The sequence below is a fragment of the Accipiter gentilis genome, chromosome 4, assembly GCF_929443795.1.
Source record: "Accipiter gentilis chromosome 4, bAccGen1.1, whole genome shotgun sequence".
NCBI lineage: Eukaryota > Metazoa > Chordata > Aves > Accipitriformes > Accipitridae > Astur > Astur gentilis.
Window position 1 is genome coordinate 8,755,444 of NC_064883.1, and position 54,078 is coordinate 8,809,521.

The 54,078-nt window shown below is 42.3% G+C and overlaps 2 protein-coding genes across 3 annotated transcripts; one reads left to right on the forward strand and one right to left on the reverse strand.

The window, feature by feature from the left end:
- Positions 1-585: 585 nt before the first annotated feature.
- PLEKHA8 (pleckstrin homology domain containing A8) lies at positions 586-34,799 on the reverse strand. 2 transcript variants are annotated; one of them, XM_049798384.1, is made up of 14 exons: positions 34,720-34,799; positions 22,428-22,544; positions 21,606-21,761; positions 19,513-19,637; positions 17,486-17,644; positions 16,516-16,556; positions 15,660-15,817; positions 12,882-13,041; positions 12,389-12,474; positions 11,679-11,737; positions 10,216-10,346; positions 9,646-9,716; positions 7,392-7,453; positions 586-6,486 (listed from the first exon to the last, which is right to left on the reverse strand). In XM_049798384.1, the coding sequence occupies exons 2-14, from the start codon at positions 22,447-22,449 to the stop codon at positions 6,289-6,291; spliced, it is 1,428 nt and encodes a 475-aa protein (XP_049654341.1). In that variant the 5' UTR covers positions 22,450-22,544; positions 34,720-34,799; the 3' UTR covers positions 586-6,288. The 2 variants fall into 2 exon arrangements, with proteins under 2 accessions (XP_049654341.1, XP_049654340.1); XM_049798383.1 differs by lacking the exon at positions 34,720-34,799 and adding an exon at positions 34,402-34,497.
- A 268-nt stretch (positions 34,800-35,067) lies between these two features.
- FKBP14 (FKBP prolyl isomerase 14) lies at positions 35,068-42,551 on the forward strand. The gene is made up of 4 exons (XM_049798512.1): positions 35,068-35,512; positions 37,325-37,476; positions 40,199-40,326; positions 42,189-42,551. Exons 1-4 carry the CDS (start codon positions 35,316-35,318, stop codon positions 42,345-42,347), a joined length of 636 nt encoding a protein of 211 aa, XP_049654469.1. The 5' UTR covers positions 35,068-35,315; the 3' UTR covers positions 42,348-42,551.
- The last annotated feature ends 11,527 nt before the right edge of the window (positions 42,552-54,078 follow it).

Sequence of the window (54,078 nt, forward strand, 5' to 3'; positions counted from 1 at the left end):
TCTCAGCCTTTGCAGAGCTGATGCTCTGGGGCCTGCGGCAATTGGAAGGGCTCAGAGTCTCCTGTATCTCACAGGAGACAGCCAGCTTTAGCTGAGCAGTGCTGCTGTTGCTGCAACAGGACACGTGCATCCTCCCCCTGCCACAGGGCTGGTTAGGCACAGGCAGGGGCTCAGTCTCATCTCTCTTCTCCAGCTGAGAAAATGCCTCCACCGCTTCACCGATCTCTGCCTGGATGTTGCCATTTAACAGAGGGACTTGACCTTGCTAGAGACTGACAACTGGGTATCACAGATCTGCTCTCAGGTCCACGCTGTGTTTATACACAGAGAGAAAGAAAAGGCGGGGGGGGGAGGGAGAGGGGAGATGTTACACCCACATTCATTAAGGAGCCCCAGTCTTAATCTGCATCTCCAGATGACCACAGAGGAGTTTCTGAAGTCTTTGAAATCTCTACAGAAGAGATTCAAGTCCAGGCAAAAGAAGGACAATTAATACATGCAATTTTAAAATTCTAATTCCTCTCACACTGGCTTTTGTAACTACAGCCTTCACATATTTACACCGGCCAAGGACCCACAACCATATGCCAGACACAGCTTTTATTCTCGTAATCAAAAACAGGCTCCATGTGTGTTAACATTCTTCGTACAAAGATACATACAGGTAGTTTCTGTGAACCAAAAACTCACTGTTTTTGACTGTTCACACAGTACCTAGAACAGATGCGGTCCTGAAGAGCACTTTAGGACCTCTATCATAATAAAAGGAACAAAATCCATGCAAGGAGAAAGCAAGATTTTAAAACATGCTTATTTTAAATAAGTTTATTATAATGAAATAATATAAAAGTCTGACAAAGGTCTTAACAATGCTCCAAAAGAAGAGACAGATGCTGTATGATTTGAGAGATGGTGCAGACTGGAAACTCCAAAGTATTTTGGACTGAACTGCTTATGATAGCACAATCTGTGCAATGCTTACACTGGATGAGGTGATTTGGGGGGCCTTAGAATTAAGCCCTTAGAATTAAGTAAATTTAAAGTGTGAGGCAATATACCTTCTCTTCATCTTTAAATGTATTTCGGTATGTATGTAATGTATTTTAGCACGTATAAGCAAGGCTTGCAGCAAGTTCAGCTTGACATTGGTAAAATGTATGCCCAAAATTGGCTTGAAAAAAGAAAATAGGAAAGGAAACCACAAAAGCAAGCTGCTTTGGTTTTCAGTTTAGTCACCATATTCTGGAATGCAATTTACTTATTTAGCTTCAAGTAGACATAAATCTCAAACTTTCAAGATGGCTTTAAATAAAGGAATTGATAAGTTTGGGACCCCCTAAATGCTGCAATGCAAAATAAAGTTAACAAACTTAGTGTTAAGCAGAAATCAGGATATAAAACCAAGGAAGTTTCATATATTAAAAAAAGTAAAATCCGCCTCTAGCATATTTGGAGTATCTGAGGGTAGAAATCCTATACCAAGAAAGGGATATTAAAAATGATAGTCAAAGACCACATTTTGAAGAACTGCATGCCAGTGGGAAAGTGCACGTGTTTAAGTGAAGCATACGCCTATGTTCTAACTTCAAAGCAAGTGCTTAAATCCTTGTATGAACTGTGAGCAGGATCAGCTACTGCCTGGACTTGCTCAGAACCAGTAAGTGCGCTACGATACCCCTTCTGCAACAAGGGTGATTTTATATTGCTTGGAGCATGCAGTAGTTTGCAGGGTTTGTTCACCAAGGGGCTACAGAATGCAGCAAAGAGGCACGAATTCAGTCATTTCCACCCTGTTCTCCTTTTGTTATCTGTACTACGCAGGTAAGAGAAAAGAAATAAGTCAATTAAAAAAAACAAACCCCCTGTGCTTTCACTTGTAATAGGTAGAACTGCCAAGTCTGAAGTGTCCCAATTTAAATTTCATTGGTGAAATTAAAAGTTCAAAGCGGTGGGCTTTTCTTGGCAAAATACGCCAAACCAGGGAGAAACTTCAGAGAAGAGCAGCACATGCTCCATCTGACTGTCTGCCAAAGAATTCAGGCCTGATTTTCCACATTTACATTTGTATCACTTACAAAACTTCTTGCTTTGCGCTCTTATGGAGAGATGCTTCCACTTGACAGCAACAGCTCTGGTAGCAAAGCAGATGACAATGGAAGGAAAGGAAGGGGTGGTGACCAGATGGGGGAAGAGGGAAAGATAGCCAGGTAGGAACAGGCTACTGATCTTTTTTGGTGTCTGAAAGGCAGTTTAAGGTCCCCTAAAGTTTTTCACAAAAGGTGAAGTGATAATGATAAGAAGGTCCAACATACGGACATAGTAACACTGTTTTCTGTAATGGTCCGCACCCCTTTGCCAAAGCACGCTGCAAACAACTGGAGCACATTTTGGGCATACTTTTTATACATTCAGCCAACGAAGTGACACTTTTCGCACTATGAAACATTTTTAAAACAAACAGCTGTAACCTAAATCTTGACGATGCTTTACATAAAGCTTGTTAAGTGAAGGTATATGCTTGTAAGTGAAGGTATATGGCCCTTAACTTTAAGTGCATCTGTTAAAGGGAGACCCATATTACAACAGTGTCAAGATGGGATGTTTCAATGACTCCTTAAGTTTACACTAAAGCACTTGAGTATCCAGTTCATATTCTACATTTGTAATGTCACAGAACTTCAATATGCAACTGAGTATGGTGTCTTAAAATAGCAGAAGGGGCTCCAGAACATAGTTTATTTAAAAAAAAATAAATAAAATAAATAAAAGCCTCCCATTGCTAAGCAGAACTCGACTGAAATTATTTGAGAGCTCTGCTCTAATGCCAATGGCACTATATGACAAAGATGTGGGTATAATCTCTATTCAAATATGCTGACTGCCATTATTTAGTACTAGATAGCACTTCTATCAGATTGCTTTGGGATTTACCATGTCTCAGCAAGGATGCACACTGGATAGACACTGTCAGTGTCATATGCTGTATCAGAGTTCTACGCTCAGCTATACTAATTTCACAAAAAGCAGCCTTACTGCCCTAGGGTAAGGCTGTGATTACTCTTATTTTGCCATGGCTAAGTAAAATCCCTGAGAATATGCAACTGTTAGACATTGAAGGAAACAGCCAAAAGCATTTCTAAAGGAAAGGGACGCAAAAACTTTGGACTAGTGCAGTTTAAGAAACCAAAGCAGTTCATGTAAAGTATACAGAGCAAGGGTGCTGTTATCTGAGAGTCACGTGGACCTCTATCAGTATGCAGGTCAGTTGTTCATAAATACCAGGCATTATCAAAACCCCAAACAACCCTAACCAATCAACGAACCAAAAAAATCAAACAGAAAACACCGAGCCTTCTCTCCAATTCTAAATTTGAAGGCCAAAAGTTAGTTGCTTGCTCTCTACAACTATTAAAATCAAAAGCAGTCCTCTCTGCTTGCCACACTGACATCACAGGAAAAGAAAGAAGCGAATCCTCCCACAGCGTGTTTGCTTCCACTTTGTCATCTGGTCTGTTGCATCCTTAGGGGTATAACTTGGAGCTCAGCTCTGCAACATGCTGCATGGGTTTCTTCCTCAGTGGTGGTTTGACTGGAAATACGGCATTCCTAAGTCTTAGAAGTGCTCAATGCCCTGCAAGAGCAGTGCATGGTGAAATACAAGTTTTGAAGGCAAGGAGACTTTGCTCAATTCCTTCTCTACGAGTACCCTGTTTAACAACCAGCACAGAGGGGTCCCCTGAAGCCACAGTCTCCTAAGAATGTTGTCAAGCACCAATTCCAGAGTTCAGAAGACCAACTTTACACAGAAGAGCAAGACAAGAAAGCCTGCTCCAAGGCAGGATGCCATGCTGATTAGTGGATATGCAATGTGGACCACTCTCTATTTGTTAGAAGAAAGAAGAGTGGTAGAAGTTAGTAATTGCTGAAGCTAATGGCCCAATGAAGCTGTTAAGTTCTCTGCCTAGGAAATAAAGCTTCCCGACTTTCTCTATCAAACACTGGATCTGATGCGCTACTAACAAACCAGTGGTTCTCCGCTAGTTAAAAAACAAAACAAAAACAAACAAAACAAATGGAAACCCCACAAATACCTCCAAGACTTTAAGTGCTGAATACGCTTTCCTGCTACTGGAAAACCTTAGAGCAAAAAGGGAAGTCAATTTTCTTCATGATCGGACAGTTAATTTCTAGAGAAGAGGGATCTCCTTCTGCTCTCCCCATACCCCAGCTGATATTCTGTGGAAATGTGGTCTCCATCGCCTTCCCAGACCATTCAGCTAAAAACTATTACAGCATTTTCCCACATAACAGCTGAAAACCTTGAGGAAACCAAGTCAGGGTTGAGAGTTGGTTGTTCTACTACAGGGGTGGTTTCTTTGCGTTCATGCTTACAGGAAGCAGACAGCCGAATCCCAAAGGCTCTCTGCTTCATTCTTAGCACTGCAAGTAGTGAAATTATTGAATGGAGCTTTGGTCAAAAGTTTTGACTTTGTACTCAAACATAAATATATACTACTTAAATTAAGGAACCCCAAAAACCTAAAACGCCCACATCCTTCTTATTCCTCTTAGAGTGTGCAGGAACTACTGATAGGCACAACTCAGAGAAGGTGACAGGAACATCTGTTTAAATGCCTAATTAGAGTCCTGGTACCTTGCTGTATACACCAAGTGTGACATTTGGTCTTTTGTTCAAGCATCATATGCTTTTCTTAAAGCTCACAACACTAGCCTCTTTAGAAAGGATCAAGTATTCGGTGTGCAGAGAGGCTCCCATCACAGAGCGATGCAGGGCAGCAGGCCTGCAGTACATTCACTTTATCGACAGCATGGTTTTTAGCCTAGCAAAAGCCAGTACTGCTTTTGTGAGTATGGCAACACTGACTTCTATATTTATGAAGATTTATTAATTCTAAGTGCCTCATTAGCACAGTCTTCTCTCCTCCTGCACATGATTTAAACTCAGCTCTTTGCACAAAGCCATCTGAAGCCCTAAGTCACCACTGAGAGACCCGCTTATGCCTTGAATGGGCAGTCAATAATTCACAGACAGCCTCCTAGTCATCAACACAACTAGGAATTTTGTCCTTAACTGTATCGCCAGCTAAAAGGACTTCTTTATTATTTTTAACAGCAGCAGTGTTAAGGAGCACATTTTTATCTGTATCAGCAAGATGGGAAAAAGGGCAAATCTTACTTTCTTAATTTCCAGTCACTGCTACATAATTTCAGATTTTAAGGTTTGTAATTAGCCTGATGTGTAATGGCTCCGTGACAAATTCTAGCTTCCCCTATGCTCTACTCATTTCATGTCCACTTTCATGAAGTCTCTGCCCATAATGGCAGCCTAGGAAGGATTTTAATGAAATCTGCTTTTTAAACTGCTACCTGTATTCAATTTAAAAGCAAGTATTACGTTTTTGTGTGAATTTAAGAAAACCCTAAACCCAAAATAGAAAAACCCACCAAAACCTTCATAAACCAGGATGATGGACATGATTTGCAATTACTTGTGTAAAGCACTGTTGAAACTGGCTGGGCTCTGCCAGTCTGTGCCAGCAAATTTCTTGTGGTCTACTGGCAGGAGCTGACAGGGAAAACATGGCATGTACTGGGAGCTGGTCAGGGAACATGACACCTACTTTCAAAGGCTGGTTCCTGGGGAAGCTCAGACCACCAGCCACATACGCCTGTGCTGAAGATCTCTGTAATATTTGGAGAGCTGCTGCATTAAAAAGCTTCAACCCAAATTAAGGGACAAACTCACCACGTACCTTCTAAGCTGGCATTTAGCTGCCCTTCTCTTCTGCTACCACGGTAACAATAACTCTCACTACCTCTGTCCTCCTACACCACCGCAGGGAGTGGGCACAGGACATGGGAGAGCCACAGCCAGCAGCGCCAGCCTGGGCACCGTGCTGACGTCCCAACGACTCCACTCCACACACGGCTCTCTCCTAAGGTACGGGAGCAAAGGCCAAATTCTGCTCTGTTACTTTTATAAGGTGAAGAGAAGAGGACATGCACAGGCAGGAGAGAAACAGTCAAAAACATTCATCACCGACATAGTTATGACCCAAAGAGAAACAGTACCTCTGCATTTAAACACAAAGCAAGCATTAACAAAAAAATAAAAATCATACATACCCTTCCCCCAAAACAGTCACAACACCCTTCCCACGTGAAAAGATACAAGGAACAGAAAAAATGTCCAAAAAAACCCAAAACAAAAGAAATCTTTGTTAACAGACACAGTCCCTGAAGTTTTAAGACACGGTCTTGCTGTAGTCATACCACCTCATCTGACTCCAAACCATGTACTTCATAGAGAGTGTCCAAGATATTTAGCTGCTTTTCCATGGCTGGCAAGTAAATGTTGAGGTCCCTCTGCATTCCTTTGTAAAATGTTTCTTCCTGAGGATCACACTCCTCTACAGACAGAGCTGCCACAAAGTCTTCGTACGTTGGAGCTGCCCTTAAAGCTAACTGGGAGAGGAACCAAAGCTTTTAGATTTGCAAAGCAGAACAGGAAAAGAAATCAAACTAAAGCCATGAAAAAAACTTCTAAGACATTCTAAGACATCCCTCTTTGCGCTTAAGATTGCATAGCTTTAACGTATTTATGCGTATGTGCATATGTTAAGATTTTGAACTGACAGGGAGACTAATATATATATATTATTTTTTTTTTATTATCTCTATGTAGATCCCCAGTTTGAGACATCTTCAGAGAGGTCTGATTTTTAGCAAGTGAATTAAATACAAACCCCAAATAAAGTACAGTTTGTTAGGGGAGATCCCAACCCCAGTGTCACACACTTCAACATCGAAGTCCCATTCTCAAGACAGTCTTTAAAAAGCCTTCCCCGACATTTCTGTTTCTCCCAGTCTGTCACGATCGCCTCGATGAGGCTCTTTTTTCAATTTCAGTGATAATTTCCAGTGACAGACACGAGGGGGAGCTGCCAGACTGGACAAAAATAAACCATTTCCTCTAGCCAAAATATTCTACTTCAACTCCCTGACACACTCCGCACTAACCATTCTTGGATGCTCACATCCAAATAGAGAGCAGTCCTCAAAAAAGCAACCTCAAACCCTCATTTCTTCAATTAATAGCCCTGCAAGACTATGCTTAAAAACACACAATGAAAAAAAAATGTGCATTCAAGCATGATCTGTCTGTTTTGGCTCCAGAAAGCAGGTTTCACCCTGAAAGCCCAATACTGAACATAGTGATAGCCACAATCCTCAGCCAGAAAATAAGGTCTGACAAGGGATTATATTCATTTTAATGCTTATAATTTTAACATGGTTTATTAATTACACACAACGTAAGATCACATTAACAAGACCTCCCAGCTCTATCAGCAACCAAGATAAATACTTACTGCAAAGACCCCGCGGACAACCCACCCATGGTGCTGCCGTAATGTCTTTCCATAAGCGTTGTCTTAAAGGAAGAAAAAACCAAAAATTAATCAAGAGATAGATGTATGGCAGTTTTAAGCCTGCATCACAAAGAGAACTTTGAGAACACAGAGAGCTTAGAAACAACTATTTAAGGATATATTCTTGCCACTGGATACAAATAATGACTGTTTCTGACCAAAGTTATGACTGAAACGAGATGACAGATTTGGGATTTTTGCACTGGCATCTCAGCTCTGCTGTCAAATCTCCTTCAACTCACTGGCAGCAAGTAAGTGTTCTAACAGTCAGGAAGGCAAATATAATTCTTATTTGACTAGCTGTGCTTTGCGACTAACACTTCTACTATCTAGTTCTCAGTTCAGTGCAAGTCTGAGAATATAATATACAGGGTCAAACAATCCTGCAAAGTGACCATTAGTCAGCCTCAATCAAGGCGGTTAGCTCAGGCATTGACCAAGAACTCTTTACATCTGAGGGTCAAGTTTCGAGGGTCATTGGAACAGAAAGCACAGGCCCCTTATTAAAATAATCCTCAGGATCTCTATTGTGAGTGCCCCTGAGTGTAGCTTTTGATGAAGGCCCTTCTTATGTTCCTAGACAGCTCCACTTTCATATACAAAGGTTTCTATATACAAAGCCAAACATCTTTGAGCCATATTTTCCCAGTCTTTGTCACTGTCATCATTTCATATGCTCATCCTTCAGCTGAATTTTTAAGTATCTGACATTGTATTCTGAGCTGTTCACCTTGAAGAAAGAGAACCTCTGTTTTGCTGCTTTAGGACATTTGCTCAAAAGACTGCAGACAGTTATTATTGGAACAGTATAAAAAGTCAGTAAAACACAGCCACAAGTTTTGCTGTAATATGAAGTACTCCTCATCTATCAGTCTAATGACTGGGAAATGCAGCTTTTCTACTTTACAGTAGGAGTGAGAATCTGTGAGAAAAGATACAGTAATAAGAGCAATAAAATAAGGAGAAAAAAGAGTATTGTGTAGCAAACAGGACTGAGAAGTCTATTCTCTGCCTTGTCAGCAAATATAGGGGACACTAAAAACACCAGAAGTTGAAAAGTTTGCTTAGATTTAAATCCCAAGTAAAGACAAATCCCTTTAGAAAGTTGTTTGCTACTCAGAAGATCATAAGAACTGGTGAATATTCCATTTTTTATTTTCATTTCATTAGCTTGATATTTGAGGTTGTAGAAAGAGAAGGTATACCCCATCTTTACTTGAGATTTGAATAGCACAGTAACTCCTAAATAAGAAACTGTAACAGTAAACCAAAGCTGCACTGGTGATAGAGATATGAAAGAGCTTTTCAGGGGGAGAAAGGGAAGGAATAAGTGAGAAAAAAACCCAGCAGCATGGCTCTGCTGTGGAGGCAGAGCAATTCAAGAAGTAATTCAGTGCTGAAGCCTTCACACTCAGAAGGTCAAATATGTGCCTTGACTTTCTGGGGTGTTTAACATCCACATCTGGTAGCAGTGTATTTACAGTCCCACTTCCAAGAGCTGCTTACATGCTTCAGTGTAGTACTTCTTTTTACTAATCCTATCAGACGACTGCTTAGCTATTTAAAAGAAACTAAAAAAAAAAAAAAAGCTTTAAAAAAAACTGTTTTGAAGGATTATCGTAACATTAGACTGCATGGACATAGAGAGGGTCTTACTCAAGAATAACCTAAGTCTAAGAGGGGTTTGTATTTTGTTTTATGCTTGCTGTGGGCACTAGCCTGACTAAGTGTCAGAAATTGTGTACTTGGAAAAAAAACCTTCTTTCCTGATACAAGCAATTCACCACCACACTGGCAAAGAGGTGACTTCAAAGAGTGATGGCTGATATCACAAGGAACTAAAAAAATAACACAACAGCATCTATAAATTTGAGAGCACTCTTGCTCCAAACCAGTAGAGAAAATGGAATGAGACAAAGCACTTTTTTTCCCTAAGATGTGACTGTCTCCCTTGCCAAAAAATTGCCAATTAAAGGAATCTTTATCTGCTATTAAATCAACATTGACCAGTTATCTAGTAATGTGCCTGAAGATGGCCATTTTAAAAAACTGCAGTTTTCAAAAAAGTTATGTCTTGGAGATTACTTGCATCATTAGTCACTGAAGAAGAGAAAAAGCAGGTTCTAAAGGAGAAGGAAAATAGCCAAGCATGTAAATTCAGAAGCACATGAAGAATAAAGCAACTGGCACTTACTCAGAGCTGTTTGGATATTCTTTTCCCCATTCTTCACTTCTGTTAAAAACCCTTTCAAGAACTTTAAGCCTCTGTCAGGATGAACCCACGAAATAAAAAGAAACCATGTTTATAACAAAGTAACCCAAAGCATAACAAAGCCCCCAAAGTTGTAATACAATTCAGAAGTGCAATAAACTCAGAATTAAGGTGACATTTTCAACCTGAATTAAAAAAATGCAGCCACCTCCTCCAACCTCTCTCCTAGCCCAAGAAAAAACTCTTTGCTAAAACATTTCTGCTGCAGCCTGAAATCACCTGCTTGATGTTCTGGCCCAGCAGGATCAGTCACTCACTGTAATTTCACTTTTATGGGGAAAAAAAGGTTGCCTGCGATCACTTTTTCAGGCATTTTGGCGAAGTTGCAGTGATACAGCCACAGACAACACATTAAACTTGAAACTAGCCAGTTTGGATTGATGGAGCCTGTGGAAAATAACCAGTTTGCTCCATGTACCTAAGCTTGCACTGGTGAGAGGCCCCTCAATCCATCTCAGCAGTTCATAGTTTAAGTAGATGCAAGGCCATTACCTTTTCAGCCACAGAAGAGCCTCCGTAGCAGAGTTTCTAACTTGTGCTACACCAGCATTCACTTCATGGAGCACTATCTTCTGAAGGGTGTCAAACTCTTCTTTGTTGGTTATAAATTTCTGGTTTATTTTCTGGAGGAATAAACAAGAGGCGAGGCTTTAGGCTTTTAAAAACAGTGACCCATCCTATAAATACCACCTATTTGCCAGGACTCTTCCCCGCAAAGGCATACCACAGATCCCCAACCAAGTCCCACACTCCCCACGGCACGGCTGCCCTGCCACACTGGGCATGCCTTCCCTGGACACCAACCCAGACATATCTGGCTAGCCATCTGGCTAACACAACCAAAAAAAGGCACCTCAGTCAAAATTTTACATGGAACCTACCACTTCTGTCTTACAAAATGCTTTAGGTTCACATGGCATCCTCCACACTGGTGGAAAGGAGCTAAGTCACCCCGTTCTCCAAGCAAAGTCCCATTTGCCCCGAACTTCAAGTACAAACAAGATTACCTTCTGACAACTGCTAAGCTGCAAATTCTCAATTACACTTAGCAGTCATCAGCATGCTTAAGCTTTTTAATGTATTTCCAAATTTGTTATACACAACTCCTCACAAAAACAAGAGAGAAAATATATAAGGGGCAGATAAACAGATTCTTCTTCTACATTAAAGGAACAGTTGCCTATCACTTGACAATAAACATTTAAGGTTTTCCTTTTTTAAATAACATTCTTCTCTCTTGTTATTTTCAGTCTTTTAGTGGCTACCTTCAGTAAGATAAGCGGATACCTGTCTTACTTTGCACCAAACAAATCTGAATGTATGCAATGTTCCTTGCCATACACTCAGAAGATATGTTTTGCTTTTCTTTCTTCTTTTTCTTTTTTTCTTTTTCTTTTTTAAAGAAAAGCTATGAAAAGTCTCGCTATGAATACATCTTATCTCACAAGCAGCACTTCAAACCTTTTCAGACTTTGAGCTGGAAGAACTTCCAGAACAAGAACTGAGGCTGCAGGGTCTGCCCCGACCTGCTGAGAAGCTGCTTCTGAACGCAGTAACTTCCTCCTACTTGGTTGAGGAAAGGTGTTTTTTTTTTTTCCTCCTCCATTTGTTTTACCATCTAAAGTCAATATTGCTACCATCACATCATGATGTACAACCTATCCAGCTTAGAATCAAAGTCATATTCATTAGGTGTAACAGATGTTTTACCTGGCAGTCAATCAAGTATTTTATAAGTTTGCACACAACAACTGGATTTAAACACAGCATATACTGTAGGAACAGAATTAGGGACATTTCAGAATTCTGATCTGACAGATGGTAACATTACCAAATATTAAATAGCCTTCCAGTATTGACTCCTACAACAACGATTCATGAGCTTTAGTGCCTAAAATAGATATTTAGTAAAAAAAAAAAAAAAAAAAAAATCAGTGCTAAAAATAAGCTGTTACCTTGATGTTACCTACAAAATCCATTTTAACAGGAGCAAAAACAGTTGGTCCCAGCTTGTCTAGAACAAAAAAAAAGGGCCATATTTTTAATTTGTGTCTTTTTCCAGTCCTCATGTCTTAGAAACAATTAATTTCATTTACTTTCTTAATAACCCTTCTAAATGGCAGGAGAATACTGAATGAACAACATAAACTGAAGTCTGTCTTCGGGGTAGAACCAATCCACCTCAGCTGGCACAAGTGTTAAAATACACTGACCTACAATTTGGAACTCTTCAAAAGGGTGCATGCTCACAGGGACCTCACATCCACCGTTAGATGCAGGGGTCAAGCAGGTGGGGGGCTGCACTGGCTGGAGGTAGAAGTCTGGAAAAATCAAATAGGTAGTACAGCTGATGGTGTGCTGTCAGCTGTACTGGATGTGTAGGGCATCCATGCTGCTCTTTTGAGGGGAAGAAACCGCTGTTCCAGATAGACCCATAGATTTTTAGACAGCTTATACGTGGGTCCCATCTGAATGAGAGTGGATCCTCTATAAAGCGAAGGAATGAGAAACATCTTTCACTACCAGTCAAGTTGATTCTGCTGATAGGGACTGTTTCTATTATATCAGTTTAGCAAAGAACCGAATTCTCCAAACCAATGGCTCCACCTTTTCTCACAGCTGGCAGCAGTCAAAAGGAGCCAGAAGAAAAGAAGGAGCTGCTTACCAAGAACGGGCACAATTGCGTAACATGACTCCAGAAACTCTTCTGTTGGTATGCCCTCCTCCTCCCGAAGTTCAATATCACTGAACCTGGTGTCCAGGACAAGCAGAAGAGATTGTTACCTTAACAACTGCTTTTGTGCAACTTCTAAAGGCAAAATTACATTTTATGCCCACTTCACTTGCATAGAAGTCAAATCTATATACATTGAACCACCAGCATGGCTTTTGTTTCACTAGGTTAAAGTAAATGACTGCAGAAAATACACATTTGAGGGTCTGCAAGCAAGGCCTGCAATTACAAACAAGGAAAAAACCTTCCACTCCACTCTGTACAGCTAATTCTACAAAGGATATCTTCTTCGATTACTGTGCTGTATGCAGTCGTGTTAAATAATCTCAGCAAATACAGCTTTACAGACAGAAGAGTCTTAAAAATGAGTCAATTAAAGGCTTAACAAAGTTTCAATAATCCTTTTAATTGAAATCTGTACTACCTATTGCTCATGACACTGAAGAAGGTAGGAGAATCATTTTCATTTCTGTCTTCCTCACACAGAGTCAATCCACTTAAAGAATTCGTTTCGGACTGCAGCAACTTGTGGGCACCACAGCTTTCTACAGCTTGCAGCTTGTTCTCTCCATCTTCTTTAATGCCTTACATTTATAGGAAACAGAAGAAAAACAAAAATAGAAAAAGAAAACAGCCACATACCCATATTGTTATTCCTGTTCATCAAGATGCTTTCTATTTGAAGGAAGGCACTTGGATATCTGGATCATGCAAGTTTGAAAGTTTCCCTGCCAGCACCATGACTCTCACACCACAGGTCTGTTGGGTGCTCAGACCACATTTCAACCAGTCCCCTCCCCATTTCTTTTAATCAGACAGACCAAGCACCAGGCTCCAATGCAGGTGAGCCCACACATCCTCAGCGAGGACAGCCTTATGAGAGAAGAGCATTGAAGAAGTGATTGGGTGCAGCAGGGAGTAGACCCATCTCCTTGAAAGAAAGATTACTTGTCAGATGGCTGTAACTTCCCCAGCGCTGATAAAGTGGCATAGTGCATTTTCAAAAGCAAAAGAATAATAGTGACTTGTTTGCTCCTTCTGATAAGTAAGTAAACTGGCTGCTTAGATGAATACTGCTATGATTATCAAAGGCTGCTATGTTCTCCCCGATTTGTAGGAATATCTTTAAAGTTTCCCAGAAGAAGATCCAGGTGCCTCTTCCCTGCTGTAGTCTACTTTATTTCTTCTTTGGGATCAAGCACATCTGTTTCAAATACACAGAGCACTACATGAGCACCTCCAAAGGAAGACAGTGTCTTATAGATCCCATGCATGGTAAGACCTTCTGACCTCATGGAGAACTGCAGAGAACAAGTCAAGAAGCAAAAATGATATATTCACAGCATCTGCAGCGTACAAGCCATGGCTACTACACAGTTTGCTGCCAGACTGTCAAACTAGCATCCAATATTTCCCAGGGAACCTGTCTCTTCAGGAAAGGAATACTTTCAAGTGCCAGTGAGGATTATAGATCTGAAGTGGAACTGAGCTTCTGTCTGAAGGGATCAAGCTGCAAGGAACTCTCTTCCTCCAAATGAAGTCTGAAAGCAAGCTTGCAGCAGTCCCTATTACTTGCAGAACCACTGCATAAGCCTGGTGCCGGGTGAAAAAAAGAACCCTTCGCGCCCAGTAACAGCAATGAGACTTCAGCCATTATCCTCAGCACAGAAGAAAATGGCCTCAGCCATCACTGACCATGCCTCATTCACAAGCAAAGGGACTCTGCTAAGGAACTAGAGTTTGAGGGATGTCACTGATCTGTCCTTTACCAAGACACATGGGCTGGTGAGTAGAGAAACAGCCCAAGTCTGCAGTGACTCCCCAGGAGTGCTATGCAGAAAGCCTGGGGTCCTCTGAAATTTCAAACTCAAACACTGTAAGCCCTAAATGTCAAACAGAAATTTCTTATGGGACTTGAGTGCTTGAGTGTTTTTAAAGATTGACTGCTCTTAATAAAGGGGAGAGGGAGGGAAGAGTATCCGAGGGAGGGAAGAGTATCCGAGGGAGGGAAGAGCTCCTGGGCTCACAGGGGGCAGGCAAATACAGCCATTGGCAAGACAGAGCCCCAGGCTGGCTGGGTCAGCCCACCCCATACAGATGGCACTGCACATCCTACTCCATTCCATACTGCCAGAAAAACTCTACGACAAAAATGTGTGTACCCAAGACGGAACAGGCTTTTCTCTTTTTTGCACAGGAACAACCTCAGCAGCTAAATGATACCAACAACCTGACTTGAATTAGTTTGCTCTCTTTTCTTTAGCACTGTATTCTGGAGGTATTATGCTAAATGGTGACACGTGCATGTTATTCTGCAGGGACTTGCCATGCTACACAACACAACACCAGAAATGGGAAAAACTCCCAAGAGAACCCAAGTAAAAGCAAATTCACCATGTTCATTAACTTGGGGTTAAAATCCTCAGCTGATTCACTGACTGCATACGTATGTTTTGGAATAACAGCCAGGCAGAGAAAGCTACTGTTCAAGATAGATACAGTCCATTCAACAGGACAAGCAGAAATCATATGTTATCTGGACAGACTTACCAAAATTAAGTTCAGCAGCCCTTAACAATATAGCTAGGTTGGATGGAATTTTATACTGAATTAGTTCAACAGTGTTTTACTGAAGTCACACACAAATCTAAGTTTCATGCTATTGCTAAGGTAATGGAAGAAATAAGGTGTTTTCTAGTATACTCTTAATTGCAGAAAAAGGGTTAATTTTCCATAAAGATTTGTCAGAGCAATCAAGAGGGACTACAAGGTCAACCCCTCCCAGACAGTACACAAAGCTTCAATGTCCCCCTTCTGACAATGCAGCCCTACATACTAGCAGAGGTGCCAGCATTCCCAGCGGAGGGGGCCCTCTGGGAATAAATATGTCTGTCCACAGTGCAAGAAGAGCCCAAACTCTGCCAGGCTGTATTGTTATGCATGTCAATCAGCATCTAGAGGAGCCTCCACTTGTCCAAAAAAGAATTTTTAATTTCCTTCCCCTTTCAGTCCCAAGTTAGCTACCAACAAGGGCAGGAGCTATGCTGGCAAGGCTTGACAATGGGCAGATATCAGACTAAAATACACTGACATTCCCTCTCCTGGGAAGCAAGGTATCAGCGCTCTCACAGGCAGACTACACCTCCCTCCATTTACACTTAAAGAGTAATGATTCTGGATAAAAGACAGTGTATATATTTACCTGCCAAATCCTCTGTTATGTGATCTTCAACAGAAACATCACTGCTCCCCTCATTTGTTTCCAGGTTTAAACATTCCACACTTTTAATAAGGGTTTGCTCTTGATGGTTGATTTCTCCTTTTACAGAGCCATTTTCACAGGGATTTAATTCCATCTGCCTGAAGAAAGGGAAAGAATAATGGTTAGTGTATAAAACATTGCTTGGTAAGCTTTTTCCTGTGAAAACACACAAATAAAAATAACAGAAAGATAGTTCACAGAAATTATAGGCTGTCACAAGCTGCTCTGAGCAAAAGAACTTGTCTAAAATAATAAAAGGAACCAGGCAGCTCTTTGCAGCAAGTAGGATTAACAATTCAACCTCAGTTTACAGAGTTTGACTATATTTACAATTACCTTTTTTAAAGAGAGACATAATAAAATATACAATTGATTACAAAAAAAGAAAATCACAGACAGGTATTGTAGCTAAAAGAATATCCCCTCATTAGTACTTTAAAATATATACCCTTGCCTTCTACTCTACAAATCATAGCCTGCTCTCCATCAATGATTTTATGAGCTTATGGAGTGGAACCTAAGATGCAGGAAAGAGAACTGAAGTGGAAAGAGCTGGCTGGTGACTGACCAGTAATTCACCAAGTGGGTGGCTGAGAAAAAGAAAAGGGAAAGGGCTGCTAAAGAAGTGAGATGAAGTGGGGTGAGCTAGCTCCCTTTTGTTGCGTCTGCTTCCAAGTACACAGCTCAGATTCTGCCTCCATCCAGTACTAGTAACATTAGAGTAAAAAAATCAGAAAGAACAGACACTACCAAAACCAGATTAGAAACAGATTTACAGTAAAGACTTTTATTATACCTTTCCATTGAGGTGTGACTGGACAAGACAGAGTGCTTTATCTGTAAGATAAGTGGAGAGGGAGAATATTCTTTAAAGCAAGAAGACCGTATCACGCTTCTCACACTTCACATTTTATTAAACACAAGTTGGAGTCAGCAAAAAAGCTGAAAAGCTAAGCATACGCTCACTAATTCTCTGACCTGGAGGCTGTATACAGACAAACGTGAAAAAGGTGCTACATTATTACACCGTTACATTACACCATTAAAATATTGAAAAGAAACAAACAAAAAACGAAAACCAGGAGACTTCTTTCAGAAGCTAGCTAGCAAGTCCCAAGTGAGACACCATACAGCATGTGGAAAAGAAACAAGGCAGAGAGTTTTCTTTGCAATGATGTTTTCTTTACTTAAGAAAAAAAATATGAGAAAACAGAAGAAACGTGAGGCCAGATACCAGATATGGTGAGGTAATCTCACTTCCCAGATGCAGTGATGTATCTGCCTTCCTACATACACCTTAATCTGCTGTTTGCCAGAGATGCTCCGGTTTTGCTTAAGTAGTTGTGGATCCAGGATTCAAGAAAACGCCCTTGTCACTAAAAAGATAAGCTCATCAGCTAGTGTTGGCATATTACCAGAGTTCCGATGCTGCAGTAGCTTAGAAGAGTAATAATTGCTGTGAGCTCCCACAACTTGCCATACAGTCAATGTATTTTGAAACACCACTGTCTGCAGCTGGAGCAGGCCCTGAAAGTTAATGCTTAATAACTTTCACCCGTCATTAAAAGTTAAAAGACTGGTCACTGCTTATTAAAAACTGGCCCTACCTCACTTGCAAACCACAAGAAATAGCAGAGTACATCCAGTAGGGGACTACACATTATAATATGGGTAAAAATGCATTCCCTACTTCTAGAAATGCTACTTTACAAAAGGGCTCCTTAGCATCCATGCCAAGACTGAGAGAAGAGGATACTGGCCATTACCTTGTTCGTTCTGAGGACCGCTAAATGTGGGGATCCAGGTGGGGTCTGATGCAATAACTCAGAAGTGAAGGCAGTATTTGCAATCTGCATACATTCTTCAAGAGTCTTCAGGAAGGTGTCACATGTTGATTTTAAGAGAGCTCCCATATCAATCTCTCTCTGTGGGGAGAAACCAATTGGAAGAAATGGACTCACCACAGAAGATCAGTTTGGAGCAACTGATGTCTGCAAAGTCCACAACTGCTACAGCCATGATTTCTGTTAAACATGTATTAAAATGCAATGTGTCAGCTGCTCAGAGAACTGGCACCACATACTACTCGGGCTATGCCCCCTCACAGCATTACCACTCTTGTCAGCCTCTCACTGCAACAAACTCAGTATGCTTGCATTTTAAAAGCAATGCCTCTTAAGTCACTTATTCTGGTGTTAAAAGTGTATTAAATACTAAGCCTTGATGTATTCAACAATGGCATTCCAAAAGACACCACCGACAGGAAAAATGAAAAGTAAACAAAATAAATAGATACAGAATGATCTGCAGATAATAATTTCAAAAATCCTATGAACAAAAAATTGCTGAAAAACAGGCAGAATGAAATATCACATTGCCACAATACCCTTCATCTCTGCAAAGTGCAGTTATTGATGCTGAAATGCTTTTTTAGCAATAAATCTTTCCAGTCAAATACCAGTAAGATCAGGGAAAGTGAGTTTTCCCCCAGAAGCATGAACTATGAGCTGGATAAACACCACATTACTTGTTTGTTCTCAGCACCTGTGAGCTGCAAGTTCTAACAGTGCCTTTTAGTCATTTACACACTACATCGTGCTTCTGCATTGTCTGTTAATTCACCATAAACAGTTTACCAGGTATCTTTACAGAGATGATTTGGACATACAAATGATTAACTTCAGGTGTTTTGCCTGCCTGTCCTGCACCTGAAGACCCATCTCTCCAGTGGGAAGCATCCTGGAACTCCACACCAGCCTCTCTAGCAAGTGACATGCATCCCTTTTCATGCATTTCTCTCTCAAAGCAAGGGGCAGATCACTGTCATTAGAAGACCCCTCTTAAATGAGGCTTCTTTGGTCAAGAAGATTTGCAAAGTTTGAAACTTTAACTTAAGTGAGGTTAATCAGGCAGTTCTTTCTAGTAATTTTGCTTTTTTGTGGTCTGCATTGTTTCTTGACCTTTTAAGGGTTTTGGCCGAGAAGTGTTTTGCTGAGCAGGATATTAATTACTCAGGGGCAGACAAGTGTGTGCTTCTTGCAAGTTATCTTTTTTATAAAAAATCTTTCACTTTTTTGATCCACTATATACACATGATCACCTACAGTGATGTGATTATCTACATCACAGATACCATATCTCATCTCACTACTTGCTACCCCGACACAGGGAATTTATTTGCCACAATACAGTATTACTCCATTTAAACAAGAACTGTTGTGTGGGTACATTATTTCCTACTGGTTCTCTGCAGAAAGAGGGTGCAATATTGTCGTGGTTTCAGCCCAGCCGGTACCAAAGGACCACGCAGCCGCTCGCTCACTCCTCCCGCCCCCTCCGGTGGGATGGGGAGGAGACGGAGGAGAGAAAAGAAGAAAAACCTGGAACCTCGAGGGTTGAGATAAAGGCAGTTTACTGGGACAAACACAAAGAAATTACAACAACGGCGCTAATGAAAAAGTATACAAAAAGAGTGATGCACAGTGCAACTGCTCACCACCTGGGACCCGGTGCTCCGCCACTTCCCCCACCGAAAGTCGAGAGCACCCCCGCCCGCTCCCCAATTATATACTGAGCATGATGGCACATGGTATGGAATAGCTCCTTGGCTAGTTCAGGTCAGCTGCCCCGGCTATGCCCCCACCTCCCAGGTTCCTGTAAAAATTAACTCTATCCCAGCTGAACCCAGGACAAATATTAAGTAACTGTGAGTGAATACTACATTGGCCAACCAGAAAAGTTCACAATGCTCATGACTTTACAGACATGGTCTACACCAAAAATAAAGCTGTACCTCTGGTTCTGATACACCAGAAATGCTGGCTTCCTTCGTTTTATGCACTTGCTGAACAAGGAGGTTACAGTACAGTCTAAGTTCAGACATTTTAGTCTTCAAGGCTTCTGTGTTTTCAGTGAACTCTAAAAGTGAAATGAAAAAAGACTTAAATTTATTGCATCCATCTTGCAGTATATGATTTTGGAAAGTTGCTGAAATAGTAATATCCAACCTAATTCAATCAGTACTTCCTTATTTCAAAACATTTTCTATCAACTCAAAAAGATGAGCTGGATTGGCCATAAATTATGCTCCTGACAGGTAAAACACTGTTTTGTTATTTACCATCATAGACAGGAACAGTATGTTCCTAGACTTAGGACACAGAAGAAAAGCAAGTACACAACACTTGACCTTAACAGGCCTTTTAAATAGGAGGAAACCCCTACATACCATGTTTTTTTTCCCCACTAAGTAGTTTAAGGTGCAAACAATTACACTGTGAATTAAAAGATCAGGGTTCTGAGTAGAAAACACTGGAGGGAAAAGACACATCCTGTCCAACACAAAGGGATTAATTTAATATATATCCTTGAATCATAGAATGATTGAGGTTGGAAGGAACCTCTGGAGACCAGCTAGTCCTACTCCCCTGTTCAAAGCAGGGTCAGACAGAGCATGTTACTCAGGGCCATGTCTAGTCAGGTTTTGAACATTGTCAAGGATGGAGACTCCACAACCTTTCTGTGCAACCTATTTCAGTGCTTCCTCATCCTCATAATATAAACATTTTTGCTTATGTCTCAATAGAGTTGCTTGTATTTAAATTTATGCCCATTTCCTCTTGTCCATTCACTGAGAAGAGTCTGGCTCCATCTTTTTTATGCTCTCCCATCAGATATTTCCTTTAATCATCTTAGTGGCCCTTTGCTGGACTCACTCCAGTATGTCCATATGTTTCTTGTACTGGAGAGTGCAGAACTGAGCAGACTAATCCAGATACAACTAACAGTCACCCTGAGATTTTTCAGAAGTAATTTTTTGACATTACAGTCCTAGAATTACAAAATAAATTAATTTGTCTGTTAGTAAGACTAACATGGCTTAGTTCTGCAAATACACGAGTAGCATTTCCACCCTGTGCTACTGTATGTCAGTTTATAGATATAACTTTGTTCTGTTTCTGCACTGCGCATCAGATCCCCACTTTGTGTAGGACCCTACAGCAGCATCTGCTGCTCAGTTCTGACTTGGTTTGAACCAGTAGATGCAAAGCATGGTGAAGAGGCACATAAGGCTAAGAGGAGATGTGATTCCTCACCTCAGGGAAAGGAAGTGCCTGCTCCCCTGCATTTGCTCAGGATCGCTGACATATTAAAAATAATTTGCTGGTTTTCCATCTTCTGCATAGTCATCGTGCTGAGGTTAAGCAAGGTTAAGGCATGAGGTCTCACACTGACTCACAAATAACACCATGCTTGTAAGGAAGAGGGCTTACAAGCCCTCAAGTGAAAGTGAGATTGTTGGTGAAAGCAAAGAGGTAAGTGAATTAATTTTCATAGCCTGACCATGATCAGATTTCAGTTTCTGAATGCTAGTATGCACATTTAAAACCAATTGCAAACCTTTATTTCAATTGCCAAGAGATTCTTGAAGTGCACAAGTGCACAGCCCAGTTAGAACATGGAAGAAAAGGGTCTGAGGAACTCCAAAGCTCAAGAACCACTGGTATGAGAGGCTGGGTCATCATACTAAGACGGTTGCACAGGTGGGGGTCTTACCTTCATGCACAGTCTGCATCCCAGTGACCCGCAGCCAGTAACTACTCACTCCTTGTATTTGCAGAACCCATCAGCACATGGCTTTCAAATTACACACAGTGTATTTTAAGGAAAAGCCAAAGTTTTCAAATCCCTGCACTGAGAGTTAACACCTGAGATTTCTAGCTAGAGTTTTCACATGGCTTGGCTTTTAGAGGCACCAAAGACATGAAACACAGGTTGGACACAGAGTTCAGGTATGGATTTTGTCATCTTTGTGTGTACATCTGCTAGAGTAAGGATGGGGAAATAAAAAGCAAACAATATGTGCCAGCAAAAGGGTGTTCTTGCCTTTTTCCTTTTGTGTCCTGCTGTCGGTCAGACAGGCTTTGGCCGTTCCTAGCGCAACCAGCCACTTTTGCCTTTCAACTGCATTTCTTGCTTTCAGATAGAAGTATTGTTCCCCTGGGATGATCAGGTCCATTCGTGTATTATCTGCAGGATGAACTAGAAGCAACATAGATTTCAGACCAGTCCCTCAGCCCTTCCCAGCCCAAATACATATCCCAACAGATATGTTAGGTGACAGACCAAACAGTAATGAAAGAGGACGAATCTACAGCCCCAGACTTGCCCTGTTGGCGTTTTATGACTTCTCTTCTGAGTTAGGGAATAGACAGGACACACATGTGTACAGCTGTGGGACAAAAGGCTATGAAAGGCAGTTTTGTGATCAGTACAGTATCATCTGGGAGTCTTTATGGACAGGGCATCCTCTTCTGGCAAGCCTCTCTTTCAGGTTTCCAGCCCATAACTGAACCTCAGAGATGTGGCAAGTAATCCAATATGAGTGAGCAGACTTAGTGCTGAAGTTTATTATTCATATTTCTAGCTTCAGCTTTGTGCTTATGAAGAGTCATTTGAAGATGTATGATGTTCCACCATGGCTCATGAAAAACAGTGACCCACCTGCATGCAGAATACCCATTACATTAGAGGCTTGCAGCTCTCTTGGATTTTCAAAATACTGTAGAGTAAAAACTGGCATATAGATCAAGTTACTGAGTTACTTACAAATAGATACGAAACAAATCAAGCTGCCTAATAGCTCATCTTGAATGTAACATTAATGGACAAACTTTGTGCAGCTAAGTGTTACAGTATCTCAGTTACCTTGAATTTCACACACGGCCATTTGGATGCTTCCCTTACAACCCTTCCAGGCATCTTCCTGAGAGTCGTAATAGGACAGGATGCCACCACAGAGAAGAAACCATCGAGGCTGCCAGCCTGAAAAACAAAACTGTGTTACTCACTTACTTCTCAGCCTGCACTTCTACCACCTCTCTCATCTGGGACTCACTGCAAATAAGGCCCCAAAGATTCTCAGTTCCCCCCTGGAAAATTAAACCCTCTGAAGTAGTAAGATTTGTGGACAGCCCTGGATGTTGTACACCACAACCCCTGCTTGCTGGAAGCTACATGTCCTTTCTGCAGGTAGCTGGACCACAGCAGTATGTTCCTGAGATGCCATATGTCATTTTCAGTAGTTTTGCTAACAGGGAGTCACTGACTCACTTTCTCTCCCAAAACCACCTTTTCAGTTTGCCACCCCTCAATTCCTTCCATAACTCCTCAACCCACCTCTCCACTCTTTCCAAAAGCCATCCCAGCTGTCTTGCTTTACATGTCTCCCTCCCTCACGGGAAGGGCTAGCCAAATTGTCTTGAAAAGCAATGGGCAAGAAACTCCTAAAAATCAAGGGAAGGAGGGGACAGAGGTGGATGTGTTGACTTCTGAACACCATCTTTCAATGAAGGCGTTCTCAATAGCTCTTGAAACTCCCATGCTGCCCACATAAAAAGTAGTGTCAAATGAATGAATTGCACTTCTGGATACCTTCACAGAGAGTAACCAAAACACCAGGCTAGGCCAAAACCAGTAGTTCTGGATACACTTTTGCCCACCCTGCTGCCTGACTTCAGAAGTAAATTACCCCTTTTGTTTTTGTCATGGTTTAACCCCAGCCAGCAACTAAGCACCACACAACTGCTCGCTCTCTTCCCCACCACCCCGCAGTGGGATGGGGGAAAGAATCAGAAGGAAAAAGGTAAAACTCATGGGTTGAGATAAGAACAGGTTAATAAAACAGAAAGGAAGAAACTAATAATGATAATAATAATAAAATGACAATAATAATAAAAGGATTGGAATATACAAAACAAGTGATGCACAATGCCCACTGATGCCCAGTTAGTTTCTGAGCAGCAATTCCCCTCTCCCCCCCCCAAGGCCAACTCCCCCCACTTAATATACTGGGCATGACATCACATGGTATGGAATACCCCTTTGGCCAGTTTGGGTCAGGTGCCCTGGCTGTGTTCCGTGCCAACTTCTTGTGCCCCTCCAGCCTTCTTGCTGGCTGGCGATGAGAAGCTGAAACATCCTTGACTTAGTCTAAAGAGTACTCAGCAACAACTGAAAACACCAGTGTGTTCTCAACATTCTTCTCATACTGAATGCAAGACATGACACTATACCAGCTACTAGGAAGAAAATTAACTCTATCCCAGTCAAAACCAGGACAGTTTTCTTCTTTTGGAATTACTAAAGCAGGATGAAAAGATACAAACAAGCAAGACATGACAGCCACCATTTATGTCTAATTAAAAACTACAAGCTCATTAACTTAGGAAAAAATGAGGCAGCAATGTCACTGGAAGAAATCAGCTTTCATTACTGAGCTGCAACAAGCTTCCCCAGCCAGGACCAAGGGAGTGGGATACTGACGCTCCCACACTGGTCCAGCAAACCGCCTCTGGGAAAAACACTTTGACAAGACCACGTGGGCCACGCGGCTCCTATGCATTTTTGCAGAGGGCTCTCACTTCTGCTGTACTCTGCACCAGGGCTCTGCCAACCAGCACAGAGCTGCAGAAGCCCAGGTTGGGCTTGGACTGATACCATGTTGGAGGAATGACTGCTCCTTACCAGCTAGGGATCGATTCCTTAGGCTACTGCTGAAGCCAAGCTCAACTCAGTTTAAGGTTAAAAAGCCCTAAAGCCACAGGCTAATAGTAGGAGTATGGTTTGGGGTTTTTTGTTTAGTCGGTTTTTTAAACAAGCAATACTGCAGCATCTGGGCCAACCTGGTCTATAGGTTGCTGAACCTTTGGGGTGCCTGGAAAACAACTTAAACATAAACCCTTTTTCACACCCTTACAAAGCTCTTCCATTATTCCCTAGAAGAATATAAAAACATTATAAATGTCAAAGTGAGACGGGGAGCCAAAGGAACCTTAGTAGATATAGTAGATATATGGATGTAGATAGAAACTGTTTCATAATTACCTAGCTTATAATGAAGTTAAAGAAATTTCAATAGAGGTAGACATGGCCCAAGGGGACGAGAGGTGATGCTTAACGTTTGCATTGTTGAGGCTGGCTGGAGCAAGAGATAGTCCCTGATAAGAAGCAGAAGTCGACCCCAAGAACCAGCCTTGTGATTTGGATAAATGCCAAGGAGCAACTGAGTCTACACAAGGACATAAGGTTAAGGGGTCATCGCGAAGAAGACATACAGCCTTCATCTTCACGACCCCTGATGACCGCCAAGAGGAGGCACTGCGCAAGGCACAGTTGGGAAGAACTTAGGGAAATGACTTCTTGGAACTAATTTTAATATGAAGTGGGGATAGATCATGCCTATGTATAGGCATATTGCGAAACTCTATGTATATGTAACACTTGACTGTATAAATTTGAAGCGAACTGCCAAGTCATGCGCACACGACTTTGGTGGGACTACCCCCCCGTGCTGCCCAGCGCTGAACGAACATACCTACTTTACAGTCTCACTGATTGTGGAGTCTGTTTCCGCACGTCAAAAGTATTCTCAATACCTCTTTATTTTATGTGAAGGGAAAAAAAAAAAAAAATATCACAAGAATGAGAATAAAAAAAAAAAAAAAGAAAACAGCAAGACTCATTTTTATTTGTCTTGCTACCAAAATAAAGAAACTATGCTAAAAGTCACTATTGATATGGACGAACTCACAAAAAAAGGAGGTGATTGTTCAGCAGAGAGAAGCAGTTAATTGCTTCAGACACTCAATGGCACAAAACCAATCCTTTAAATAATGCACAGCGCCACAGTCAATACAAGCCTCTAATTCAGTCTGGAGATCCTGCTGCTACACATGAATCATTTCAGCCATGGTCCTAGAGCTTACAATTGCAGCTGATGCTCAACCAAATTGCATCCCATCAATCAAAGGCTGTGCAATCAATTAGCCAACATACAAAGCACTCTGCCTCCATCACTTTGGAGGCTGGTTAAAAATATGAGTCAATACATTTTGTTGAGGTTTATGTTTGGTTGGGTTTTTTGGTTCTGGGTCCTTTCTTTTTTTTTTTTTTTTTGAGGGGGAAGCAGCAATTATCTGTCTTCCTTTGCAGAACCTAACTCCTCTTTATTAGACACGTATTAAAAAGACTATGATAGGCAATCGTTAACTAGGACAGCATATACTTTCAGAACAGAACTGTTACACTAATAATAACACATTTTTGTAAAAGGTAAACAATAAAAAAAAAAAAAAAAAAAATCACAGCAAGGTTCTGTCAGAAGATGCACTAACCACCTGGTACTCACTGAGTCAGCAGCCATGGGAAGGTTAACCTAAACAACCAGCTAAAAATAGCACGTGGCTGACAAATCATGGGCAGTGCAACAGGGATACAATCTTTAATTATAGGATCTTCACATTTGGAGACAAGCAAAAAGTAGAAGAAAAAAAAAAAACCACCACAACAAAAACCAAAGCAGCAAAAAGACACTTAAGACACTTCCATGAACACAAGTCTTGGGTTTATTCAGTTTTATTCTCTCCCCACAAAATGTCCTAGGAATATTGCAATTTTTGGAACTGAGCATTCAGACTTCACCTGATACAAAAAATTAAAGCTGAACCTTTCGAGGCTTACTGGTGCCAGCACTAACACAACTTTGAAAAAGAATTTACTAAACCCATTTATACTGGTGATGCACAGGCAGGACAAAATATAGCTTATAGTTCCACAGCTCATTTTAGAGGCACAGAGCCATTAAAAGTAAAAATTGACCTTGCTGGGGAAAGATAGATATATATATATAGATAGATATATATATAAAGGCAATACAGTGCAAAGCACAATAAAAGTGAGAAGTAGCTTAAGGTCTCAGCCATAGAATTAAGTGAAGAGATTCCAGACAACTTCACAGGCACTGGTTAAGGTCCTAATACATATTGCACTCCTGCATGAAACTACCTGCAGTACCTGGAAGATCTGATACTGTCCACTAAAGAAACAGGTATTTAAGCAGTCTGTGCCTGTTAAGGATTCAGTATTTCCCCAGAAGCTTCCACAGCCTGAAAGATCTGCCTACTTCCACCATTACACTTCAGGAAGTCTGGATGCAGCTGTCACTGAGCAAACTTGACATTTCTTGAGTTATCAGAGTTGAAATTTGGACATAATTCAAACTTTAATGTTATACAACTCAGACTCCAGACAGCATTCATTCCAAAGTGCCAAGCCTGAAGAAGAAAAAAAACCAAAACATTTGAAGATATGTAGATCATGTCAGACATCCACAAAGCCAAACCATCTGGGAGAATTACATATTCAAAAAGTCAAACTGATGACCTGGAAAACAAGCTGCAATTAAGAGATGCCAGTTCCAGTTGCATTTCTAAAAGGCACAAAGGCCAGACACCCAAGTTTTATTATTGCTTGCTTTCCACTAGAATTATGTAATACTTTATGCTTATTAATTCCTTGAGCTTCAATACAGTTCTTTACAAAACTTATGCAATAGATAGTCCTTGGACTTCTTTGACCTTAATTCAGATTTTGAGTGCGGATAGGAGATAATTCTGAAATTTCCATGTTATGGCAACACCCTTCTAATAGGAGGAATTAAAGCCTTCATCACATCCCTACTGCTAATATCACGGGCAAGACCCAAGACTTAGTTGCAGGTGGCAGAGCAGGGGCAGATCCCTGCTTTTCTGTGCAGAGTTGCAAGAGAGTCCCAGAGTGGCTGCTCTGACAGTCAGAGACATCTTGCAGCAAGAACAAGCAATATCCAGCTTTTTACCCCACCGTGAGCAAAGCCATGCCGTGTGTTCACCATACCACCACCTACCGCTTTACCTCCCAGCACCCAAGGGCAGAAAAAACACAGCTTCTGCCCAGCGCTGTGCCAACGACTGATAGGTGGATGAGAGCTGCTGAAAACTCAGCTCAGATGGGACCAAGACAGCGCTGGTGTCTTGCAAAACACAAGAGAAAATCCAATATATGTCCTTCCTCAGTTGCCAGTGCTGATGAAAGCACTGGCACCTTTGCACCTTTGCTGAAACCCAGCCTGCTCCTGGTTGTTGATGTAGCAGCTGTTGGGCAGAAGACAGCACCTTCCCCTCACGCAACGGTGACCACAAAACACCTGCCTCCCAGTTACAACGGAAGTCGTATTCTCCTGTTAGAGGATGCATCTAACAGCCAAAACACAGGACCGAGTCAAGAGATCTTATTTCCAGTTTAGAAAGAAGACTGCTGAGCTGCCACGGACCGTGCTGAAAAAAACCCTGACTTCTGCATTAAGCTCCCTGCATCTTCTCACGTGTAAAACACACCTGTTTCATACTGGCCCACTGCTGGTCTTAATGCACTAACGTACGATGGACGAGGATTTCCTGGGGAAATTAAGGCTATGGAAATCTCCACGTCACAAACAGACGAAACACTTGTTTTCAAGATCACAGAGCACTTGAAATCTCAACTATCGGGGACCCAAACTAAATCTTACAATCCAGTTCTTAACAACTGATTGCATGACCAAGTTCAGTTCAGGCGGCCACATGTTTCATGCTGTCAGTCACTGCCAGGTTTCTAGTCAGGAAAAGCATTTAGCAAAAAAGTATCTTACAGAGACCAAACTTGAAACTTCCCCCCTTTTTTCTCATACGACAAACAGAAGTAATACAGTTAAAGGGTTATCTTGACATAAGGAATTTGTACCCAAAACTGCTGCCTGCTTTTTCCAGCCTCCTAAGGCTACCCAGTAATTCGGGAAGAGCAATCTCAGGCACTGGAACACATTTTGCAGTCTTAATTCTGTAGTGAAACAACTTGACAGGATAAAAATCCAGTCTGTATCCATGAGGGACAGCAGAAAGGCAGACAAGAGTGGGTGACAATTCACACCTCTCCTCTGAGCTACTATCCTCTCACCTAGAGAGCAGCTTCTAGGAATGCCCATATTGCAATTTTACTCTGATTATGTGCACATTAACAGCAGGAATCAATACCAAAAGCCCCTAAAGGTAATGAAGTTAACAGATTTAGCACTTCAACAATGGTATCACATTTTAAAGCACTCATTTGAGGGACACTAGAGGTTCGAGTGAAGCAAGCAACAGCTGGAACCAGCTTTAACACAGTGACCCTCTCCCAGATTATTTTTCTGACAGGGGTCCCAAAAAAATCCACCCTCATTTCAATCACAACTGTTAGTGCAGTGCTAGCAGCATTGAAAAAGCAACCTGCTGTCACAGGGCAACTGCGTTTGTTTCCAAACGCTTTTATGCCAGTGACCAGCCAAGGCATGGAGAGTACAATGTACCAGCAGTCAGGCATTTTTGAAGGGGACACAGTGAAAGGATGAAGGGCAGAGAGGCAAAAGTTCAGTATTCCAGGCCACTGCTCAGACACACTAATTCAAGTCATTCAAAGCTCCCAGGAGTTTCCCTCCTCCGTTTATACTTCTCAGCCTCAGCAAACTAGCAGCTCCTCTCTCTGACCCCTGAGGTGGTTATCAGGCCAGACGGAGCCAACACAATATATTTACGTATGACCACATGGTGGTATCTCTTCATTGTCATTCTGCCACACCTTCCACTTCTGTCCTACCCAGCCGTTCCCTGTGATCACTTACTTATTTCAGTGCCAAAAGACTGAATGCAGAGGCACCAGTACTGCAGCATACCTGGCAGGGAACACTGCACCGCGTAGACTCTGCAGCATTGCTCTAACACCTACAGAGGAGAGAGGGGACACTGATTTCCATTCCTGCAGCCTCATCAAACTTTTCTGCTGCAAGCACATTACTCAATTCCAAAAAGGTATGACAAAAGCAAGATTGCTGTGTGAAATAAAACGGGGGGGGGGGGGGGGGGGAAGACATGAGAAAGAAGGTCAAACCACACAAACATAATTATGCAACATCCAACGAGAATTAACTTACTAGTCCCTGAAGCATCCTGGGTCAAAAGTGTAGCCAGAACTGGGTGAGATTCAGTCATCCATCTAAACCAACACCTGGTCTCTGCGAGCAGCTACAGTCAGTAATACTGGGCAGACCATTGCCCTGCAGGCAACAGAAACCTCAGCTGTCTAGGTCCACCACCACAAAAGCCAGATTTCTAATCTTACACATAGAACTTGGACCATACCCAGAGGTTAAAAAGGAAAAAAATGATTTAAAAAAAAGCTTTTTAGAACCAAATGTTTATCTAAGTGTGAAGTTTTCAGTTACTTCCTCCATCTCTGGAAACAGAGGACCTTATTTCCAGAGCTTGATACCAACTGGAAGCATACATGTCTCCCATCCTAAAAGGTCAGATTTCTTCAGTTAAACTCCCAAAACAAAGACTCACTCTAAGCAGTATCATGTGCATCTGGATTCAAGCTATAAACGCTAATGCTCTTTCACATTTTCTCGAGCTCTCCCCCAAGTTTGTCAAGGAATTCTGAATCATTAGAGGCAAGAGTAATTTAAAGTTTTATGTAAAGCTGAAATTTACTGCTCGGCTCTTGGCATCTCGGGATAAATCGAAAAGAATTCAGAGCACAACAATAAAATGGGAGTGGATGATTACATACAGGAGGATGGGGAGACCTAACTATGGTACGTGGTATGATGCAGCGTCACTAGTGATGGCATGAATGCGAGGCTGACATGCCTCAAGGAAGATTAATTAGTTAGGGTTACAGTTAGTACAATTAAGCAAGTGAATATTTAAATACCAGGAAAAGCTTAGCTTTGTGAAGAAACGTGATCAAAGCCATTTCATGAAGCACATAACTAATACCAGGCAAGTCAGTGGAGGCAGTCATCATTTTTCTTTCTAATGATGAAGCTGCCTTTGATCCCCAAGCCAAGAGCTGATACATACCACCTCTTCCAGAGTTAGCAGCATTCCTGCCTGTGGCCAGTGATCCCAGGTAAGGCGTGCCTACACTGAAGATCTGAACTGAATTTCAACAGGAAAAAAAAATCAACTTGAAAGCACCAAACTCTCACACGCACCACTGAAGGAAGGTATTTCCCAAATCCATGTTCTGTTTCCCTGTGGGTAAGCAATAGCTTACTCATTCTATAAACCTGGTGAGAAATCAAAATCACAGATGATTTTTACGAGGCAGTCTCCAAAGACTAAAGAAATTTCTTTTATTAATCAGAAGGTATGCTTAACAAAGAGTGTAAATTGCAGCTTGAGTTCAGCCAGAGAGTCCTGTGGGAGACAGTTTACAAAGAGCAAAGATCAGCCTTCATGTGCAGTTCACCTCTGCTCTCTCCTTTCTCTACCCTGCAAGCAGCATCCCCCAGTTTGAGACCAGTCATGCTACAACACTGCAGCCAGGATCTGGCTTTGACACTGTCCACACCAGAATGCTTTATGCTCAGCCAGGACCACAGGCAGCAGCAGGACAACAGACCAAGGAGCTATAGGGAAGGTAGAGGGTGACACATTTATCACCACAACTGCTTACTACAATAAGCAGTACTGAAAAAAGAGTTATGCTCCCTTTATCCATGCTGTAAGCCCATCCCTAGCCTCCACAACCTTTACCAAGTAAGGCTAACATCAGATAGAGAGTATTGGCAAAGGATGAAATCTAGACATTTTTTCAAATCAAGTTACACACTTTCACAGTAGCCTCAGCTGAGGCCAACATACACACCTGCATGATTTAAGTCACCTAGCTCTGGGTTTTGAGGATTAAGAATTTGAAGTTTGCAGAGGCGTCATATTTGCCCAAGTGAAAAAGTGCTATCACACTTTATATGTCAGCGATAGTTCTGCCTGAAAAGTTCCCTGCCTCCTTAAGGTTTTAACCAGTTTAGTGGGAGGAGCATAGACAAGAGCAATCTCAGGACACACTTATTGCAAACACAAGATCCCAAACAGAGTGTCATCAGCTAGACCTGTGTGCATGTGTATCAGATCCAAAGTCGGCACACTTCACACCAGAGGAAAAACCCTACCTCCAAGCAGAAACAAAGTAACACTAATTCAATTTATCCTAATCTATATAAAGCAAACAAGAGCATTTATTACAAAACAAGATGACTTGTTTGAGCAGTAAGGCAAGCTAATCTGTCTTTCAGTTGCTGGCAATCATGCTGTGCTTTCTGACCTTTGCCTGCAGAAAGCCAAACTTGTTTCCTACTTCTGAAATGTTCTTGCTGTCAATAACTATGCAATTTGCAACACAGATCTAGCTCCCTGCCCAAGGGCCAGGAGGAAATGGGTTGATGCGGAATTGACCTCTCATGATGGCGATGACAGAAGACATTATAAAACCAAAATTCCCAGAAAAGGCTCGATTACCAACAAACTCCATCAGCTCCTCTCACAGCAAGAAGGGAAAGCAGTTCTCCTTTTCTAGTTTTAAGCTTGTTCTTTGGTGAATGCCTTACCTCCTCTGTGTGAAGCAAAGGTGTGTTCCTCATTACGAGGAGGAAAGGGTGCAAGATACCTGCAGTGTATGTTTCCATCAGCACTGTGTTACTAACACAGGCATACACCGACATACAGAGATGACTGACATACACTTTCCCTACTTTTTGCGTACATCATTTACACTATGCAACACCAGAGCAGTTAACCTTGAGCAAGAGGAAAAGCATATTGGTGGCAGAATACTGACAGAAAAACTGTTCCGGATGACTGGATGAATCCTCTTGCTTCCCTTAATCTGCGAAAGGAGGCTTTCCTGTCTGTGCTACTGCTACCATAAATGCCACATTCCAGCATGATTTTTTTTTTTTTTTTTTTTTTTTGCATCATCACATAAATTTATAACTTCAGGGTAGGAAGTCTTCATTGTATGCCAAAAGAAAGCACATGTAAGCCTAGTTAGCTTGCAGAACAGCAAATTTACTGTTAGGAAACACACACCAGGCAGGCCTTCTACAACCTAAGAAAAGGCATGGAGTGACCTTGACCACCACACTTACTAGCAGACTCAAGTTTCAGCAAAGAAATCAGAGATGCTTCAATTCTCCATCACTGATTTTCTCTCTATTGAGAACAAAAAGTCATCTGATTTTCAGCTGGGGCAGATCTCACACATCCAAGGAAAAGAGATCCCTTCAGTCTGCATTCACTTAGACCGAGGTTTGCAAAGTGTCATCCTTCTTCATGAAGGGTCATTTGGTTGAAAGTGCATATCAGTGTGGATAGAAAAAAAAAATTATTAATTTTGATGGAACTGGAATATTTCTGGTTCTTAGTCTTCATCTTACCATCAAAACAGAAGACAAGTCTGATCCTACCACATGCACACTCAGGCACAAATGCTACAATGCCAAATGCCAGTCAGTTGTCTACACACACACACTGGTTCCCACAGACACTCTCTCCCCACATCTCACGGCGCAAAAGCAAGCGCACGGGTTCCGAATACACCCTGGCATCTAAGCAATGCAAAGAAAAACAAACACGGAAAACTTTAGATTGACTGAACCATGTATATTTTTACTATGGGGAAAGGACTAAGAACACTGCCCGAGTTTTGGTATGCAAATGCAAAAGCCAAGCACGGCCACTCCTACTGCCACACACTCCATAATCCAAGAGCATTCACAAGTAATTAAAAAAAACATAATAAATAAAATCCATGCCTATTCACTGAGACCTGACAATTTTTGATTCCCCTCTCGGAACACCTATCGCCTAAAGGGGAAAAGCCGCAGCAATCTTCCTGCACACAAATAAATCCAGCTTCACGCACCACTCCCCCCCATCCCCCTGCCACATGAATTCATTACTTGCTTGTGCTTCAGCTTTTTCTTTGTTTAATTTTGATTTCCCACACTTTCCCAAGTAACCAGAGAGGTGCAGCTGTTCCAGCCTCTCTGAAAAAAATTCAAGCAGGAAGGCAGCCCTCCTGCCTGCACTCCCCAGCAAAACTTGCACCTGGCAATGTCAAGGTCGTGGTTGTTTTTCTCTGACCATCATATTTCCAAATTGTTTCAGCAAACGAGGGAGAGGTTTGCACCAGGCAAGACCCCATCCACGCACCCCAAATGACAAGCCACCCCTGACTCCAACGTGTCAGGCGGTGGTCACCCCCCAGGAACACCCCCCGGGAACACGGGTGGCACCGGACCCTCCCCACCCCCGCAGAGTTTCTGACCCCACCACCTTTAATCTCCTCTGAGCAAACCCTGGCCACGCACGGCTGAGCCCAGTCTGCTACGAAAGTCAAACCTCCCACAGCACAGGAACACCAAAAAATTAAATTCTGGGCCTAGCGCTAGCAGGACAGTCATCCTTGTCCCCTGTCCCTGTGTCCCCGTCCCCCCCCCCCCTTTTTTTTTTTCCTTCTTTTTTTTGCATGCATTTTCATCCAACTACCCCAAGTGTCATTTAATGCCAACACCTCTTCCTCCCGGGCCCGGGATTCCCCTGACTCCACGAAGCAACTCAGTAAAAGTTTCACAGGGCCGTACGGAACGGGGAAGTTCGCTGGCGAGTAGGACCTAACACACCCAAAATAATCCCAAACTCCGACCCACAACCCCAGGGAGGGCAAGGGACACCCCAGACGAGCGCTGGCACCCACAAGTGGGTTAAACGCCTCCTCCAGCGCTGGACGGGTGGCAAGGTGTGACAGCACAGCTGGAAAACCAGGATGAGCCGGAGCCCGTCCCCTGCACGGTGGGGTCAGGGGGCAGCGTGACCCAGACTCAGCGAATACACATATATCTATACATATATGTATCTCTATCTCTGTACAGAAGAAGATAATGGGACCCGCCGCGCTAGGGAAGCCCGCTCCGCGCAGAGGCTGAGGACTGGCAGCAACTCACCACTCAGGTAGTTGGTCCACTTGTACAGCACACCCTCCATGGCGGCCGGCCCCCGCCCCCATGCAGCGCGGCCGCCTCCCGGCGGAGTCACGCCGCCCGCCGCCGCCGCCGCCGCCCCCCGCGCCCCGCCGCGCCGCCGGCACCCAGGGCCATAGCGGGGCGCCGCCCGCCCGGCCCGGCCCTGCCCGGCCCGGCCCCCACCGCCGAGCCTGCCCACCGCCGCCACGCTCCTAACGCAGGCCGCGCCGCTGCCGGGCACCCGAAGCACGGCCCCGCAGCGCTACGGAAGCGCAAGCGGTTCTAGGAATCGCAACCCACGTGATCGGCAGGAGACAGGAGGGGGGGATCAGGCGCAGAGCGCCCAAAGCAGGTGGCCTTCCGCAGCCAATCGAAATGCGCCTTCCGTGAGAGCGCCGCCCAATCGGCGGCCGGCAGGAGCCGGCTCTATTGTGTGAGCGCTCCGCGGGGCTCCCCCTCTTGCTAACGTTCGCTTCCCGGAGCGCAGAGGCCCGCCCACCCCCACGCTCAGCGCCCCTCCCACGGAGCTCTGCTGCCTATTGGGCATGCTGAAGGACGGACATGGGCGTGTCCCAATGGGCGGCTGCTTCTTCTGGGCTCGCTCTGAGGCGAGCCAATCAGAGGTCGCGCCCCCTGGCCCGGACCGTCGGAGTCCGGGGTCTGCCAGCTGTGAGGGCGGTTGCCACGTCTGCTGGGCGGGCGAGCGGGGCCGCGCAGCGGGCTGGGCTCTGCTCTGCTCTGCTCTGCTCTGCCCTGCCCTGCTCTGCTCTGCTCTGGCTGCCCCCGCCGCCGCCGCCGCGGGGGGCCGCGCCGCTAGGCTCGTAGGCGAGGGGTGCGGGATGGTGGCCCGGCGGCGGTGAGGTGGGCGCCGCGGGGCCCTGGCTGTGGGGGCGGCGATGGCGGCGCTGCTGCGGGCCGCCCTGCTGGGCGCGGCGCTGGGCTGCGCGGCCGCGGCGCTGATCCCCGCGGCTGACGTGAAGGTGGAGGTGCTGCAGAAGCCGTTCCTCTGCCACAGGAGGACTAAGTGGGGGGACATGATGCTGGTTCACTACGAGGGCTACTTGGAGAGGGACGGCTCCATGTTTCACTCCACGTAAGTAGCTCGCCCCGGGCGGCTCGCCTTCGAGGGGAAATCGATATATCGTTCTCTGTGTATCTTTTTATGTATTTCAGTGTGGGTGATCTCTTCTGGCTGTGCTTTCCTGAATCCGAACCCCTCATAGTGGCCCGTAATCCAGCTGCGAGATAGCTCTGTGAGGGGTGTTTTGTTGAGGACGGGCGGGTTTTAATTTTATTTTTACAATTGCCCCTTCTTCCCAAAACGCCCAGAACTTGCGTTTACCTGTGTGCAAGGAAACAAAAGCAATTCATGCATGGTCATAGCATGCCCTAGATTTTATTTTTTATTGAATTAAAATAACTTAAATAACGCTGCACAAATGTGTCAGTGGGACCCGTTCCACTGCCACCTATTTTCAGAAAGTTTGGGTTGCCTTTATACTTTGACAGTTTAGGGAGCACTGACTCGTAATGCTATTTAAGATGAACGCCAACAGTAAAGCTTGTCTCTTTTCCTTTTTTCCAGATCGAGGCTATAAAATAAACCTTATTTAGCTTTTGTTTTCTGGTTAGTCTGTAAAAAGCAGAGCCATGTGGCGTTTGTTAAAAGATGGGGATGTTGCGCATCCTCTTCTGATTTGGACACGGGTATGTGATCTCAGCAGTTTAACAAGTCTTCTGCTATGCACGAATTTCTGTCTGGTTTCTAGGGGAGAAGCCTGCCTCTAATTTAAAAAAAAAAGATTATATATATCCTTCCACTACTGGCAGCACAATGACAGCTTTTCATTACTGAAACAGCATATTCTTCACCTGCCCCCGACCAGACAAATCAACATACCAGAGCCACAGTAATGCAAGTAGGAGGAAGAGCCAGAAATTCGAGGGAGTCCTGCTGAGAGCCTGCAACGACTTGCTAATGTTGTCTTTCCTGTAAAACATCAACGAGGTGTTAATAGTGGGAGACAGCAAAATGCTCAAGTATCTGTAGGCTATGTCTGAAGTCTACTTTTGTGGATTTTTTTTTTTTTTTTAAATCCAATGTCTTGCATGTTTGTACTCTTGCAGATGATTTAAACTAAAATCTCGCTAATTTTCTCTTGTAGTTAACCTGCCTCTCTAAAAGGAGTTATAGTGACACTCTTGAGTTTTTGCTGCTGACTAACTTCTGTAAGTGCTCTGTTTTCTTGTTAAGCACCTTTGCTGCATGACTAGTAAATAGAGCTTGTAAAATTCTGCCTCTGTCAGTGGAGTGAAGGTAGTCCTGGTATACCACCTGGTTAAATTGGGAAAGGGGCTTGTCTGCCTATTTTAAACTTGAATGGTTTGCATGTGTTTGTTTCTGGTTTTCCATACCGTCTGTTGTGTAGTTGTTTGGGGTTTTTCCCAATGGCTTTTTTGGAAGAGACGTGGCTGATTCTTCTAAGCATGTTATAAGGTATATTGTAATCATGACCAAGCTGGTTTTTGATTTGCAATTTACCAAAAAATATGCATGGCCTTGATAGTAGATTTTAAAGTAGAAATGCCTTTCTAGTCTGTTCAGTTTCAGGGTGGAAATAGATGATCAGGGAAGTGAAGGTGGAGATACAGGTTGCTCAGTGTTGTCATAAACACACCACATAGCTGTTCTATTTCTTTCTGCTTCTAATGGAACCTTGTCATGCAAGACATAAGTTTTAAAGATTTCCAAAGTCTAGGCCTTGCATTTAAGAAATGCCAAGGTGCCAAATAGGGGTGTTTTTTTAATTCTATATCTATGCTGTGAGCATATTCCATCTGTTACACGTGCCTCTTACGGAACTTGCTGTCTAAAGACTAAGTGTTTTATTCCGTTCTTTTCCAGTCACAAGCATAACAATGGTCAACCTATGTGGTTTACACTTGGCATAAGGGAAGCTATCAAAGGCTGGGACAAAGGTTTGAAGGACATGTGTGTGGGAGAGAAGCGGAAGCTAACTATTCCACCAGCCCTTGCTTATGGAAAAGAAGGGAAAGGTAAAACACCTGAAGTCCTTCCCTTACATTAATTGTTTTTAATCTCTGTATTTTACTGTTATTCTTGGCCTAAGAGTTTAGCAAGCTTTCCAGGCTGATTCCATTAAATAAGAAAAATTTATGGAGCCAGGTGATCTTTTCTCACAAATTTGTTTTTCTGCAGAAATAACCATTAAGTGGTTGTGTGGTGAATGCAGGAAAAAAACAGGAATTGATGGTAGCTGCTGTGCTGTATGTTCAGAGTGTCTTGTCTTTTCTGTTAGCGCTGTGCTCAACAGTGCCCTGCTTTTTTTTTTTCTTCCCCCTCCCTTCTTTTTACAGTCAAGCTGGAAGTGGTTGCTTAGGTAACAGTTGGCTTTTTGGCTGTCGCTTCTGTGTTTGTGGCAATACTTCATGAATGTGCATGTGCAAGCCTCATTCTTGCTTGCAGGTTTCTTTTAGGACCCTAAGAAACTCCCTGTACTGCCGCCCAACCAGTTTGAAGCTGATAGATTGAAAAGTCACTGTTTATTTCTCCATACAGGGACACTTAATTGTTTCTCTCTTTTGGTTATATTTGATTTGGGAGGTGGTCCCTGTTATCCACAGTAAGATATGCAGGTACATGGGCAGTCATGTTGACACCTAATGCAAATGTGTTGAATGGTGTACAGACAGATAAAAGCATTCTTTGTAGTGTTTTCTCAACCTGACTACTACTGATGGTGTTTGGGGTTTTTTCTTTCAAACATTCCAGATTTCTATTTTAATGGGAGGGCCAGATCTGGAATTTGAAGTTAACTGAGTGACAGCTTGAATGATGCAGGAAGGTTACTTTTCTGCTTTATGGGTTTTTTTTTAGTTAACTTTTTTGGAGCAATTATTATGAATATTTTTGTCATAACAACAGTTATCACAAATGACCTAAAGTAATGCAGCATTTCAAAGCAGAAAGGATAAATGTCTTGGAGCATATAGTCCTTCCTGCTACTGTCCTCTCCCATTAATCTGAGACTGTTTTAGGAATTATGAGTGTTTGCATGTCTGTATCTTCTGGCAAGTAGGGCTGAATGTAGACTAAATAGTACTCCATGCTAAGTAGTACTCTACACATACAGCATACTCCATACCCTCTTTTCTTGAAAGTATCCTTTTAAAATGTATTTTTCTAGACGCCTTAGTTTGGGCTTCAAGAGATAGTATTAGAAGAAATCACATTTCTAGTAGAGAACAGGAAGCTTGTGGTGGTCAGTTAATTGACTGTATGCAGGGCACAACTGTAAATTTTTCCACAAAAAGATAATTAAGTGCTGCAGTGCTCACATAGTCATCACAGGCCTAATTGCCTTGATTAATATGTGAAGCACTACAGTTCTTCAAAGATTTGCAAGCCTCACCTCTGTGTTTAGTGCAAGAAGGTTGAACAAGTAAACACTAACTGCTGTAAGAAGTGACTTGCTTTAAGGAAACTTTGAAGTGTTTGAACATAATTATTTTTCTATTTTCAAATTATGCCCTTGAAGACAGAATTATTCAATTTTCTTCATGCTTTCCTCTGAATGCACATAATTTCACTAGCCTCCCACCTTGCTTGCTGTCTGACTTGAATGATGAGTCAGAAGCCTTTTTCTGTAACACTCAGAAAAATTACCTGTGTTCCAAACTCTAAGCAGGTCACCATGCCCTGTATTTCTAGAAGTTTCTGCACATTTATTTATCCCAGAAATCTACAAGCCTGTTTGTTGCTGCAGCTCAGGGTGTATTTAACACCATAGCTCCAAAATAGTAGATGTGGATTAGTTTTTTTTCCCCTTATCTTCTCAAGGCAGAGGAGTATTTTTCTGGGGTGCTGCCATCCAATATAGAAATATATTTGGTCCTGTTCAACCTCTCTATATATAAAGGACCAAAGTGATGTGCTAAAATGTCTTTGGCAGTAGCTTCAGCCATCAGCATGAAGGCATATCGCATCGCTGTAAAAGCCAATGCCTGATAAACTGAAATTCTTGAGGCGTGGTGGTTTCTGGCACTATTAGGAAATTATCAGTCTGTTCACCTGCATCAAAAATGGCATGATGTCAACACGTGCCTTTTGAGCAGGTTTATATAGTTTCTGCTGTGTGTTTGGAAATAGCTCAGTGCCTTGTGCAGCAGTCCAGAGGCAGCTATGGGATACTGACAGCATTGCTTCACTTCTGTCGTTCTCTGCAAGAAGAGTTTTTCCACTGACAGCATAGCAGGTACAAGGTGTCAGTTGACAGCAGAGAGGAATCTGGAGACTGGTGGGGTTATGGTGTATCAGAAGGACTGAACTCTCCCTTCTTGCTACCCTGTCCATCAGTCTTGGCTGTAATTTGCGGTAGCTGCCACCTGGCTGGCTGTACAGTCTCCTTCACCATTTTCCACTTTTATCTGGCTCTGGCCATGAAAAAAGATTCAAGAATGTTGTCTGGTAAACCTTTGATGAGGATGGCTGAATGTGAGCTCATACCAACATGTACTAGTCTCCAACAAAACTAGTTGCATCTAAAATTGCATATGTGCTGTAAGGGGTGCTCAGGGTCCAGGCTACCATCTGAAATAGTTGGTTATCACTGTTACAGATATTTATCCTTGTTAGTTCAAATTGCAGAATGCTTTGAAAGTAGTAGGATTACTGGAACATTGCTCTGATGCATACAGCTTTTGTATGGCATGAAATATGTAGTTTTTAACTTTTCTCCATGTTTACTGTTTTGGGCAGGAAAAATTCCACCTGAGAGCACACTGATTTTCAACATTGACCTTCTAGAAATTAGGAATGGACCAAGGTCTCATGAGTCATTCCAAGAGATGGATCTTAATGATGACTGGAAACTGTCCAAGCAAGAGGTGAGTGAGTTACACTTCTTGTGGACAAACCTAACAAGGTAGGATAGTGGAAAGGGAAAGATAAGCTTAACTTGACCCTGTTAGGGAAGTATCTAAACACAAGTTAGATTTTAGCTACTACTGTGCACAAAGCAATTCTGCAAGCAGAATACACACTATTTAAGAGTGCTTAAGGCAATTATTTATTGGGCAATGTACAGTATGGGTAACTAGGTCTAATGAGTTGTTAGTACAACTACTGAACTGATACCCTCATCACTCATGGTAACACTCCCAAGAAGCCATTGCTGGCCAGGTGGCTGTTAGTCATGTGGGGACGGGTGAGTCTCTGTTCTTCGCTGGAGATGACTTTCAATGTTGCTGCCTTCGATTCTCTGTTTTTTTTGCCTGTGGTGTTTTATGCCTTTTTGTGTTGGTATCTTTCCTGCTGAATGCTCTTGAACTACTATTCCTGGCTCAACAATTAAGCTCCTGTCTGTGCTTTGCCTTTCTTGTGTGGCTTCAGCTGTCATACTTTCTTACACCCTAACAATAGATTTTTTTGATTTTTTTTTATTTTTTTTTTTCTTGGTAAAACTAAGCCAAGGATGCACATCTATGCTGCACCATGTTGAGCCTTGGATCCCAGTGGAACTGCTGGACTGGGGGTGCCAAAGCTGCCTCAGTAAGCTGAGGCGTAGGCATGAGACCCATTGTGTGCCATGCTTATGGGAGACTTGGATGAAGTAAAACAACTTAGAAGTAAAACCAGACTTCAGGGCTTTTGAGTCAGTTACGGTTTTACTAATAAACTGGATTTAGAAATTATTCTGCTGTAGGGCAGTCCTGTTTCATAGCATTCACTGTCTGAAGGACATGTATTCAGCATTATTCACCTTCTGTTTGTCTCTTATTTTCACTATTCTGCTTTTCCAATGTGCCAAAGTTATCCATGAGAAGTTAGGATAAACCACTGAGTTCTTTTTGATTTGGGGCTGGTACAGTTTGCTAGACCCAAAAGACTAATCTTTTGTACTGTACATCAGGCAAACTGTCAGTGTGTCCAATGTCTGTGTATTAGAAATGTAAGCAATGACCCTAACAAATACCACAATGTGGAATGAATAAAACAGACCTGAAACGTAGCCCATTTATCTAGCTGTTAACAGTCTGCTGTTACAGTTCTTGTTATACAAGTGATATCTCTTCACCAGGTGGGTATGTTGGTATTGATATTCTTGTAGAAGGCTCTGCAGTTTAGAACACTTGGGATCTTAATAGTTAAACCTTAAACTCAGTAAAAATAATCTGATGTTCAAACCACTGCTCACCATTAGTAACTAGCTTAGTGTAAATAACTGTTCCAGTAGTCTGTTTAAAAACCACATTGAGTCTTTGTCCCTCAAAATTTTGAGATGTCTAATAAAGATTTATTTCTAATGTAGTTCCCATTAGAGCAGGAAACGCTGAGGTTGTGGACAGATTTCTGTATATATCTGGGGTGGCTGGTTACAAAGTGCTAGGATGTGAAAAAGCTGTTTGGGTCTCTGATCAGTTGGTAGCTAATAACTTCTGCCTGGCTATTTATACTTTACTGTATAGACATCAGATGACAGGTTTTCCTGGCTCATTTTTCAGTCAGATACCATAAAGGTATGGCAACTGATTTGCTAGTTTTACTGTCACTTATACGACTAAAGAGTCTTTCATTGTGGAACGGGGCTACAGAATCAGTCAGACAAGTATTATTCTGGCAGTGGCATAGGGAGGAAGGTATCTATTGTCTAATACTACCATCCTGGACAGAGTGGCCCTCTCTTAGGCTACAGTAATCAATTCTTTCATAAACCTAAAAACATTAACTCTCACCTTTTGTCTAACAGGTGAAAATTTACTTGAAGAAAGAATTTGAAAAGCATGGAGCAGTGGTAAATGACACCCAGCATGATGCTTTGGTTGAAGATATATTTGATAAAGAGGATGAAGACAGTGATGGGTTTATATCTGCAAGGGAATTTACATACAAGCATGATGAGCTGTAGAAAAGGGTGGCGTAATTTTTTTTTGACACAAATGGCAGTGAGTTAGACTGTCTGGCTCTCTTGTTCTCCTAATTCTGTGTTTTGGAGTTGACACCTGGTGTTGGCAATGAAGTGCTCTTTGTTTATATAAAAGATAATTTCTGTTCATTATGTAAAAATGTTTTAAACAATTTTGAAGTATGAAAATGTACCTCCTTTTATGCAGCGAAGACTTGCACATGAGTGTTTTTTAAATTTTGTATTAACTTATTTTTCCAGAAGTGAAACAAACTTTCCAGTTATCAAACATTGTGAAAATCATAATCCAGTTCAGTGCCATTCTGTGATTTGTTTGTGTTAAGATCGCTTTCAGTGACTCCATTGTGTATAACTTCTAGTCTGTTTTAATTACTTGACCTTCCTTCTTGTGTGTCACTGCATAAAAAGCAGTGTGCTGACCTTGCTTTTTTTCCCCACAGATTTTTAAAAGATGTACTAGAAGGCATCAGCATCTCTTTATACAGCTGAGAAACTGATACAAAGCTGAATGAGAATAATGACTATCCTGTGCTGATTTTGCTCTTGTAAAGGGACAGTATTACCAACCATGCCAATAACTGTCTGCATTTTTCTTTAAATTATGTCAACAAAGGAGGAGTTAAATGTCAGACTTTCACTTTTAATGTCAGCAGCATTCTAGGCAATGTCTGTAATGTGGAAAATAGCAAGTTATGCTGCAGTGCAGAGGTGGTGTCCTTTACATATACTTAATTTGTTTTGAAACCTGGAGTTTGCATTTATGAAGAAAAATCATACCTTTCTCCTCTCAAGTTTTGAGGGACATCTTGAGCAAAATGTTACAAGTCTGAAGTTTTTCCCATTTGCAGAAGGGGAAGAGCATTCTGACAGGAGGATCAGTATGGCCTGAACAAAAATATGCATTGGCTTGCCTGCTTTGCAACTGCCTGAGTTGCAGAACTTGTTTTGTCATTGCCCCTTTAGAGTATTTTCACAAGAAGCACACAAGTGATGTAAATTTTAAATAATAAAGTGACTTTTTAGAAAAATAGAGGCATAGGGTAAGTGTTATGGTGCTGTGTCTCTACAGAGGTGGAGACCATGAGGATTTTGACTCCTTTTTGTGTTTATTTGAACTGTTTCTGGAGCGGAAGAAACATTTTGCAGTTGTCCCATGGTTTCTTAAATGAGAGGGCAAGGTATCTCAGGGAAGGAATTAGCCTGTGTTCTGGCACCACTAGCATATGGGTCTCTGAACACAGTATTTTACTTGAAAAATGTTGCTCAAGGCTACGTAGGGATACAAAGGAAATCCAGTTGTATGAAATCAAAATTGCTGCATCGCACAAATCTTAACTATTGCCAAGTGAGACTACATTCAAGGTTTTCAATGCCGTAGATGTGCTAGCTGTTTTCCCTGCCACCTAGTGTTGCAAGTAAGTATTAGAAGACTACTAAACAGAGTTCAGCTGCATATGGACATTACAAATTGCTGTCAATAGTGACTGTTTCAGGGAAAAAAAGTATAAGTGAAGGTATGCAGTGGTGGGGTTTTAGTTTTGTTTTTTTTTTTTCTTCCAGCATCTGGCATTTTGTGGGTGATAGCCTATGTGATACAGAATTGTGGCCACATATTTTGTTTTCAGTAACCTTTAGGTCTTTTTCCTCAACGACGCCATCTAGTTCTCTTGAACCCATTTATACTTTTGCTTCCATAATGTTCTATGGCAGTGAGTTTCACAGTAGAACAGTGTAGGAAAATATTTCCCTTTTTGTTTTTAGGTTTCTTGCCTGTCCCAGTTCTTGTATGGTGAGGAAATAAGCTCCTCTTACCAGTCATGATTTTGCATATTGGTATTTTTTTTCTCATTGCTTATGAAAATTAAGCTTGCCCAACTTCAGGTCTCCCAAGGTTGCTTGCATGTTCTGTGCTGGGTGTCTTGATTTCCCCTGCAGTCACCAGAGCACTAGGCAGCTGGGGGCAACTCATCACACGTATATCATTCATGTTGTATTGGGATAGATGCCTTATTGAATAGAGTTTCCTGTCTTTCTCTACTGACTACATGGGGACCCTAGGCAGTTAGCATAGCTGAGGACAGCTAATGGGATATGAAGTTGACCCTTAAGGCAGTCTTGCCTAGGATGTGGAAACTGACAGGTACCCAACCAACCAAAGGGAAAATACTGCATGTGCACTGCTGGCAAGAGCAGAACTGAGACTTGCATTGGGTCTGTCAGGATTTTAGATGATTGTTTACAGTGTTTAACATGTTCTCTCCAAACATCTGGCTGGGGAATGAAAGCATGAAATAAAACTTTACCCAGATTACTGGCCAAATGTATAAAAAGTTAAGCTTAAATAATGGGTGCCAATATGTGCCTTCAGTAATGGCCAAATGTTGTCTCCTTTGTATTAAAGAGGAGCTTGGAGTCAGCGAATGCTGTGAAATATGCGTTATCTTCTGCTTGGATTTTTAAAGCATTTCATAAAAATAACTTCCAGTGAACATGTAGTTAATTTGTTAACACCAGCAGAGTATTAAAGCTGCAGGACCAAGATGCTTTATTTGGTTCTGTGTGTAGGTTTATGCCAGATGAGTGGATGGTTTTTGTTCTTAGTGCTTTTCTTGGTAGCTCTGTTAAATTTCTGAAATTGAACTGAAAAAAAATTTTCAAAAGTGCAAAATCAGCAGCAGATTTGAGAAGCCATTTCAATGTTATTACCGTTTGCTATCGTTAAAGTCCTTCTGTGAAGATGAAGGGATTTCTTAGGTAGAAATAGCACTGCCTGTCTTGACCTCAGTTGCATCTGCTTGTTAATCCACAGGGCCTACTGCTGCAGTGCCAGCAGGAGCCAGCTAGCTACCTGCAGGAGAGCAGAGGCAGGCAGCTGCCTGTCCCCCAAAGGGAGGAGGAATATTGGAAATTGAGTGGCTCTCGGCAACGTTTTGGTGGGCTTGCATGTGAAGTGCAAGGTGTATTTCCCCTGAAGAAACAAACCCTCACTGCGTGTCTGTAAAACGCAGCACTTCTTCAAGTGGAGAGGGCTCAAAACAGACCACTTTCCTCCTGCAGTTTATAGCCTTCACACATTTCATGTTGTTTTGTGGCTATATAGGCAAATATGTACTGATGGTTTTTAGAACTGCAGCCTGTCATTCACAGTCACTACCTAGCAATTACAGTGGGGGTTGCTGCCTTCTGTAGGTACAGAAGCAGCTTTCAGAGCTCATTTTATTTGAAAATTCTCGATACGCAATGCAATGACACAAGAAGGCTTCTGGCAAAGCTTCAGGAATGGTGCTTATAGTCTGAAATGGTTTTTAAAGGTTTCTTCTTTGAGATCAACTGACAAGGGAAACAGTGTCGAAAATGAAGGAATCACTTTATCAGGTCTTAAGTCTTTGCTTTTCAGTACCGTATGTCTCTGCTGCCAGCAACATCCCTTGTATAGAGCTGTTTTGTGAGTGCTATATGTGACAGTCATGAAATTGCAGTGTTAAGTACATATTGAAGAAACTGCTACCATAGTTTCTTCTTCGTGACATTGAGAATGAAAATGATCCATAGCATGTTTCCCAAGTACGTCAGTGTAATAGGTGGTAGAGGTCAGCTTTAAATTACAGTTGTCTTTGTCGTATGTGCTCCCCACACCCCATTGCTTCTGCTTTTAGATACGAGGTGGTCTATCCCTTGATCCAGAAATCCCAGATTCGATTCAGATGGCAGGATGGGGAGAGCTTATTGCTTTAGGACATTACGGGAAAAGGAGCAAAGTGAGGGGAAATGTGGTAAGAGGGAGTGGAAGTACGCAGGGTGATGCAAGAAATGCAAAATATTGTGTTTCCTAGATCCTTTGGCATCTGCTAACTTGGAAGAAAGAACACTGGCAGCCACTGATGTAGGTACTGCAAGTAAGGCTGGCTCCTGAGCTGACTTTAATTAGGAATCACTGCTTCAGCCAGTTTCTATATGGATTTTTACTCTTATGACGGAGTTTGAATTTACACTTCCAAGGTCCATTAAAGAATATTCAGAATAAGTATGTTGAGTTTGCTTCTGAAAAATACATCAGCCTCATCACAGAGCTTTTGCAAAAAGACCCACAAAACCCCCAAACCCCACCACCCCAAAACCCTTCATTTGTCTTTAACACTAAATTGTTTTTGGTAACAGGAAATAAGCCAAACAAAAACTGCTTATATTTGTATAATCCTGGATAATTTTAGCCTCTCTTGAAAGTTAATCGTAATGCTTACATTCTGTGCCCTAGTTTTCTCCTGGTATGTAGGAAAAAAACAACTCTCTGACAAAATAAGGATCTTTCTTTAGCTATCCTGCTTCTGTTTTCATGCTTGTGCTCGATTATGTCGATAGTTTCACACAAGAAATTTAATTGAAAAGCTCAGTAGGAAGCTATATATCTGTATATACAGGGACAAGGACCTTCACTATGAGCTCTCCCAGCCTGGAGGGGATTTAGATGAAGCCTCCTCCTGCATCACATTTCTCCCTTCTAGGAGGTTCTGTTCCAAAAACAGGCTGGTTTAGCTAGGGGTTGCACCGGTTAGGAGCTGTGTGGTATTTCTGTTCTCTTGGATGATGTAAAAAAGTAGGAGCTTGGTTTAGCTGAGAAATTTACCATGAAGATAGAGGATAGTTTGAAACATGTCAGGTAAGGAATTTTGTGCAAGGTTTCTGAGGGTCATGTTCCTGATGGAGGGCTGGAGTTTGTCCACAGGGATTGGGTTTTTTTTTTTTTTTTTTTGTTTTTTTTTTTTTTTTGTTTGGATTTTGGTTTGGTTTGGTTTGGGGTTTTTTGCTTATAACCGCTCTGCATCTCCATTAGTTAAACAATGAACAAACCTACTTTTAAAATACTAGGATCTGACTGCAGAAATCTAGTGGAGCCAACTCTTCAGAGCTCCCCAAATCCCAGTTATGTTTTCCTCTAAAAAATCAGGCTGATGCTAACTACCATTAAGAGCTGCTCTTCATATTAGATACAATGCTTCTGATTTCTAGTTTGTGTCATGACCTGCTTAAGGAGATTAAATGACATAGGATAATTGATTCCTCATCTGGGAGTCAAGACCGAAAGCATTAAATCAATCCTGTCCTCTTACATTTATTACCATTGAAATTTCTTTAAAGCTGTTGCCTCTTCTGTCTCTTTCCCTGAATAGTGAACTAGGTAATACCCATTCCTTTTGTGTGCTTGGTCTGCTGTCTTTCTGGGAGTAAACAGCACAGCTTAGCTCTGGTCTCTCTAATCCACTGGGATATGCCTTTAGAGAATGGGGTTTCATTCCATAAATACAATGCAAAATGTTTTTTATGACCTTGTGTCCATGTCTGGGTATGCAATCTACAGGGCTATAGCTAATGGACTAACTACAGCTTCAAGAAAATTGTGACCTGTTGGATTTGACTCTTAGTAACACTGACCACAATACTAAGAGAGGTAAGACTGGCAATGTTCCTTCCTTTTAACAGAAGGTAAGAATTTCATTTGCATCCAGTATTTCATCCCTTACGTGTGTCATGTCCTTGCTGCTATTGTCACTATTATTAGTTGGATGAAAACCTGGGCTTAACGTGGTCACACGGACATCGCGATGTAGACTTGCACTGTGAAATAATTCAGTGCTCTGCCTTTGCAAAACTGAGTCTGAAGCAAAGCTCCCAGACACGTGGCACTCATCTTGCAGCTGACAAATGAGCACGAACTGCAACGGGAGCAGGTATGGAGCAGAAATGGCCAATGCTGCTATTCCTTTGGTACCAGACCCTGATGTTGCTAACCTGAGCCAAGTCCAGCTCGCCATGGCACCCTTTTGAAACAGCCAGAACCAGCCATTCACACAGTGGTGGGGCTGTGAAGGCAGGCTGGTGAGGTGGGCTCTAGGACACCAATTAATACGGTCTGTCGGACCTCAGCTGGCTCTGAACCTTCACACCTTGTTTCTGGAGCAGGAAACTGCCCAAGGGCAGCACTGGCATGTGTCGGTGCCTCCGGGCAGAGGAGAGCAGCACCAGCCGGCTCCCGCCGTCACACCACTGCCTGGGGGTAAAGCAGGCTTGGAGAAAACACCAGGGGCCCTTGCACGGGGGAAATAGCGGAGAAAAAAGGCAGGGGGATAGCTCTCCAAACCATCCCGTTTTTCTTGGCTGATATCCCCAACAAATATAAGGAAGTTTAAAAACTCCTGGGTAACTTATTGTTGAGATTTCTTTATTCAAATATGTACGTAAGGAATAACATGCAACCAGCATGAAACATACGATACGGTTTGAGGTTTGTTGTTTTTCCCATCTCCTGTTAATTACTGTTTTCTATTTGTACGTGGTGGACAAGGCCATTTATGTAAATAAGGGCTCTGACAGAGATACTGAGTTGTGGACATTTTTTTAGAATACATTTTTCCTATCCTTTTGGAAGTACAGGAGCCAAAAGGACTTCTTTATTTTATTTTAGTTTGAGGTGTTTCTGTCATCAGAGGTCACTGCAGCTACCTACCACTTCCATGAATAAGGAAAATGACTTAATCATTGAAGGGTTTTTTTGGAGTCAGGACTCAAAGTTATATTAAAAAACAACCACCCAACAAAAAAAAAACAACAAAAAAAAAAAACAAACAAAAAAACTAAAAAAAAAAAAAAAAAAAAAAAAAACAAACAAACTGGCCAAGTTTTAAGTCTTCTGAAAAACAGAATAATGGAAAATGCTGCAGCAAAAACATCTGTAGCCTAGGAAGGGCATGCCATTGCTCACAGCCCCCAGTGTATGATGTGTATGGGAGGAGAAAAAAGGTTGCTGACACATGCATAACTTTTTAAGCGTACTCAGCAAACCTGTTGCTGTGGTAACTAATCAGAAGACTGTAACCTCCCCTGAATGAGTACTATTTGCACTGCACCAGATGGCTGATAAATCATGTAGTGGCATTTTCTGTCCCTTGTATTACTGTCCAATCTTTTGTCTAAGTGCTGTGATTTAATTTGCACATAGATTATTCAGACATGACACACTAATATAAAATACAAAGCTGCTTCAAATATGCAGTCACTTTAATGAACTCCTGTATCACCTATATAACACCAGAACTGGTTTTTGTCTTACATATTGATGTTCAAGCCGTTGCAATTCTATGAATAATGCGAAGCTGAGAAAAACTATGCTTGAATTTTAATATAATAAGGGTAACAATATAGCACATAGTTACTATAGCACATTTCTTGCAGAGGGAAGTGACATGCCTTTTCTAGTTCATCAGTCTGCTACAAGCATTTCTGTACAGGCAGCATCACAACAATGGAAGCATACATGAAGATTAAAAAGGATCATTGCATAAGAAAGTAATGCTGTTGTCTCTGTATTTTCTGCTTCTTTCTTGTCATTACTGGCTTATCTTCTCAGGATGACAGAGTTCCTTCTTCCACCAGCCTTGACTGTTAATGATTATGAGTCTTAAGCTATTGTCAAGTGTTTTAGCCTCATTGTTACAGGTGCTGTTCTAACGTACTAAAAAAGCTCCAGGCTCACAGAATTTATAAGCCGATGATAATAAATGTGTCTTATGAAAATAAGTATGCTGTCACAGGTTACTGTAAAGTAAAACAAGGAAAACTACAAAATTTATGAAAACAAAGCAAGAGACTGATGCTTTTTTGACAAATCATTACTCCAGAAGAAGGTGGCAACCTTTCTAAATGGGCAATGGAGCAGTTTATTTGTGTGGTTCAGCGCTATTGGTGCCTGATAGGCTTCTAGGCACCGAGGGTAACTGCAGCATGCCCAGAGTCCTTGCAGCACACAGTCTTCTGTCCCTGTGATGCAGGCTAAGCGGTTGTGTTCTGTTCTGTCACTTGTGCAGTGGAGAAATTGGTCACCTTCTGTGGCACATGAGTAAGAGCTCGGCATCTGAGCCTGCCATTGTGCCTACAATGACATCTTATGTACAACTGCAACCATTTCAATAGATTAATCTTCACTGGTATAATTGGATAAAGGGGCTGCAGCCAGGATTTCTCCTAACTTTTTCATTTCGAACATTCAGTGAGTCTAGCAGGTAACACCTTTACTTCACCTCAAAATATTGTACCTGCCACCCTCATTCTTTGTTATGGGCAGAACCACTTTTAGTGTGGGAGAAGTACTCCCAACTCTGGCTCCAGTCTCCTGACTACAGAAAAAAAACAAAACACCCAAGTACCATTGATACTTTTTGCTCTTTAGATTTGTTCTACAGTATCAGTTGAATTTACTGGCCTATGGTGTAACCTTTATCTTAGGGTCTCGCAGGGTTTTTCAAAGTTACTAACTCTGTTCCTGTAACTCAAGAGGAATGATCTATGTTTAGTGGGATGCCTTTATGGGTACAGGCTTAGAATTCTGACTTGGCGGTGACCAGGTACATTTGTTCCGTACAACCCGAGTTCATCTGATTTTTAGGTACTCCAAATCAGTGCTCCACCAGAGAGAACAAGAATAAGATGGTGGCTTGAAATAACAAAAATGAATACTAACAAAAGGGTTTCTTGGCTGCACTACTCTTTCACCAAATCTATCACAGTACATTTTTTTTAATATAATTTCAACACTTAGATGGACTTTTTTACTGTCTGCATTAAGCCAACTTCTCTCCTTCTAAACACTGTTTGCTGAGAAAACTAGTTTCATTGGTTGTATGCCTGCATGGCTGCTGTCTTGAACTTGCAGAGGAAAGTATTTTGGAAATGATGAATCAAAGATTAGTGCTGCAGTGTCCTGAGGATTTTTGGGTACTAGTTCTGCTGAATAGGCTTTGATCTCCAACTAAGGAGGTGTTTAAAGAAGAACAAAAATAAACTGTAACTTAAGCTCTATGTTGCTGTGTTTGCCTTTTGGTCTCTTTCACAGATAAAATAAGGAACAACGGTTCTTTGAAATTCTCTCTTCTAAACGATGTGTCCTTCCTGCTCTCCTCCTTTGATGTTTCATCCTGTTGGAAACTCATCTTTTCCAGGAGAAAATAACATTTTTTAAATATCCATAAATTCTGTTGTTATGTTATTAAAGACAAACAGCAAATAATCAATAGATAAGCATTGTGAGTTTGTCCTAATTATTATAATTTTGTATTTGCTGTTTATGCAGCAGTCTCCATGCAAAGATTTCAAAGATGCAGCTGTGAGTAAATGCACTCCCCATTTCATGTATGAGGTAACTTAATTGCCATGAGGTTACAAGAATTATCCAAAGCCGAGCAGCAAGCTTATGGCAGAACGACATATACCCCAGGCTCTCTTGATTCCCAGGACCGTGCTCTAACCACTCGTCCTTGCTGGTTTATACAGTTCATGACAGCTTACACAGAAGGGAAGCATCAAAGATTTCTGTGTCGATGGTATGTAATCATTCTGTAGGCAGTCTAACAATTCTTAGGTAGATTATACTCAGCCATAATCATCTCCAGTGTAATTAGAGAATAGACTTAGTCATCTAAGTGAGCATAATATGGGTAATGTAAGTGGTGTGTTATAGGATATAATTTAAAACCCCTTTTAAATTGCACCTGCTCTTTTCATTGGCTATCTTTCTGATTCTAAGAAGCAAGCTGCCTGTGACGCAGTTCATCCTTGATGTAACTCCAGAGCAAGGAATTTGGGTTGTTATGTTCAACTGAAGTTGTTACAATTAAATTGGTATAAACTCCTCAGCTTTTCAGTGATTCAAATCACCTTTCAGTTAGATATTTTAAGCAAGAGATATCCAGCCTTTTTTCTATTGCAAAGCATATTGAACTGTAAATCTGATGACAGCAAACTGATAGCAGAAGAAAACAAAGGTCTGGCTTAAAATAAATAATGGAAGATTTTAAAGTATGAAGGGCTCTGTGTTGCTAATGATCAGCCCTGCTTTTTAATCAAAAGCATTGAGCCTAAGTAATGACTTCTGAATTAGTTCCTATTCAGGTTACTGATATACCCCCAAAAGGTGCAGATGCCACAATATTTCACATTCACTGAGATTTAGACTGGGAACAGCAAATTACTTTCTCTTTTGGTTATATAATGAAGTTGCAACTTCTGCAATGGTCTGTAATTAAGTTTGACAGCAACAGTTTCCAAAGCTTATCCATAATTTCTGAACACATGCAGACCCATGGATCCTGCTGCTGCTTGTGCTGATGAGAGGAAATTCTTTTTATTGCATATGGTTCCAGGATTTTTCCTTCTAAGTTTTCTTTTCATGTAGGGACCCATATGCAGATTCTGTCTGGCACTTTGTTTTTGTTTTGCCAGATTACTAAAGTAGATCTACTGACCTAATAAGCAGTGTGATATTTAAGTGTCTTGATTCCTACATTGTAGGAGTGGATGACATGTAGTACTAACTGAAATTCAGACTATCAGTCCTGTGCTTTTTGTGGCAACTGATTCTGCAGACATGTTAGGCTGGCTTGGCCCATGTTAAGTTAGGTTCCTGAAAAGAAATAGGAAGAAAAGCAAATATCTGGAGGAACCCAACTCTGACCACCAACTTGCGCAGCATTATGGAGGAAATGCAGATGGGGTAGTTTGAGGTAATTAGTTCTACTGGCAAAAAGCATTAAAGTCTGTGAAATAGCAATAGCTGAGAATAAACCTCGTGGACTTAGGCACAAAGCTTTTTTATAGATTTCTATATTTTCTGTGCCTTCCCTAGGTTCCACACTGCTGCACCAACCTAACGTAATTGCTTCTTCCTGCTCTTATGCTGAAACGCTCTAGCTTTTAATGCTCTTTGTTCTGTCTACGGGCTCATCCTTGCCTTTCTGACCTCCTCCCCAGCTTAATTTCAACCTTCCTGTCTTCCCATCAAACATACTTGGCAGTCTTTGCTCCACACTAAGAGTCTGGTCTGAGGCAGGTGCTGGTGGAGCGTCCGGCAACGTTCCTCTCCTTGAGGACAGAGATAGAAACGTAACGATGCTGCCTCACACCAGCAAACCATGTTTGTTTCCCTAGACCAGAGCAGTTTAACTGGGTAGCCAGGGACCCGTGCGATTATACCTAGCAGTGAAACTATTTTCACCTCTGTGTGGAGGCACAGGTTGTGTGCTGAGGATGGAGCGCATGGGAAAGCCCCATTTGGGAGGGTCTGGCAAACAGAGCAGGTCACCTGCTCCAGGTGCTGCGGGCCAGGCATGCTGTGCTCTACACGGGGCCTCAGAGGGACGGTCAGTGCCCTCCTGCTCTGGGCCTGCTGGTGCTGCTGCTGGTGCGCCCAAAGGGCTGGGAGGTCCCCGAGGGTTCAGCCGTTGGAGGGGCAGGACCCGCCGTGACGCTTCACACGCAGCCAGCAGCGAAGTCCCCAGTCGTGAGGTCATCCCCTCAGCTTTGTGCGGTTTGGCGGACCCCGTATCCGGCGGTTTGAACGGGTAATGAGGTAGCAACCGCATTTTGGATTATCTGCTTTACTTTCTAGACTCAGCCGGTGCGTGAGACAGAGGAACACAAGTTACCCATCCAATTACGACGTGACTAAATCTGAATAAACGAGCCCCTTCTCTTCCAACCCCTAACGTGAAGGGATGTGGAAGGCGGCTGCCGCCTCTTGGCGCTTTTCACGTCCTCCCGCTTTGGCGGCCCACGCCTCGCCGTGGCGTTTGAGGGTGTACCCATCCACGCGAGGGACCGGCGGCCACCGCCCCTCGCCCTGAGGGGCCGCCAGGAGCCGGGACGGGCGCTCTCTCTCAGGGGGGGC

Coding starts and splice junctions, on each gene's coding strand:
- PLEKHA8 (XM_049798383.1), bottom strand. CDS start 34,441: ATGGAGGGTGTGCTGTACAAGTGGACCAACTACCTGAGTG. Junction 22,545..34,401: donor GTGGACCAACTACCTGAGTG/GTGAGTTGCTGC, acceptor TTTGTTTTTCAG/GCTGGCAGCCTCGATGGTTT. Junction 7,454..9,645: donor GAATATCCAAACAGCTCTGA/GTAAGTGCCAGT, acceptor TCTTCCTTTAAG/ACAACGCTTATGGAAAGACA.
- FKBP14 (XM_049798512.1), top strand. CDS start 35,316: ATGGCGGCGCTGCTGCGGGCCGCCCTGCTGGGCGCGGCGCTGGGCTGC. Junction 35,513..37,324: donor GGCTCCATGTTTCACTCCAC/GTAAGTAGCTCG, acceptor GTTCTTTTCCAG/TCACAAGCATAACAATGGTC. Junction 40,327..42,188: donor GGAAACTGTCCAAGCAAGAG/GTGAGTGAGTTA, acceptor TTTGTCTAACAG/GTGAAAATTTACTTGAAGAA.